At 38.8% G+C, this 70,790-nt stretch overlaps 7 protein-coding genes across 9 annotated transcripts; 3 read left to right on the forward strand and 4 right to left on the reverse strand.

The window, feature by feature from the left end:
• Positions 1 to 6,126: 6,126 nt before the first annotated feature.
• NLaz (Neural Lazarillo) lies at positions 6,127 to 8,478 on the forward strand. Its single transcript, XM_064681376.1, has 6 exons — positions 6,127 to 6,280; positions 6,401 to 6,512; positions 7,348 to 7,478; positions 7,545 to 7,624; positions 7,702 to 7,800; positions 7,993 to 8,478. Exons 1-6 carry the CDS (start codon positions 6,264 to 6,266, stop codon positions 8,202 to 8,204), a joined length of 651 nt encoding a protein of 216 aa, XP_064537446.1. The 5' UTR covers positions 6,127 to 6,263; the 3' UTR covers positions 8,205 to 8,478.
• A 148-nt stretch (positions 8,479 to 8,626) lies between these two features.
• LOC135427777 (lazarillo protein) lies at positions 8,627 to 9,722 on the forward strand. Its single transcript, XM_064681377.1, has 5 exons — positions 8,627 to 8,770; positions 8,835 to 9,074; positions 9,134 to 9,219; positions 9,290 to 9,388; positions 9,447 to 9,722. The coding sequence occupies exons 1-5, from the start codon at positions 8,748 to 8,750 to the stop codon at positions 9,584 to 9,586; spliced, it is 588 nt and encodes a 195-aa protein (XP_064537447.1). The 5' UTR covers positions 8,627 to 8,747; the 3' UTR covers positions 9,587 to 9,722.
• A 6,360-nt stretch (positions 9,723 to 16,082) lies between these two features.
• LOC135427761 (probable pseudouridine-5'-phosphatase) lies at positions 16,083 to 17,028 on the forward strand. The gene is made up of 2 exons (XM_064681359.1): positions 16,083 to 16,271; positions 16,327 to 17,028. Exons 1-2 carry the CDS (start codon positions 16,199 to 16,201, stop codon positions 16,974 to 16,976), a joined length of 723 nt encoding a protein of 240 aa, XP_064537429.1. The 5' UTR covers positions 16,083 to 16,198; the 3' UTR covers positions 16,977 to 17,028.
• Positions 17,029 to 18,850: 1,822 nt separating this feature from the next.
• On the reverse strand, positions 18,851 to 19,989 carry LOC135427760 (probable pseudouridine-5'-phosphatase). The gene is made up of 2 exons (XM_064681358.1): positions 19,799 to 19,989; positions 18,851 to 19,743 (listed from the first exon to the last, which is right to left on the reverse strand). The coding sequence occupies exons 1-2, from the start codon at positions 19,947 to 19,949 to the stop codon at positions 18,965 to 18,967; spliced, it is 930 nt and encodes a 309-aa protein (XP_064537428.1). The 5' UTR covers positions 19,950 to 19,989; the 3' UTR covers positions 18,851 to 18,964.
• Positions 19,990 to 29,250: 9,261 nt separating this feature from the next.
• On the reverse strand, positions 29,251 to 30,170 carry LOC135427770 (dynein light chain 1, cytoplasmic). Of its 2 annotated transcripts, XM_064681369.1 has the most exons (3): positions 30,120 to 30,170; positions 29,951 to 30,017; positions 29,251 to 29,887 (listed from the first exon to the last, which is right to left on the reverse strand). In XM_064681369.1, the coding sequence occupies exon 3, from the start codon at positions 29,852 to 29,854 to the stop codon at positions 29,585 to 29,587; it is 270 nt and encodes an 89-aa protein (XP_064537439.1). In that variant the 5' UTR covers positions 29,855 to 29,887; positions 29,951 to 30,017; positions 30,120 to 30,170; the 3' UTR covers positions 29,251 to 29,584. The 2 variants fall into 2 exon arrangements, with proteins under 2 accessions (XP_064537439.1, XP_064537438.1); XM_064681368.1 differs by lacking the exon at positions 30,120 to 30,170 and having other exon boundaries at positions 29,951 to 30,107.
• A 210-nt stretch (positions 30,171 to 30,380) lies between these two features.
• LOC135427769 (dynein light chain 1, cytoplasmic-like) lies at positions 30,381 to 31,191 on the reverse strand. Of its 2 annotated transcripts, XM_064681367.1 has the most exons (3): positions 31,093 to 31,191; positions 30,940 to 30,994; positions 30,381 to 30,874 (listed from the first exon to the last, which is right to left on the reverse strand). In XM_064681367.1, the coding sequence occupies exon 3, from the start codon at positions 30,847 to 30,849 to the stop codon at positions 30,580 to 30,582; it is 270 nt and encodes an 89-aa protein (XP_064537437.1). In that variant the 5' UTR covers positions 30,850 to 30,874; positions 30,940 to 30,994; positions 31,093 to 31,191; the 3' UTR covers positions 30,381 to 30,579. The 2 variants fall into 2 exon arrangements, with proteins under 2 accessions (XP_064537437.1, XP_064537436.1); XM_064681366.1 differs by lacking the exon at positions 31,093 to 31,191 and having other exon boundaries at positions 30,940 to 31,086.
• Positions 31,192 to 46,676: 15,485 nt separating this feature from the next.
• On the reverse strand, positions 46,677 to 47,453 carry a5 (antennal protein 5). The gene is made up of 2 exons (XM_064681364.1): positions 47,291 to 47,453; positions 46,677 to 47,237 (listed from the first exon to the last, which is right to left on the reverse strand). Exons 1-2 carry the CDS (start codon positions 47,429 to 47,431, stop codon positions 46,752 to 46,754), a joined length of 627 nt encoding a protein of 208 aa, XP_064537434.1. The 5' UTR covers positions 47,432 to 47,453; the 3' UTR covers positions 46,677 to 46,751.
• Between the last annotated feature and the right edge of the window lie 23,337 nt (positions 47,454 to 70,790).

Here is a 70,790-nt window from a genome sequence, read left to right on the forward strand (position 1 = left end):
AGGCTTTAGATGTAGAAAAACTTAATTTGATCTATTAATAATACAGCATATACATACGTAACCACCATGGCCACTTTTTTTTCGAAGTGGTATAAAAAATATATGTACCTGTTCTTAAATTTCTTATGTGCTCAAAGGTACACGAAAGTAATCCATGCTCGCACTATTTACAGTTGAATGATAATATGTATATAATGTAAATGTCATCCAACCAATAAGTTCTTAGTTGCACACGTCTTGTCTTCCATGTTCACTTTATTTGCAGTGCTGCTAAAAATTGTGATCCTTTTTGTCCTCCATGTTCACTTTGTTCGCCATTTTGTCGGAATATTCAATGCACAGAGCACCTTACATATTTATAAGAAGCCAAATAGTTACTTAAAAATTATTAAGTAAATGTTGTTTGTCAAGGTGCATGTCCTCCATGGTCACTTTATGCTTTTTGCTATAAAGCACAACAAATTTTATTATAATAAGAGCTCCTTCGATATTCTCAGTGAAGTCTCAGTCTCCTTTCTGAACACACAGCAAACATTTCTAGACTAATTTAAGTATCAGTTTCCACATGCTTACAATGTATGGGAATGGTTACACACACACACACACACTCACGCACACATAAACAAAATCCAAAGTCATCTAAACGACATGCTGAAAAAAATGTTGTTACTTGGCAGTGGGTAAAAGTTTTCTCATTTGAGATATTTGCAGCTGGCAAGCTGGACGGGCTCCGCCATTAATGCAATCGAAGGGCATTTTTGGCCAAGATCCTTAGCTTAACTGGGTTCGGTTATGGCCGCCAGACGCTTATGGTAAATGCCGCAAAATGGCAAGCAAATCAGCGCCAAACGACAGCGCAAACTAAAAATTGCAATTGTGACAATGGTGACAATCTGCAGGCGACAGCCCAGCACAGGAGGCGACAGAGCCAGGCGGCAGGCAGCTAGACAAACAGACGGCAAACACAGCCCCTCCCCCTGACGCACCCGCCCCCCGACCAATAACCCAGGCCCCATACTCGGGGACGTCTTCATCTCCAGCCTGAGCTGCGACAACGTCAAGCAAACGGCGACACTTACAATCAGTATGAAATTTACGCGATTTTCATTGCGGCAAATGGTTCGTTTTTGGTATTAACATTTCTTGCCAGCAACGCGGATTGGATCGGGGGTGCTGTGGGTACAGATGATGCAGGAAATGTTGGCCAGAGTGCGGGGTATGGGATGCATAGAAGCTGTGCCAATTCTCATATTTGTATGGTCTTTGCGAAGAGCTTGTACACTTGAGCATTCGGTTTGAGGACAGATACAACTTTTATTTAGACTCAAGAAGAGATTATTAAATATTACTTTAACGGATCAAGTTTCTAATATAATATAAATTGAAGTATAAATAATATTAATTAAGTATATTAACACTTAACTCAAAATAAAGCTTTTAACTTAAAGTTCGCTAAACATATTAGTCTTATTAGGTGTTAATAATACAAGCTAAAAACTTAAAATTAGCTTTTGTCTTTTAAAACTGAAAAATATTCAATGAAACACAATCGATGTCAGATTGAAAAGCACATGAAAGCTTCGTTTACATCAAAAGCTCACCTATAGTAGAATTTCTATGCGTTGAGGCGATTAACAGTGAAAGCAGTGAAAGCACATGAGAGCTTTACCTAATAAAGTTCAGTTTTTTCTGCTTAAAAAGCACTGCTTGTCTTCTATTGAAGATTTGTTTGCCAAGTAAATTAACAAGCAGCGATACGTAAAGGGTATTCATATGTCGTTGTGCCGTTTCTAATTTCCGTTTCTTGTTATTTTTGCCGCTGAGTTTTTCTTCTTAGCACGCCATAACCAACAACAGCAAACAGCTCGCGACTGCCACGGGCCAAAAGTGGCATCAGCTGCACTTGGCGAGGATATATCCTGAGCCGCTTCCTGCCGCCTCTCCTCTGCCACCACACGCCTCCAACTTCTTTCTATCTGGCTGTGCACGCACGCTGACTGACTTGGCGCTCGGTGGCATAATGCAATAAGCGTAGCCAACGATAGCGACGACATCCTTAGCATCAGCCTCATTCTCGTGCTCGCTCTCGTTCGCATTCTCGTCCTTGTTCGCGTCTTAGTCCTGCGCTAACTTTGAGCCTTACAACAAACAACAAACAAGGAGCTGCCAGAAAGGCGCTGCGGGTAGTTTGCTCGTGGGTGGGGCAGGGAATGGCGCGCATGTGTGCCAGACAGGTTATGCGCTATAAAAAATTTAAGAAATTGCCGCCAGTGGCTGCCAAACGACAATACTTTCGAGCATTGCACAAATCAAAATACTTTCAGGTTCTTCCACTTTAGCCTTTGTTGTCTGCTTCTTGTTCTTGCACCCCACACACCACGTGCCACACGCCACACGGCTGCAAGTTCCGCAAAACAACTGATGCCCAACCAAGGGGCAACAGCAAGGTGCTAAATAAATAATATATTAAGCATTGCCAGCATCAATAAGATTGGGTTTTTGCTTTGTTTTAAAAAAAGGATTTTTATTCAGTTAGAATATAAGTTAAATACACTGATAGCTTCCATGAATGTACAAGGGGCGACCGCGACGGGCAGTCCGGTTATGAAAGCTTTTACTGCAGGAATATATCATTTTAATGTAAGCTCACTAAAAGTGCTTAAAACAATGCGCCTATTATTTGATATAAATACCATTTCCAATCAGCTTAAGTTTATGGATTTTTGAATTTTGAGGCAATCGTTTGTCGATTTAAACATTTATTTTCACATGATGCTGTCCACAATGTTCACTTTACTTTGTAAGGAAATGTTTGACCATGGAGGACAACAGCAAGCCAGACTATAGAGTATCTTTAGATTCCACAATTAGAATTATAATTAAAAAAGCGTTGACAGAGATTGATAATCTCTGGCGTCTCATGTAACAAATCCATTTTAATAAAAGTAATCCTTAGGCTTATTAACTCTTCGATTACCTCTGATATTGTATTAAATTGTGGCATATACCTAAACTGGATACTTTGCAACAAATTCAATTCAATGCAACCAGTTCTGTTTAAAGCTCAAATATTCCAACCGTTCATGTGAAACCTTTCAAAGACCTTGTGACAGGACATCCAAAAGCGCATCGCTGTGTATGTGTGTGCGTGTGTGTGCGAAAATCCGAAATTGCGTCATGTTGTGTCATTCCCAGGCTCAGCGACTGTGCGCAGCTAAGCCCAAAGGAACTGGGTTAAAGGTCATTATGCGGGGAGTTTCCCAGCTCCTGCCGCAATGCTGTTTAGTAGCTGCTCATTTGGCTTAATCCTTGAATCCTTTGGCCGCCTCAACTGTTGAATGCACGGCAGCTGCAAGTAGAAGAAGAGCTGCTGCAGCTGCTGCAGGCATAACAATAATAAAATTTAATTCAATTTGTTAGCAAAATTTTAAAAGGCTGCAGCCGGTCAATTAAATGGCCGCACGCACGCATCCTGCGGCCAGGGCTCTGATTTCTTTTTTAATCAACAAAAGAGGCAGAGAGAACGAGAGGGGGGGGGGGGGGAGCGGAGGCGGCGACTGGGCTAGAGATAGCCATATATAAATCGAATTACATGGGACAAAATGCCCATAAAGCGCATAACCGCAAAATACACTTAAAATGGAGGCAAAATGATTGAATTGTGTGCGAATGTCCGAGTGTGTGTATGTGTGTTGGTGTGCATTTATTGCAGTTGTATGTGTGTGCGTGCGCGGTTTGCATATGCCAAAGCTGTAGCTCCATAGCTGACCGGTTGGTTGGCTTATTGCATCGGTTTTGCAGTCGTGTCGGCTGCCTTTGATAAAATTATACCCTGCCTCCTCCCCCACCCCCCGTTTCAAAACTCAAACATCCGTTGTGTGTACATATTTTAAATTTAATTACTACACGCTGCAACAACAGCGCCAAATCCAAGCAGCCAACCAACCATCCATCCATCCATCCAAGCAGATCAACCTACCCATTTACCTGTACTCCCTTCGACTACCCCGCCCTGCCCGCACCCTTACCCATTCCAGAGATCCTTTCATTTGTCGCAATGGCTCAGCTCTGGAGCACCATAAATTTCCATTCGAAAATAGTTGGTAGGCCATTCAGATCTGTGCTGTCCACACACAGCTGTAAGCATTTTAATATGCGAGGGCTGCTCGAATATATTTTATTAAATCATTTAAAGATTTTATAACCTTTTTTAACAGCTCTTAGCTTTAAATAAAAACTCACTTGTTCTAAGAAAAATCGTCAAAAATTCAGTCGCATTCATTTTGATCTATTTAAATATTAATTATTTTTCTTTGACTTCAATTAGAGAAAAACCTCGAGATAAAAATCTTTTTAGATTTTAGAATCATGCATAAAATTATTAAGAAAATAAATTTGGGGAATGTATAATAAAAGATTTTTTTAATGCATGGTGTAATGTTAATATTAAAACATAAATAAATACATTTGTGGAAGCAAAAATTTGAATCCATTAAAAGACAAAAATATTGTATGTGGCTTAAATATTCAAATATAATTTTTTCTTTATTTTTGGGATATTTTTAACGTATATATATTTTTTTTGTAATTTTTAAAATGGCATTCAACAAACCTTTCAAGCTTTCCACTTAAATAAATATATATGCATGGAAGCCAGTTTGCCTCGGCCATATGTGAATGCCTTCCAGAGTGTTTTGCCCTTTGCCGTGGGCGCATTTTTGTACATTTAACTCAATTTGTGGCTTACATTTAATTAATTTAATAATACGAAAATGTATTATGTATATATACATTTTTTTTTAAATAACCGCAGCACAACAATTTTCTCTGTGTGGCTGGGTGAGTGTATGAGCTTGTGCAGGTGTGTATGTGTGTGTGTGTGTGCTCCAGAGATTTCAATAAATAATGGCCAAGACGACCGCTAAGCTGCTCTATAAGGATTTCATACATTCACACGCAGTTGCAGTTGCGGCACAAAGCGCCGCACAGATGGCGCCAGTACTCAAACGATTGTTCGTTGCCAATAGATGGCGCTGCAAACACATTCCACATGCTAGCAAAAGCTTTGGTTCTATGTGGAAGCCAATTGACATGCGCTGTTTAATCATAAGAGAACTCTAAGATTTTGTTGTTTCATAGATAATGTTGTATTGGGTGTGTTAGATAAGCATTTCAAGAGGTTTTTGCCTCTACGAAAGTAATAAAAAACGATGACTAATTCTTCAATAAATCTGAAATTATGTTTATGAGGCTTAAATCATAGAAAAATCGATTATTCAGTAGACAATATTTTTGATAAGAGCATATGTTTTTCAATTGGTAGTTATAAATCAGTAGCTTATACTGATACGCACAGTCGTGGTGATTCATTATTGTTCAAAATTATGCTTAATTTTTACATGCAAAGAAGTTCTTCCAATAATAATTTGTTTTTAAACTAAAATACGGCAAAAAAAACTTAAGTTCGTTTACTTTTTACATGTAAAGTTACAATGAGCTTAACGGTACATTTGCAGGTTCATTAACCCAAGCAACTCGCTTGAATTATATTTAAAGTTAAAATATATATATTAGTTATATATTAATTATAATTATATATATGTAAACTATATAATATATATATATACTATTTTCAATCTAGCAGATACCCGCCGTGTATGTTGTGTGGTCTTTTATATATAAATAAAAATTATATTAATATGCCTTCAGCTTGTGGACTGTCATCTGATCCCTGATCTGCATATTCGAAAGATTTAATTCTTTTTATTCGCGCCCATATATTTTTTATATAGTTATGCAACCTTATTGAGTTGCTCTTGATATTGGGATTGTGTTTGTTTGTTTTTTTTTTTTAATTATTTTTATTGACTCAGTGAATCATGAGCCAGATAAGCGGAGTAAAAGCGTCGCGTGCAGCGAGTGTAACCAGAACATTGAGAGATCCACTTATAACACCCAGCCAACCCCCTCGCAGCTTTCAGCCTTTCCGTTTGGATCGACAACATTTCACTTTTCATTTGTTTACACTTCAACAACAAAGCAGCGCCGGCGCAGTGGAAAAAAGCTTTGTTGTCGCCAAGCAAAAAGAAGCAGAACACTAAATACAAAAAAAGGCAACAACAAACCGACAAAAAGCTCGAACAGATGAATCTATAAATGATGCACTGCAGCCGCATGAATGTCAGTACTCAACGAACGAGCTGAGTGAGAATACAACGAGCTGAAATACTCTTTCAAAAGCATATCCTAGTGATTCCATAATAATGCGTCAATCTATCAGGTAAATTGATATATAAACCACATAATTAACCCCCCCTTCCCACCCTGTCCTTTAGAATGTAAAACTAATTTAATTCGCTTGACTCTTGACATATTCTCGTTTTTGTTGTTGTTGTTGCAGTGCCTCATTTTGGCTGCTCACATTTGTGGCCTTAAATGGAGTCTGGGCCCAAGTGCCCTTCCCCGGCCGGTGTCCAGAGGTTAAGATTGTGGACACTTTTGACTTAGAGGCGGTAAGTACCACACAATTGTCAACCACTTGAGCACTTGAACCTGCCCCATTATTAATCAAATGTAACGCTTTAATTAATTGTGCCAAAGGCATTCATCAAGTTGGCAAATTAGTTTTCTCTGAATGCCTATCTTGAGTTACATTCTTGAGAATTTCGCTGTTTTGCCCATTTTAATTAAAATTTTTTTAATCGAAATTGATCAAACTACAACTTCAAGAAAGTAGCTGAAAACAAGATATAATATTATGATTAAATTGATATTTTTCAATCAATTGATTAAATATGAAAAATAAAAAAATTTAATTAAATTTTATAAAATCGAGATCTTCTATTAGAACTAATTGTTTTGAGACTTGATATTTAATATATAAAATACATAACATATATAATATTAATAACATATTTAACTGTTATACTCCAAAATGACTCAACAAAAAAATCAAATAATTTTTTCTTTTATGATTCAGAGAGTAGAGTTTTATTAAATTTTATTTTTATATTAATTTTGATCTAATAAGTTCCTAAAAAACTGCTGCAGACTGTCCACTTAATTATGACAAATATTTATAAGAAGTCTATGAACTTTAATCAATTATCAAAAACTATAAGACATTTGATAACAGAAATCAAAACATGTTGACCATATGGCTGTTATCAATATTTTATCATAGATTAGATAACAGCTTGACACATGGATTCCTAATCTGTTACACGTGTCGCCAAATTTCAAGTATTTTCTGGAATGTCTCATGACTAAACACCTGCGCTGCGATTGTAAATCTTTAACAGCTCATTAGCTCAACTTGTTAATATATTTTTTATTTTTATTTTTCAGTACTTGGGCGTCTGGTATGAGTATGCGAAGTATCCATTTGCCTTTGAAATAGGCAAGAAATGTATTTACGCGCGCTATGAACTCGCCGATAACAGCACAGTATCTGTAGTAAATGCGGCCATCAATAAATTGTGAGTAGTTCAGCTTAAAGCTTTTGGGATACATCTAGAATTTTCCATATATTCTCGCACCTACAGCACCGGAAGCCCAACAAATGTGACTGGCACGGCCAAGATCATTGCACCCGGTCAACTGGCCGTGACCTTCTCCGCGAATCGTAAGTAAATGCAGCCGTGTATCTGCATCTGCATCTGCATCTGTATCTTCATCTATATTTGCATTTATAACTTTCAGAACAAGCTAATAGGGCCAACTATCTGGTACTGGGAACCGATTACGAGTCGTATGCAGTTGTCTATAGCTGCACCAGCCTGACCCCACTGGCCCATTTGAGTGAGTATGCGGAAGCTTAGACCGATTGGCTGGGCACGTCCCGTCTTGGCCTTGGCCAATTTAACATGCAAACGACAAATCAGTTATTGCATTTGGCATAATTAATGCAACTCCATAATTTATTGCATTATGGTCAGCCAGGGACATATTGGCCAGCACGTTAATTACAATCATATGAATTTGCTATTGCAGAAATCGTCTGGATATTGACGCGCGACCGTGAGCCCACAAAGGAGACACTCGAGAAGGCCTACAAGGTGCTGGATGACAATAAGATAACCCAATCTGTGCTGATCGATACCGACCAAAAGAACTGTCCCCAACTGGAGAGCAATGGCACAGCTTCAGCTGAGGAGAACGTATTTGTGAGCAATGCATTGCCGCAGGCTATTGAGACAGCATGAGGTTGGCTCCGGCGCTTCAACGAGCGTCTCTTCGATATATTCATGAACTTCTTAAATAACTAAATGCAACAGTTTATAGCAGCTTAGCTAACACTAAATACTTATATCCCCAATGTATACTCAGAGAAAACTATAAATTGAAAAAGAAAAGCAGAGTTTGTTAGATATAAATGTCATAGTTGTTTACTAGCAGAGAGTTTACGAATGTTCAGATTATATTGTAAATACGTTCTTGTGTAATAAATAAAAAAATAAAAAAATAATAATATTTTAATTTTTAAAAAATTACACACAAAATATTGTAAAATATAACATACAAAATTCAAGAAATTAAAAATAATTTTTAAAGTTTCATATTGGAATTGCAAGCTTGAAACTTTTCAATGAAATTGAAAATGATTTTAATTGTGAAGATTTATTATAAGTTTAATGAATTATCTTTAACGAATCAATATTGCAAGCTAAGGCCATTACTAATGCAATTTTGCAGAAACTGCATGGCTCTTGTTTCTGTCAATCTATTCGCAGTTCAGACTTTAAAACATGTGCAACCCACGAATCGGCATGTATGTAATCATATCTAAGATAATAATTTATTACAATTATAGTAATCGTTAAGATTCCCAGCAGCTTTGGCATATTGATGCTCTTGTTCGGCAGTCGCGCTATGGGATTAGAGGTATTTGAAGGTGCATGTCCATCAAATATGACAGCCATTGGTGATTTCCATATGGACAAGTACGTGGGCAAGTGGTACACGTACTCAATGTTTCCATCACTTAAAAAAAAAATGGCCAAATGTCGAGCGATCCAAATTGACAAGTTGCCTAATGGAAAATTTCAACTAAAGGTGACGGAGCTACACAACGTGTAAGTTGGTTTAATACAAAAAAACAAAAGTTAAGATTCTTAAATGAAGCAAATTATAGAAAGGATACTTTGGTGGTAAAAAAAGCGGATATTGAAAGCGTGGATAGAAAGGGTGGTAAATACACATTGAAAACATCATCTTCTGGTATGTAGAAACTAGTATAACAGCTTTATCTATGTATTCAGTAGAAGTCAATATAATCTTCCTTTATTAGCCTTTGTTGGTGGCGGGGAGATGTATGTGCTAGTCACTGACTATGATAAATTTGCTGTACAGTTCATGTGCATTGATTCCAATGAAGTTCTTAACTTTCGTAAGTCATTTCACCAAGTTGCCTGAGACGGCTGCGTCCTGAATTCCTTCGTTTGCAGAATATGCTGTCATACTGACACGCCAACGATCGCCATCGCAGGATCTTGTATTCCAGGCTCAACTAATTGCCAAACGATTGGGCGTACGAATTGATAAACTGAAAGTCGTTCAGCAGAATGGCTGCCCTCCCGATGCATAACAGATTCTATATACATTGACTGGGCTTTATTTTTAAATAAAATCATGTACATCATATTATATACCATTAAAGGTTTAATCAAAAAATCACATTAAATTGATACATACTCAAATTTAATCACACAGTAATATATTTACTTTTGAAACACCTTGTTTCACTGGTTTAAATAATTTTTAATAAATTAATCCCTAACTAGTTAACTAGAGCATACGTTTTCCTGGACTATTCGTCAGGTTATGAACATAAATGTTAAAATAAGTTAAAAATTGCCACACTTTAATAACTGCGACTAATCCATTCAACTATTTTCAAATACAATATAATAGCCCGATTGGTCACGGTCATGCATATTGTTTAGGATAAAATGAATTTTTTTTTTTAAGATTTAAAAAAAATTTTAACAACTCACATTTAAACACAAAACTTGAGCAATCCATGCGATATTTACATTTCTTAAAATTTTGTATATTCTTGGAATATTATATTTGTTAGTCACAAATATTTTCCATTACATATATGTATAGATAAACACACAGAGCGCGTGACACATCTTGCTTTCAATCATTCTTTAGAACTGACCAGACTTAACAATATGCTATTGTACTCAAAAATTATAATGGCCAATAATGTTTTATTAGCTCAGCTGCGACTCGACGGCGTCTGTCCGAGGTTCGAGTGCTTTGTAAAAAATTCTAAAATGACGCGATTATAATGAAACATAACTTTAAGAACCGGTTTAACAAACAAATTTGCACAAATATACACATAATTTCAGTTCCATGAACCTTAAACTAAACCCAAACTGGTTTCTAGAACTTATGCAGTGCTAGCCAAATCTTGAGCTAGAGAATTTTGAGCAATAGAAGGTTATGATGTTTTTTGTTAACATTTTTTTCCTGGCTGAGAGCTATTATAAATATTAACTGCAAGGCCTTAAGCTTTATAGAAGAGACAAACACTTAATTACTGAACATAATAAACTAGTTTGGAATTAAATAGAAAACTAATCAGTACTATTAAGTTATCATTAACAAAATGTATTGAAACCTTAATTGTACTTCTAGGTATTATATGACATGACAAAGTCGATGCCAAACTAGAGAGAAGCAGAATTTACTTTTCCAATGTTTAGTGCTGCGAGTTGTTGTCTCTAAGCTGCTTATTTGTTTGAGTTTGGCAAGGTTTTTTTTTATTATTTTTAGTATGTGCGGTAAATAAAACAAATGTTGAACAACATAAACAAACATAAATCACAAACCGCAACAGCCATGACCGGAATATATAACTCCCTCTCCAACTCCATATCTCAACGACGCTCTCTCTCCGCTTTTTTTTTATGTTCTCAGTCTGTGCTCTATCGAAAAGGACAATTGCAAAATTAAACAGCGAAAAGGCAAGAGAATCGTCCTTGCCTAGAGTGGCATAACAAAAACCCAAGCGCCCGATGGGCAAATTTTATGGTACAGCGATTTTAGAATTTGTACTATATGCATCCATCTATTTATTTTATTTTTGCCCTTTGTGTTCTCTTATTTTTGAGCTTGTAGTCGCCTTACCGCGCCTGCACGGGCTGGAGTCAGACTGGGAGTCGGGCTCCGAGCCAGACAGAGATGGGGCTAGCGATAGAGTTGGAGTGCGAGCAAGTTTGGAGGAAGTACAAACTACTCGCTGTGCATACAAAATTTATTTTGTAAACAAAGTAAATGCCATTACAAACAAATTGGACTTTGTGCCATGCTTTTTGTACTTTGTTGCGGGCTCTTGCATTTTTGGCCACGATCTAAAGCTGGAGCTGGTGCCACCGTTGGGAAATCGCTCAACTGCGCCTCGGGGGCGCCCATGAGCCCGAGACTGTGCTGTGCGTGATGCCTCGACAAGGATGTGTGACTGCCGGGCCACATCTGACATCCGAGACCTCGATGAGCGATAGATAGTGTGCGGTCAGACAATATTTATTGAGTGCAAAAAACACTCAGCATGTTGCGAGTTGCCTTCAGCCAAATGAGGGTTTCTCTTTGGCATCACTTAATCGCGGTTATGACATGGAATGAAAAGTCATGTGTGGACCTTTTTTTAAAGAGAATAACTAAGTATGTGACTAACTGAGAAAATTAAGTGGGCTATAGCATGAATACTAAGTAGATAGATTCGCCAAGCGCAGGCAAAGATGCATAACCTATCCACGGATTATTAACCAGCACTGGTAATTGGCAAAGAGTTTCGTCATAATTTGTGGCAGCTAATCTAGGTAAGTCTGAAATTTATCTGCTAGAAATTTAATTGGATAGCTAATAGATAATAGATAGATAATAGTATGTTCATATGAATTTAATCATACTAATTTCCAAAAAACTTTAAGCATAATATTCTTATTTTTAAAATAGGCCCGGGAAGCTTGGCCCCAAATATTCTCAAACTCAAGCAAATTTTGGCTTGCGGTTTGAACCAGCACGCTTCCTTGGGCTTCACTTTGAAACTTTGTTTTCCACGTCAATGGTTCAAAACTCGGCAAGTCGTATATGTGCGTCATTTGAATCGAAAAAAACGCAGTTTCTTATGTTTTATTGCTCGTTCTACTGAAAATATTGAATGCCATTAATATTTTCATATAGAAGTTGCGGGCTATATTAGATCCCCATGCCAAATTGGCTTCTAGCAAATATTGTTAGATATAACTTCTACCTGCTTTTTATTTGAATCAAATTAGTTTTTTATATTTTATTATATTGTTAGAAACCTGACGCTTTTAAGTAACTAAAGAAACGCAAATGGCGCATAAGACGACCTCTCAAACCATTTATTAAACAGCTAAAACTAAACCAAAAAACGATTTTTTGAAAAATTGTATAAATACATCTATATAGTTAGGTTCAGCTGTTCATATACAAAACAAGACGTTAATCCTGCCGATTTGCAGGCTTGCTCAAAATTCCGCCTATGCTCAGGTTATACGCCCAAGTAGAATCTTTAATTTCATTGCAGCTCTTCACAATTGCAGTCGAGCAACTGCAGCAGCTCTGGGAATACTGTTCTTCGAGTTTTATTACCTTTTATTGGCAGTGTCCACTGGAATGTTCGGGATGCTGCAGTCAAAACCATTGACCGTTAAGCATTAATGTCCTGTGGCAGCCAAATCGAACTGGGAACTTTTACGTGTCTGCATATTTTATGGGGCTGGTCGAACTTTAATTGGAACAATACCAATAAATGCCAAATGCAGAGCGAGCCAAGAGTTTGATGTGCATTGACCGGGATTTTGCTGCTGTACTGCGGCTACAACCAAATCCCAATGCGTCGTGGCTCGCTGCACAGCCAAATCAACTCAAGGGACACACACACACACACATGCACGCGAACACACTCACAGGAAGGCTAGCCGCAACAACCACAAGGATAACAACAGCTTTTAGCCGTTTTCCCGCTGCTGCCGCCGCTGCAAGTTGCGGTTGCGGCCAGCGGCTGGCCGTAGACAACGAATCCAGTTAACAATTCAATAAACGCAATTACAAGCGACCTGGTCGGGCTTGTTGCCCTGGACAGGGGCTGGTGTGCGGGTGGGTATGCGGGTGCTGCTGGGTGGCTGCCACACGTTGCACGTTGCCAGGACAGCGATTAGAAACGCGCTCAAATTAAACGTTTACAACATATTGTTGCTGACCAGTCGGCCGTTCGGTGCCTGCCAGCCCGTTCCCGTTCGTGGCCAAAAAACGTGGCTATAAATGCTTGCCCCAAATGGTTGGCTGCATAATTTATGCGCCCAATTCGTCGCTGCATTCAAATGCTCAACGTCTGCTACCCATTTTGTTGCCTTGTTGCCTTGTTTTTGTGGCAACAGCTGACGCAGCGCTTCCGATTAATTAAAGCCATTTTATTGACTGGCAGTCGCTACGTCGTTTTTGCCACTGCGGTTTTACTCTCCACTTTGCGCGTGTGCTACCAAAATACGTTCAAATTATTTTGTGGTCGGCCTTTTAGGATAGCAAAACAATTTATGCTAGAATACCCTGTTAAAATAAAAAAAGGAAGTGACAATTAGGTAGCGCATTGCAAGGCAAATGTGATTTAACTGCCGAAAGACGGCATCATATCTCTCTATATATTAAACTGTTTGTCCTGAATGACTGACCGACTGACTGACTGACTGGTGATCAACGCACAGCCCAAATCGTAAGAGATGGGAAGCTGACATTTTTACTGTGGTTGCCTTATGTGCAGCAGATGTTCGCTAAGAAGGGGTTTTTGGAATTCCACCCACAAGTGTGGAAAAATCGCGAATGCAACTTTATTGTTTACCATCAGATCGGCCTCAAAACTATGTACGTATGCATGATTGTATGTATATGGGTATGTATGTATTTTTGTCTGTATATATGCATGCATGTATGCAAGTATGCGTGTAGCATGTTTGTATGTAAGTATGTGTGTATGTATGTAAGTATCATGTGTGATCTTTGATAATATACTTTGACTAAGTTGACTTCCCACTTAGTTGCAAATTAAAAAAATTCATTAAAACTATTGTCCTTCTATGCGATTCTCATAATTTCAAGTAAGCCTTACTAGTTTCCATGCATTAACTATAAGTGTTTCTTTTTGTGTGTTTAATTCGTCTGTGCTTATTAGTGTGAATATATTTTGGGACATATATGAGTTTGTAGGTATGTATGTATCTATGTATGTATGTATGTAAGTATGTATGTATGTATGTATCTATGTATGTATGTATGTATGTATGTATGTTTGTATGTATGTATGTATGTATGTATATATGTATGGATGTATGTATGGATGTATGTATGGATGTATGTATGGATGTATGTATGTGTGTATGTATGTATGTATATATGTATATATGTATATATGTATATATGTATGTATGTATATATGTATATATGTTTGTAAATAAATGTATTCTTAACTAATTCCCTACTACGCGATTCTTATAAACTCCAATAAATCTCTTTCAAGTGGAAGAGCCGGCGGCTTTTGTATTGGAGAAAGCGGCTTCAACTGTGGAGGAGATGACCGCTTTACTATTGGAGGAAGCGGCCGCTTCAACAATGAAGGAGGACATGTCGACTTTAAAATTGGAGGAGACGACCGCTACTACTTCTACTATGGAGGAGGCGACGTTATTAATATTGGAGGAGACGGTGGATATGGCTTTGCCGGAGGAGACGGCATTACTTTTAAATGTGGCAATTCACAAAATTGGTGCGTATTATAAACATATATAATACAAATATTTATATAAATGAACAAGCGACATAAATGTAAATATTGCTCTACTAAGCGATTGCTACTAACATTAACTCTGCTTTTCTGTTTTTTTAGTGATGCGTCTACATAAAAGTTCATCCCCCGCCTATTTAAAGATGACGATAAATTAATCGTGAGTGGGATTTTAAAGGTGAGTATGTTATTCCAAATATATATTTATACCAGCTGGTATTCCCCGGCCTTGCCCTTGGCAAGTTTTGTGCTTAAAGTTGTAAATATAAGCTTCTCACCCAGTTACCGCGCATAGAAAATTTAAGTCTCGTATAGTATATACAGTTCCTGTGTAGTTTATTAAAGTGAAAATGATCTGAAATCTTATGTAAAAGGAATTTTATCTAAAGATAAGTAAATATATAATCTTATATGATCGTATTGTCTTCTACGATCCAACTGATATATGTCTAACGAGCGCAGCTCGATTTGGGACGCTTAGCCAACACGTTGCTGCCACATGGCACTTGCCTCTTTCTGCGTGACTCCAAAAACGGCTGTCAACGTGCGGCACGTGCAGTCGTATGACGAAGTTTGTCGCTGCCACAGCGTCTTGCGGCACGCTTGCCAACTGCTTAATCAATTACGCAACTTTGTAACAACATGCGACAGCCTGAAACTGGCAGCCGAACTGAGCTCAAGACGCCCTCACACCCAAACGTGGCATGCATTAGGCTACGGCCATGGCTATGGCTAAGGCTGGGGCATAAAAAGGCAACTATCCCGAGGCGCCACTAAATTGACAGCTGCAGCAAACACCTTCCACTTGCAGTCGCACCCGCGCATGCTGCGCCACTCGCTGCTTTGGCAAGTTGGCAAAGTATTTTAAATTGTACGTTGCAAAAGTCGAAAATAGTTTAATTAAAATGCATGTGAAGCATTTTCTTTTCAACATTTCCTTCGGCGTGCATAATGAAATTAACGTGATCTTTCAACAGCAGCCTGCCCCAGGGCAAAATGTTCAAATAGAGTTGGTCTAATTGCAGTTTAATGGCAAATATAACCATTTTTTTTATATTGTGGAATTAACCTTAATGAAAGGTATACCAGATTGAGAGATTTTCTAACTATAGAATTAGAAATGATATAGGGCCAAAACGAGGAAATACACTGCAAACCCCATGAGAAGTCCAGGTCGGCCATTGAGCAGTTTTTCGAACTACCAAGTAAAAAATGAGGAGGTGACCTTATATAGTCGCTGTACTTACTGCAAAGCATCATGAAGCATTAACTCAGTTTTCAACATTTTTAGACAAAATAAATTCCAAAAAAAAAGTGTACAATTTTTGGAAAATGTTTTAGGCCAAGAAACCGCGTTATTGTAAGAAGGAGAAGTAAAAAATGTCAACAACTACGCCGAAGTGCTTTCAGAAAGTGACACATGTCATCTTTGACAACGATGGCACTCTAATGGGTAAACTATATCCGGCTCGTAAGAACTGCAACCATATCTGATGTCTATCTCTCAGATACGGAAAACTTGTACACGGAAGCGGTGCAAGATGTGCTCAAGCCCTATGGACATACCTACACCTACGAGCTGAAAATGCGCTGCATGGGCATGCTAGCGCCTAAGGCAGCCGAGATGATGGTCAATGAGTTCAATTTGCCGCTAACCGTGCCTGAGTACATGGCCAAGTTTGAAGCCGAGGTCACTCGCCGGATGTCCAATGTGGCCCTCATGCCCGGCGCGAGGGAACTGCTGCTGCATCTGTTCGAATTTCGTGTCCCAATGGCAATTGCCACCTCTTCCTTTCGCAAAACATTTAATCTGAAGGCTCGGCCCCATTGCGAGCTGATGCCCGTCTTTCGTCACATCGTCTGCGGCGATGATCCGGATCTGAAGGCCGGCAAGCCTGCGCCGGATATCTATCTGCTGGCAGCATCGCGCTTCAAGCCAACGCCACGGCCCGAGTGCTGTCTGGTGCTCGAGGATTCGCCCGCCGGCATGCGGGCGGGCTTAGATGCGGGCATGCAGGTGGTTTTGATACCCGATCCACGTGTTCCGGCCGAAATCACCAATGATGCCACTCTAGTGCTGCGTTCCATGGCCGAGTTCCAGCCGGAGCTCTTTGGCCTGCCAGAGTTTGACAATATCTCGAAATTTACATTTGGTTAGCTCTGTAAATTTTAAATATGCCTGTATAAAATTAAAACAGTCATTTTTAGGATTCGCTTGATGTTTATTTTCATTTACAAATAAGAAATATGAAAAGGCATAGCTAAATCTTTATAAAAATATATATAAATATACGTCCCAACTTCAATTGCTAAAATTGAAGCGAATTTGAAATTTATATCAGAAAGCTACAAGTCCCGAGGCGTTGAGGACTTTAATTAAATTAAGAAATGAAAAACTTCAACTTGTTTTGAGCCGGCGTCTATGATTATTTTCCGCGCACTTTCGTTTTATTATTATTCTTATGGGTACTATAATTTAATCATCTAATGTGTAACACAAAGAAACAGACGCATATATAGATTTATGATCAGTATCAACAGCTCAGTTGATATAGCTGGATGATTATTTACAAGCTGGTCAGCTTAAAAACTATCGGATCGGATCACTACATCATATAGTTACCATAGGAATGATCGGTCGAAAATGATTTCTTTGTTTGGCAAACCTATTTGAAGATATCTTAAAACTTATTAGTTTCGATAAACCCCTTACATGTGTGCCAGAAATTACAAGCTAGAGTTTCTATATCGAATATCTCTTAAGAAAGAATAGGTGAAAAAATGATTTATCTTGAGCCAACTTAGTCAATACAAAGTTCACTATTCTCTTAGCAAATCTGCAAGACCGCATTATTCCTTCTACTATATTATATATATTATACTATAAGAACTGTCGGTCGAAAAAATAGCATTCCTATAATAGCACTTCCAAGCCACATGTGTAAAAGAGTATTTAGTCTTCGGCGAACCGTAGTTTTTTTTTCTTTCTTGTGTTTTTTTTTTGTTTGCCTCTATTCTTTTATTCAGCTGCCCTTGAGTGCTTCCTGTGGCGTTCGTTCATTAGGCAAAACGGAAGTGGGGGCAAAAATTGCAAAAAAATAATGATTCGAAAATAAAAAGAAAAGTCGCCGACGCAGTCTAAAGAGTTAAAAGGTTTATTCACTTTACTTTTATGCGAACCGGCTAGCGGTTATGAGCCATAGACAGGGATTGAGATTGAGCTGAAGCTGGAGCCGGAGCCGGAGGCGGAGATGGCATAAGGCACTCTGACTGGCTTGGCAGCTGCCGGCGGTCTGGTTGGAACATTAAGTAATTATAAGTTGGGACCGAGTTTTTGTTGTTGTTGTTGCCGGCAAAAGTTGCTAGTTGCAAGTTGGGCTGTGGCAGCTGTTTGCTGCATGCCACACGAGCGACATCTTTGCACTCGAGCAGCCACACACGGCGTATACGTAATATGCTGAATAATTAAATTGTCAACAATTGACTTTCGACAGACAGATAGACAGACAGCAAGGCTGCAGGCAGACAGTCGTTAGAATCTTGTATTTGCTTAAGCAATTAATTTTGATTTATTGTTAGGCTCATCCTGTTTTTAACGGCATTTCAATCTGGATAATCTTCAGCTAAAAGCTGCCGCTGGAAATTGGAATATTGTCAGCAAATGTTAATCTTGTACGTAATATACCCTAACGTTGGGCTCAGTGCACGTCCTATCAAAATAGCTGTCAGATATATCGATTTTAAATCAATCTAAATTAATTTAAGATATATATATTTACCAATTATATCCTTTAAAACATATAAGTATAATCTGAATCTTGCAGCCCTAACCTTTGCATCCCTGATCAAAAATTGGACAAGTCTTTTGTTTATGCTAAAAGTTTTAACCAATATTAGAGCCTATTTTAATATGTTTGGTCTCTTATAATATATTATATCCCTCAAAGAAACACTTCGATTTAGATTGAGTATACATTAAACTGCCGCAAGTCACAAAGTTTTTTTCTACAAGAGTAAAAAGTATTTCACACAACTCTTGTTTATGTTTTTAATGAATTTTCTTACAATTTCCGTAATAAAAGTAGAAATTTGGTTGTTTAGCTTTTTTGATAAAACTTTGATCATATATGTATGTATATATAAAATCTAAGCTGGTTCAGTGGGTGGCTCCTCAACGTTTGTCTCCGGCGGCTCCTCATCGTCCTGCCCACTGGTTATGATCTCCTCCTCCTCCGACTTTATGGCGCTGATTCGTTGATCTTCTGCACTTGCACGAGCCGACGGCACCGGAGGTGGTTCAGGTAATGGTGCCAGATACGGCATGCCAAACTCCTCGGGATCGAAATCGACAAGCGTTTCCAGACGCTGCGTGGCCAGCTCAGACCAGCAACAGGGCAGATCGGGATCCGGCAACATAATCACCTGCAAGTGCGCCTCCCTGGCCGCCTGCACGCCCTTGGTGGTGCCATCGAAGGCCAAACAGCATTCCACACAGGGCGGATCACAGAGTAACGACATGGCAATCAAATAACAATCCGGCTCTGGCTTGGGACGATTATATTCATCGGAGCAGAGCACAACGTTGAACATACCGAAGAATTCTTCGCGGCCGCGTATCTTCTGGCAGTATATCGATCTCTTGCTGGAGGTAATCAGCGCCAGGCCAATGCAATTATCATACAAATGCTTGACGAGACGCTCCACGCCGTCCATCAGCGGCGGATTGGCAATCAGCTCACAGGTGTGCTCGTTCAGCTGCACCAGGAAGTTCTCCCAGAGCACGGGCAACTCGCATTTGCGGCATATCAACTGGGCCATCTCATGCGTCTCCATGGGACCACAGCGCATGAGCACCTCCTCGGGCAGCGTCTTATCATAGCTGGCCAGCAGTTCGCGGCAAGCGCGTTGATAAATATGACGCGTGTCTGGAAGCGAAAGGCTTTCATCTGTGCCATTTAAATAGCTCGTGGCTCATCTTACCAAATACCGCCGACTCCAAGTCGAAAAAGCAATACGCAGTGCATGGCTCACAGCAGGCCGGCGGACAGCAGAGACAGGGATTACAGCAGGGCGGACAACAGCGCAGACATCGCGGCGCAGTTGCGGTTATTCGAGGTGTCCTATCGCACATGAAGGTGCCTAAAAATATAATATATAAAATTTAAAAAAAAAAAAAAACCCTACGTATGACCAAAATTTTGTGAAAAACAGCAGTTGCCAAGCAAACTAATTTTCTAAATTTTGTTTGTTGTGTTTAATCAAGCTTCATTTATTCATTTAAATTTATTTTAATAAGAATAAAATACTCTCGCTTAATACATAATTTATTAATAATCAAAGATGAACGCTCTGCTATTGTCGAACCTCTATGTTTTTATAAAAAATTAATAATGTATATGTATATTTAAATCTTTATCAACATTTATATCTATTTCTAGGCCCTTTATCCTATATCTGTATATTTATTTTTGCAAGTATCTTTATCTTTCTTTCTTTATATAGATATGTATATATATTATATATATAATATTTATATAGATATTTATTTATCATTTCTACAGCTTTATCTACATATAATTATATAGCCCTTCCCATATACTTTTACTGAATACAGAAAATACCTTATTATCGATTTGTTTAAAAGTTTTAACAGATTTTCGCTGTTTATTAACGTAACACAAACTTTGCTTATCAACTTCTCAAACCCGCTGCCAGATTAAGTTTACAATATCCGTTCAAAAATTAAGCTGTTCAAATTCATGCATCCTAAATCCGTATATGAAATGCGAATGCTTGACCTGGAGGGGGCTTAAATGAATGTAATGTGAATGCGAATGTGTAATGTGAATATGGATGTGAGTGGTTGTGGTAGTGACAACGACGGGATTAACATGTGTCGACGACGACGCTGAAAAGCTTTCATAGTCCTTTGCCGCATTCCACTAAATTAATGTTAAAATGCAAGAGCCCTGCGGGAGTGGAAGGGCGGCAGGGCGGCGGGGCAGCAGGGCGCGACTGGGCGTCAGCTGCGGGGTCAGCATCCATGCAGGCAGCAATATCCTTGTTTTGTTTGTGTGTGTTCAGTGTCCTGTTATAAAGCATTAATCAAGCATACCTGCTGGGCAGAGAGAGAACGGGACAGCGATTCAGCGATAGATAGAGAGGAAGAAAGCGAGCGAGAGAGTTCAGCCGGTGGGGTTGGCTGTGGCTTTGGCCTTTGCTTGTTTGCGGTGGCGACAACGACACACACACACACGCACACACACAAGGACACTGAATTGGCGCTCATTATGATGGGCCGAAACCCACGAACACACACAGGACATGTGTGTGTGCACCCCTGCAATTTTCCGGCTAAATGGCATACATTAATTAACGAGACTTGGCCCTTGGTAGCAGCATTCATTTGGCCAACAGCTCACGAAAAGATTAATGGTGCGCTATTAATGTGTAATGACAAATGTTAGTGCAGTCTCTCTCCCTGCATCCCCTCTCTCATTCCCTCACTCTCTCTCTCTAGCAGCTCTGATTTAGTTGACCCCACCTGAACGCATTTCCATTTGCCCAAAATGATGGAAATAAATATTTAATTAAAGTGCGCTCAAGTGTTGCAAGAGCAACAACAGCGGCAGCAGGCTCTAAATTTTCATAAAAAATGCAAAAGCACGTGCCGCCAGCGAGGAGAGCGCAACAACAATTACAGCAACAACAACAATGACAACGATATGCAATAAAGTGAGGGCACCAAAATGTGTCACAGTCAACAAACAAAAAAAAAAACATTAAATAAATAAAATGAATCAAGACGAAAAAACTATCAGCTGTCGCACGAAACTCGAATGCTCTTAATAAATGTAAATATATATATAAGCGCTATTTTGTTGAAGCTTGAATTCCTTAAAATATATAGCTAGTTAACTGTTAAACAGATTTCTTTAAAATATCTTGTTGAATAATTATTAAACACGTTTTGTTTGAAAATTCTAAATACTGCATATACAAGTCAAAAATATTCCTTCTTGCCAAATGAACGTTTCAGAATATATATCACAGGGAAGAATAAGGTGGTTATCGCCAAAAGTCAGTTAAAGGAAAAAGGGAAATATAGTTAGAGAGATGGAGAGAGAGAGAGAGAGATGGAGAGAGAGAGAAAGATTTTGGAGAAAAAGTAATTAGACAGATATTCGTTAGACTATGAAAAAAAGTAGAAGTTATCCTACAATTTGCCCACTCCTTTGCAAATACGCTGTTGTTGTCGAAACTACCCCTGGTTAGGGTAAACAAAGGCACAAACCGGCAACAAGAACTGAAACAACGTCAAGCGTCAAAGTGACAACAACAGACATTAGGAGACGCACATGAGCCGCCCATGAGCCGCCCATGAGATGGAGATAAGGTGGCGAACGTGTACGAATGGGACAGATACAACACGAGTTCAGGCTGTTGTGGCAACAACAAGTAAATAAATGACAAACTAAAGCCAAATTAAGTAAATAAAATTGTTGACGCTGTGTCAGGCGCATAAAGTGACGCTGACATGGCTGGCGTGGAGACATCAGCCACCCGGCAGCAGTAGCTGGCTGACAGCCTCATGTGTGTCCCGTGCCCGTCTGTCCAGAACAGGCACTTGGCCAAGTGGTCACAGCCAAGTGCACCCACCGATGTCAGTTCAAGTGACAAACACTGTGTACTGACAGCAAGTAGTTGACTGCATTCACACAACAGTAGATCGCAACGCCCCGATATAGTGTACTTTGTACAATGATCTGAACTTAAAGATCGTCTATATGGTCTCCCAATATTAATTAAAGTATGCCTAAGCTGTTGAAGTTTTTTTCTATAAAGCTTGTAATTTTTTCTTTACTTATATTCATTTGAATAAATAGTTATATAAATAGTTATATAAAGTTGTGAATAAATAAAAATATATAATACATTTTTATGTATCTAAGAATTCCTCCAATATCAATTATTTTTATATTATTCATAGTCCTTTTATATGGGACTTCTTTGAAAAATATAAATGAAAATTGTTAATGCAGGAATATTTCCTTTCATATGGGACCTTATAATATCGCATCTCCATGGTCACTTTAATATCTCTAGTGTCATATATCTGTCATTGCATTTTTATCCTCCTTCCTCTCCTTGACTTTATTACTATTCCACAAATATAACTAGAGGTAACTTTAAATATTATTTTTTCTACGAATAAAGAGAGCGTCAACCTTTGGATTTCAGCCTAGACAATCAAAAGACAGCCTCTATATTACGAGTTGTTTTACAATGGGCAGACAAACGCTGACATGTGTCAAAACGAAAGGCGCACAATTTATCAAAAGTAACAATAAAGCAAACAAAAAATATGGCAAAAACACACAGATACTGATACCCACAGATGGCTGTCCGAAACTTAAATACCCTGTCAGAGCTAGCATATAATAGATATATCATTTTAAATGGGAATTTTGAAAAGGTATCATCAATCTCTATTACATTTAGAGTACTGCAACACGCCATCTTAGTCTATTCTGTTCCGTAGTTCTCCAAATATGGCACAATATGCCCTTGAGAATGATATCGTATGCACAGCATCGAATCCAAAAACTAACAAGAGAACTGTGGGCAATTGTTTAAAGCGCGCAATGGAAAGCAAAGTTGACAGACTAGAACCAAAACCAAAACCGAATCCGAGTCCAACTCAAGTCAAGGGGACACTGACAATGGTCAGCGACAACCAGAAGAGAGAGAGAGAGAGAGAGATAGGGAGATAGGGAAAGAGAAACAACTGAGAGAAAGATATTCCCAAATTCACACAAGACAGACGGATTCTTATATGTAGTAGAGGATACCAAATGAAAAATTGACGCCCACTCGCCTCCTCTGTGGGCTGGCTGCCGGCTGATGGGTCTGCGGTTCGTGGGGGCAACACTTGGCTCCATTCATCATGCCGAAAGCGATGCAAGTTTCCGGCTCAGCTTGAGAAAGCACAAAAAGAAGCCTTCTGACTGCTTGTCAGAGCACGGGCTGTCATGCGATTATTATTGTTTATGTGTGCGATAATCTAGTGCATTGGCTTCCTGACAATGGCATGGGCTACCCTTTTATTTTTGGGCCGCATAAAAGCATATGAGCAATGGATGACCGATTCGCTTGATGTTTGATATATATATGTATATATATATATATGGTATGTATATAGCATCCATAACAGACAGCTCCTGTAACCAGGCAGGCAATCTACACAAAATTTTGAAAGCTTTTAAATTAATTTTCCAAAAAAAATAAAATTCCAATACCGGACATGAACCCCGAAAAGCTGGGTGCCCGCTTATGGAGCTATAACATTAACTGATATAACAAAAATTAGAAGCCAAGCAAATTGGGTTTAAAATTATGAATATTATATAGGCTCTACATAATAAAGAAGCAATAAATCAAACAATTATTTTTTGGGACTTATTTACCAAATATTTGGTATTTATATTTATTTATATATATATTTATGAAAATAATATTTTTGATTATTTCTTAATAAATATCATAATTTTTATCTATTTATCATCAATTCGTATATTATTATTATTTTATACAGAGTGTTATCTATTGTTAAAATTCGAAAAGCAGAGTGTTTCAACTTCGACTAGTTTGACAATTATTTTTAATGCATTCCTTTTTTATTTGTAGTTATATGTTAAATTGCGCAACAAATGAGAATTTTCTTGTTTAGATTATAATTTTTGTTGTTCTTCTTTTTGTCAGTTTTATTTTGTGTGGTTTTTGTTATTGTTGTGTTGTTTCGTTGGTTTCTGCCCTCAGCCTGTTTCTTGTTTATGTTTCATTAAGTTTTTTTTTCTGCGTGTGTGAGTGTGTGTGTTTTTTGTCATTGTCGGACTCGACTGTTGCTGCAGCTGCATCTGTTGGATACTCGCACTCGCACTCCGCTCTCTGTGTCCACTGACTGATAAAACTAGTCGCAGTGTTGACTTTGGACCTGCTGCGCCCTCGCCCCCCTCCCCCTGTGACACCAACCGCGCCCCTCTGCGCACAGCCGAACCGCTTGGCTTTGTTGGTTTCTCGCAGTTACAAATTAACAACAACAAAAATAATAATATAAATAATAATAATAATATTAAGAGCAACCAAAGGCAAAAAAGCTAACACATGTGCGTGTGTGAGAGTATCTGTGTGTGTGTGTGTGTTTGGTTGGATGGTTGACTTTGGCTTTCTAGCTTTTTGCCTGACCAAATGCAACAAAGTAAAATGCAATTACGCTCGTATCTATGGCACTTGCAATTGTTCTCGTTTTTTGCACTGTATGTGTGCCAGAATGTGTGTGTGTGTGCCTGTGAGTGTTTATTCAAGTCATGTTGTGTAATTTTATATTGAGGTCAGCACTGCTGACTGTAATTTATAAAAGTTGGCATTTTGTTTGACCCGCACACAGCTCAAAAAGACCAAAAAGTTTCTGCTGCTCCTTTTGTGTGGGTCATGGAAATTGTTCGCATTGCATGCGATTTCCCATATGGAAATTGGCCATCAAATGCATCTCTTTAAATCAAGCATTTCTTTGTTGCCCCGCATTTAAATGATTTTATTATTTTTAATTTAACTCAATTGATCATCGCTATCGCAAGTCTGTTTCAGTATGGCTCTTAAATGTCGCTTTTATCTCTTTAAATTTTAAATATACTCAAGCTCATATTGTAGCTTAAAGGTTTTTTTATCCTTGTAGAAGGTATGATAACTTGGTCATGAAATGTTCAACGCATAGAAGGAGAGTTCTTCGACCTCACAAAGTATATATATTCTAGATAAGCATCAGCAGCCGAGTTGATATACCCATGTCTGTTTCTCCATGTCCGTCTGTCTGTTTCTATGCGAACTAGTTTCTCAGTTTTGGAGCAATCGTTTTGAAATCGGAACCGGCCGGATCGAACCACTTTATCATACAGCTGCCATAGGGATGGACGGCCCAAAAGTAGGTTCTTGTTACCCAAACTTTGCAAAGTCTTATCAACATCCGACCACTTTATCATCTAGCTGCTATATAAACCATAAAAAACTTTTTGATTATCAAGATTTTCCTCTTTTCCTGGTATTTCAAATTGCAATATGCATTTTATTTTTATTTTTAAATTCCTGAAATTCTGAATTAGTGAACATCTTTCAACAAGTCCTTAAGAATGGTATATTATTGTAATTAAAGTATTCCAAATACGATTTTTTGGGTTTTTTATTTCAATCTAAACTCCTGTATTAAATATTAAAAATGATATAAAGGTTACAGAAAATACACATTTTATTTAACTTATGACTTTTTTTCTTATTAAATAATCCACAAAAAATATTACCTACATTTAATTATTAGCTTAGTTCAAAAACTTGCATTCACTTAAAAAAGAGTTTCGAGTATTGAACTAACGAGTCTTTTGGCACTCGCTACTTGTCGCACCGGAGTATGCCGAGTGCGCAGACTCAACAAAAGTCGCTCTGTTGCTCATTCAGCTCAACAGGAGATAACTCCAAATGGAGCTGTCCAAACAGCTGCTGGCCAAGTCACCTCAGACTGGGTGGACTGGCAAGGCGCCTGCTTAGTTGGGGTCAGAAGTCTCACAGAATTGGATGGGCCCATGGAGCCGACAGACGGGTAGCTAGGGGGGTACTAAACAAATGACGATTTCACCTGCCTTGCAATTTGACTTGTCGTTGTTGTTGTTGTTGATTTTTATTTTTAATGTTAGAACATAAAAAATTACCATAAATTGACAACGTAAAAATATTAATAAAGCACGCTTGAGCGCGTAAACCTGATTGCGAGTCGTGTGCGTGCGTGGCACTTAAATTTTTATGGGCGCAAAGGATTTTGTTAAGCATGGGCAAGCATTTCGACTGTATTTAAGCGCCGCATGAAATATGCATGAGACGCTGTCTGTGTCAGGACAGAGCTGGACAGCAATTGAATTGAATTCATCGTATGCCTCACATATATCGAATGCAGCTGTCCAGCGGGAACAATGCGACAAGGCCAAAAGTCGTCGAACCGTGAAAGCGGCTCAAAGGACATTCCCAACAATTTGCATCTGTTTGGCCGCTGGCAAACATTTTCATGCGCGTATTAAAAAAAAGAAGAAGAAGCAGAGTACATATTTCCACGGCATTGCAACTTTATTAATAGTATTGTCATTGGCCCAGCTCCAGCTCCTGCGGCTAGTACGTGCGCTGGCATAATTATCCGACTGTCGACATCCTCTGGCCGGCAGTGCGAAGGTCCTGCTGTCCGAAAATTGCCAATCGCCGAGATAATAAAAGCACATAAATGCGAACCGCGTCCGACGGCCAGCAGCAACAATATTTTAATTAACTTAATTAAGCCATTTTTATTTGCCACGGTCAGGTGTTAACTCACACACACGCACACACACACACACAACAAAAACAGCATGCGTGCATTGTTTACCTTATGATGCAGCTTGATACACAAAGATTAACTCAAAGGACTTGATCGATGTGCGGTGCCAGCATCTGTGAAAGCAAATGAGCATACGAATATACGTTCGCCTGGGATACACTTCACAAAAACTATTATATGTTGAATAAATTTGAGCTCTGCCTTGCCGATTGTACTGAATTGACCTTACCCTGGGCATAATAATAAAAATAAAATATATTTAGCTTTTGCTACTTTGTTTTCTTAAAGATACTCATTTCTAACATTTTTTCATATCTTTATTTTTTTCAGTTATTTAAGAATGAAAATTTTGTACTTAAAATCCAAATGCTCTTTACTTAGAAAATAGCATTAGACATAAATCCTATGTTCCAAATATAAATCTTGCTAAAAGTCAGTTAACTTTCAACTATCGACATTGGCGCATATTTTTGTTTTGGTATTATTTATTTATTTATAATAAATTGAGGATATACAAAATTACCTTAAATAGCAATTTTTAGCACAGCTCAACATTTGCTTTGTGGCGTATAAAAATTGAACAAACGGATTTCTATACCCTTGGCTTTAATATTGATATAGGTATCTATACTTTGAGAGAAGACGTAAGCTATTCGATTGCCCACAATGCAATTCCAGTTTTTTTGCCCCGTTGACTTTTCAAACTCTCTCTTGATAATTTTTGCGACACTTTTCTTTTTATCGAAGTTTGACTGGGCCTTGACTATATTGAGAGCTGCCTTTTGCATTTCTTCTGGCATATTGGTTTCCTTAATTACAAATGAAAGCAGTTTGAATTGATTATGTCTGGGTTTGCCACTAGGGCCACATATTACAGCTTCCATTTTCGATAAAATATCTTCGTTTCTTTCAATATCCCTTTCAGTTTCCTCTATAGCTTTGTCCAGCTCCAGCGTATCCAGTAGCTGCGTTTCATCATCAGATGAACTCCGGTTGAATTGATTTGGTGTGGGTTTGCTTGCTGTGCCTAGTTTCGATAGAAGAGCTTCGTGTCTTTGAATATGTTTTTTAGTTTCCTCCAAAGCTCTGTCCAGCCGCAGCACATGGTTCGCTTGGCTATCCAAGTTCGAGGGAGGAAACGTTGCTAATGTCACACTTCCAAAGACCAACAACATGGGAAGTCTCAACATATTGTAAAATATTTATTTGCGTTCATGGATCGAGAATTCTGTACGAGCGGAAGAGCAAAACGAAACTAAATCTGGGTGAGTAAATCACAGCTTATGAACTGCCATCGACCTTATCAGCAGCAACTTTTATATTTCCAAAGCAATTGCAAATTTTTGGCGTTGAAGACTTGATACACTAGGATAAGTATTTATTGCTGTCTGTATCGTCACGATTTTAAACCAGATATTTATTGGTTTTTAGCCATTATTAGACATGGCGTAAAGATAATTATATATACCAAATACAAAAAAAAAGGTGATTATATTTATATTTTAAATATTAGATCGATCCAAATTTTATATTTATAAAGTCTACGAAGTCGGAAATGGCCCTCGCAGTAGCATAGCATGATTGTACCCTCTCCAAGGCAACACGCTTTATCAGCTCTGCTGCGCTGTTTTTCGGTTGGTTGGCTCAATCCACATTATTTAGTTTTATACATACATATATGCCGACATATGTATAGTACTATAAACACAATATTGTAAAAAAATCTCAACTTTTGACTGTCGACAGCATTGATTTCCAGCGATAGCTCAAGCCTCTGTTGATAGTAAATATCCAGAAATGCCTATCGACAATAATATAATCAAATAAAACCATGTGTTTTAAATTTCATAGGTATTCAAATTTAAAAATAAAAATAATTAAGATTAAAGATAATGGGCATTATCGAGCAAGAAGTTCTGCCTTTAATGTTTCAAATTAAATCGGTACAATCTAAATTTCATGGAAATCTTATTGTAACAACGGCTGAACGTAGCTCAAGAGATGATAATGACAATGAAGATTCTTAGCTGATGTAATTGATTTTATTCATTTCGAAAGTTGTGTGAATTGAAAACTAATGCAAATTTAATAAACGCGATTGTATGTGTGGGTTGCTTGGGTGGATCGGTTTAATACAGCGTCTTGCCACTCCATTTGCTCAGTGTTGCAAGATATAAGTAGAAGATTCTAACAGTGTGCCATTTCAAATCAGAGTTCTTGGTGTGTGTATTTCTTGATAAAGGAAGTGGATGGAGAAGGGGCTACAACAACGAAAAAGTCGAACTGCAAATGTAACGTGTGCGTGTGTGTGTATTTTAGAGTGTGTGTAGAATTGGGGGCCATCTGGGGTTAAGTTAACCGCTTTTGAATAACAATATGGCCACCTGTCCCAGGTAAAAGTAGATGAAGTGGCGCGTCTCGTGTGTCACATACGATCCAAAGTTGCGTCCGACAATGCAATGCCAGGTGGGATTGTACTTCTTGTCGAACTCCTTCTTGATGTAGGCCGCAATGTCCTTCTCAATGTTGTACTTCTCCAAAGCCTGAGTAGCACAATCCACAGCATCCTGCTGCATCTCCTCGCTCATATCCGCATTTTTGATGACTGCCTTGCGATCTGACATCTTGGCGTTATAGTTTGGTATTAATCACCAGTTCTACGGGAGATTGTTCGCTTTATTAATAATTCAGTTTTCTGGCCTGCAGGCACCGGCACTTACATTGTGGTCGTTCTGACTATCAAAATATCCAACGAACGCCGATTTCGGATAATTTTGTCACAGAATTCTAATTTTTAATAATAAGCAGGCATAAGTTTAAATTTGACTGATAAATCAATTGTCTATAGATGGAACAGCACCAAAAGAGTAAAGGCTGGTCGAGACTTACGCACAAAATTAATTCCCTAATTTAATTTGCGCACAATTTTCACGAAATAGCCTTGGCAATGACAACTCAACTGAAACGTTGCCACAGTATTGCGAAGCGCTGAAATCGATCATGTGGCAACACTGGAAAAGTTTGCTTTTTTGCTTTTTGCGTTACGTATATTAGATAATCGAACTCCCGATAATTCGTTATTTCGTGCAATTCGAATATAATTTATCCCGCTTAGTAAAAAAAACTTGATTATAAGTTGAAAACTAAAAGTTTAATCGCACAGAAATTTTATTAAATTTTGCTTCATAAGAAAACTATATGTGTGAAAAATGAAATGTAAATGCAACACATATATGTATGCTTCATCCAGAACGTGCTTTATTTCAGGTTATCGGGTCTATATTTTCGATTTCTTCTACAATATGAACATCTCTTATGCTACCCGTCGTTAGAGCCTACATCTCTCAAGTTAACCGCTCTTGAACAGCAATACGGCCACCTGTCCCAGATAGAAGTAGATGAAGTGGCGCGTCTCGTGTGTCACATACGATCCAAAGTTGCGTCCGACAATGCAATGCCAGGTGGGATTGTACTTTTTGTCGAACTCCTTCTTGATGTAGGCCGCAATGTCCTTCTCAATGTTGTACTTCTCGAGTGCCTGTGTGGCACAGTCCACCGAATCCTGCTGCATCTCCTCGCTCATATCCGCATTTTTGATGACTGCCTTACGATCTGACATCTTGAAGCAATTTCTTTTCGGTTATCTGCAAATGGTTTCGGAATTTGTTAAGGGTTTAATAGCGCAAATAAGCACAAGTGATTGACAAACCTTGTGGTTGTTTTTACTCTCAAAAAAGTGCAGTGGAAGTCACAGAAACACCAATCTGGAAAAAATTTGGTCGTCACAAGGTATTTTTTGGAAAGTTTTGAAATGTGAGATTAGTTTATTTTGACTGAGAAATCAATTGATTCGAGGACTTACGTATGCAAACAATTCTCAATTGGAATTTAAATTTGTCACGAGTTTTCGTTTCAATTTGTCAAGAAATTTTGTTTGCTTGGCGAAGTAGTCGTTGTCTAGCACTTGAAATTATGAAAGCACTGCTAAAGCTGATTTATAACAGATATCTGTTATCGATAATTCGATAGTATTGTCAGTAAATAAGCTTACGCTCTGACTGTAATCTGAATCTATGTGGTAAAGAAATTAGCACTCTCCTAAAATTGGTTGATAAATAGCACGCCGGAATTTGCACTTACGACGAAATTTCATTTAAATTTATTTTTTTTTTGGCCGGACACGTGATAAATGCAAATGCGAAAGGCAAAATAAAAAACTTGTTAAATTCGATGAGACATGCAATCGCGGTGCACGTAAAGGAAATTGAATTTTAATAATAGCATTTGTGCAGCTCTAATCAAGTAATGCAACTAATTTACGGTCTCTTTTTTTTAGCCTTAACCGGACATGGACACGGAGCTAAACACGAACCGACTGTTCAACGCCCAATTCAACGACAACATTGCGAACAAATTTTGCCTGTTTTTTAATGAAACGCTAATTTACGGCTCACACGCAACCAACAACCAGCCCATTGTCCGGGTAATGCTTATGGTAGGTACCACATTGCAGACCATTGTTAAAAAATAATAATAACAACTAGATAAGTAAACACGCATGAATGAGTCCATTTGGAGTCCAATTTGACCCGATTTGCCCTGAAATGCGTAATGCATCCTTTAATTAAGTCGAAAGTCATTTGAAGTATGGCAGAATATTGATGAAGGAAAGATAGATTTAGCTATTTTATAGTTAAATGTGACTGTTTTGTGTCAGTGTCGTTAGCCGGAAACCACAGATGAAATTTAAACTGATTTAGTTATTTTTGGCGGCTCTTTAACAAATTCTAGTAAATCTGCTTGTTGCCAATTTGTGCTCAGAAATGTAATTCAGCTATTTTTGCTGTTTTTAACATTGGACTCAGCTACTTTTTTATTGCGTCAGTTGCCAACACTGGCTATCTGTTTATGCGTTCAACTGTTCAACTTTTTAACCATTTCAAGTTGTTCAAGTTCAAAAAATGTAGCCAATTTAGCTATTTTTGTTATCGGCTTATTTTTTCATCTGTGTGACGAATACGAAATTAATGAATTGTAAAACAATTTTTTAAGCTTTTCAAGTTCAGGTTGAGAAATAACGCATATAAAAAAATTTTTTTTAACAATTTAATGCTTTTATAAATTTATGTAAATAAATTTAACCGGCTTTTTACAAATTAACTCGTCAATCCTTGAGCCTATATCTGCCGGAAATCTACCTAAATAATTTAAAAGTGCATTTGAAATCAATTGTTATTTAAATTTATTCACTTTGCAGGGGCTTATGTCGTTTGTGTTGTTTTTTTTCACGCCCATGGCCCACTTGGCTAGGAAAAGTGCAAGAATGCCAAAAAGCCAAATGCATATTGAACCTACTCAGGATGTTGCCAAGTAATGCAGACAATGCAAAAATGTTACTTCTATTTTATTTTTATTTTTTTCGGCACACAAAAAGTTGCGCTGGGAACAAAAGTTTTTAATCTGCCGCATGGAAAACTTTAATCGAAATGCTCGAGTGGGGAACTAAGTCAAACTTTTCAAATTGATATATCAAACATTCGATTCGTCTGCCTTTTCCTATTCCCATTTCGAGGTGCCTCTCTCTTTCTCCCTAGTCGTGTGTGTGTGTGTGTTAGACTGTCTCGTCTTGCGCAAACATTTTGACTGTCACATGCCAATTGCGTGTTGAAATGCATGCAGAAATTTAAGCTGAAAACTTTTGCCACCGACTGTGACAAATGCAAATGCCAAAGTTTTGCCCATGCTCAACACTCGCACACACACACACACACATTTATATATATAGATATATGTACTATCTATATAAAGTTGCATTTTAGTTTGCACGCCTCAAAAGCTGACGAAAAAAAGCGACTCCATTTGCTAGTGCTCTGGAAATGTAGAGATTAAAGAGCCTGAGCTGACCTTTTGGCACTCCAGCAAACAATGCACTTTAGAAAATCCCGCACTGTACTTGACTGTTGCGTAACTTCAAATCCAAAACGTGACTTTGTTCATTTTTGTAAACGTTAACAACAATTTTTCACTTGATTTACTGTTTGTTCTGTTCGAGTCAGCTTCAAGTGCTGCTTAAATAAAAATTAATAGCAACATTTTATAAAGCAATTCAGCTTTAGTCGAATAGTTAAATAAATGAAGTAAAATAGTTTTTTATATTACGTTTTAATGTAATGTTTAATGTTTATATATAGTTATATTTATTATTTAAAATATATTTAAAATAACATGTAAGGCCAGTTTCGCATTACGATGCCTTTTTGAACTTTTTGACATCGCGATGCTAAGTTTTAGCCAAAAGAAAAGACATTTATGGCACACAGTGCATCTTCCGGAATGGATTCCGTACCGGAACACTGATCTGCCTTTTATTATTGTATATTTATAAATATTATTTTAATAATTAAATAATAAAAATATTTAAAATATGCATAACACTTAGACTATTTTAGAATAAGGCATGTGCATGAGTAAAGCAAAAAGTCAGACATAAATATTGAAACTCCACACCAACGTAAGCACAGCCCTCATAACTGCGTAGGGTATCGTGGCTAGCAGCAACTTTTTTGATTAAAATGTAGTTTATATAAAAAATTAACTTGTTTAGGATTGCAAAGCACATAGTAAAAAGTTATGACCGCCATTGCAATTGTCATGTCAGCAGCAACAAGCAACGGGAAAAACTCGACAACGAAATTCAAATAATTTGATGAAAATTTTTAATTAACCAACGCTTGTATGAATATTCACTGGTTGCTTTTAACACTGGTTTTGGGCGTTGCCCACCGCAAAACACAAATACAGCAGGCGAAATTAATTTGCCCAGTGCAAATATGCAAAATTCTGTGTGCGGTGTCATAAATTTCAGCAGTGAGAAGGCAACTCAACTCAGCTCAACAAAAACCCAACCAAGCCACGTAAATAACAAAAATTTTTCGCTGACGCTGTGCGAGTGCGAGGAAAGTCAAACAGAGTGCAAATATAAACACACACTCGCACACACACTCAGACAATTGCAGTGCAAGTCATCAAGCAGTCGGAGTTTCAGTTCCAGTTGCCAACTTAGTCTCAGTCTTCACAACCCAATTGCCACAATGAGGCGGCTGCAGCTGCTGTGTGGTCTTTCCAAGAAATTTCACCTGCCATGGCAACCCTAGACAAAAGCTACGTCAACAAGCACCTACACACACACACACACACACGAGCACGCACACACTGAGTGTATATGTAGATATTTAGTGGTATTATGGCCGGCTAGCTTACGAGTAGTTGACGTCTATGACTGCCAAATACTCGTACTGCCACTTGCTGTCGTCAGTGGCACTCTGCCACTGCCACTGCCACTGGCACTGCCACATCCAGCAGCAGTCAGTCGCAGTTGCTGGGAGTTAGTTACCCAGCGGGCGCTGCCGCTGTCATAAACAATCTCATTTTGGTAGTCAAAAAACCCAGTGAACAAATTGTTGCGAGCATTGCAAGCAAGTGGGCCTTAATTGTTATGTCTACGATTTTTTTAATGGAAATTAATTTATGATTATCTTCAACTCTTTTAATATATTATAAATTTACTTTTCGGGATTTGGTTAATTAAAAAAAGTTTTTAGTTTAATTTATTTACAAAAGATCATGTCTTGGTAAATATTTTACTTTAAATATTTACAGATTATTATTCAAAAATAACATTTGTATAATAAATATGTACATAAACTGCGTGCTCTTCCTGCACGTCGAATTTCTCGAAATGACTTTTAAAAATTGTTACAATGTCATTCAGAAAATCCAAAATAAAAAGTATTTTTTTATATCATTCGCGATGTTCTATATATATTGCGAATTTGATCTAGAATTTGTCAGAAGAATTATTTGTATTATCTGGCAAATATTATTTTCAAACATTTTTAAAGATTTTCTATTTAATTTGAATGTAATTTGCTTTTCATTTTATTATACAAATACCCTGGTATATTTCAGTTCCATGGATATTCTCATTATTAGTTTCAAGTTGAGTCAAAGAAAATGTTTGCTGGGCAACAAAGTGCTACTGGCCAGTTGCATGTGTATGCGAATATCTGTGTGTGGGTGTGTTTGTGTGCGTGCGCCTGTGTGGGTCTCTGCTCATTATGCATAAATTGTCGCTGCGAAAATTTGCAGCGCTAAATTCTGACAAAGTTAATGGCATTATAATGCCAAAACGCCGCTGTCTGGCTGCCACAGAGTGAGAGCGGGAGGCACAATGTGTAAATGGGAGAGTCGGTAAGAGAGGGGAAGAGCTGTTGCAGTATTAGCCAGCGGCTTTCGGTTGCCCGTTGAGCTGGCAGCTGCATGAAGTGCTGCTGCTGTGTGCCGTGTGGCAAGTTGAAGCCATGAGCTGTTACCAAAAACTCTGTCGATTATTTGCTGCCAGCGGCGGCGAGCGGTGCGGTGAAGGTGGGTCGTTTTCGAGGCCGTTGCAAATGACCCTCGTTTGCTAAGGTCCAAACAACAGGTCAGCTAACAGTTCTGACATTGGACTACATGGGTCACAAATGTCAGCACAAACACACACACACATATACACACACACTCACGGCTTTAACTTGTTAACGTGTTGCCAACTTTATCGCGAGCTGCTCGTCTGCGCTTCAGCGCCACAGAACATGGCTTTGATGCAACAACCACAGCAACTGCAACAACAATTGAACAAGTACAAATACAATCGCTGCTTGGCTATCGTCTCGGCTGTTGTTGCTGCCGCTGCTGCTGCTGCTGCTGCTGTTGCGTTGTTCACTTCCTGCACACGCCGCACGCGGAGGCCACCGCAAACTTGCGGCAGCGCCCTGTTCTCACTTCCGGTTTCCGGCTTGCCAGCTACTAGTTGGTTACTGTTAACTTGTTTTGATTTTTTAATGGCTCGCATGACGGCAGCAGCAAAAACGACAAAAACAACCTCAACAACGGCGACAACATTTATGCCTTCCATAAATTCTTGACTTAAAGCAGCTGCAAAAGTTGAGTCGCTCACAAATTAAACGTGCATTAGAAACGAGTATTATTTCTGTAAATGTTAGTAGGCGCATAGTAAGGAAGATTTATGTGAAGTGGCTATGCTAATGTTAACAAGAAAATGTTATCAGTAATCTGTAATGTTCGTGTTATGCTTATTACGTTAAATATTTTTGTAAAAATACCTTGTAAAAATGTAAATGCTCTTAGATATACTTAATTATGTTAATGACAATAGTTTTAATGCTGTTATCAATAACATATGTTAATTGTATAAGCAACTGTCGCAGCTATGTTAACCGCTATAAACAATGATTGAATGGTTAATGTTAATGCGAGCTGTTAACAGTTAGATTAGTTGAAAGAATTTAATCATAATTTACTATGCCTTAACTTTCACTTTGATTAAAATAAATCTTTGCTAATGTATTGTATGCCGGACAGTTAACGCCAATTAAGAGTCTTTTCTTCTCTCTAATCAAACCTTCAAGCTAGTTAATCATGTCGAACTGCATGAATTAACAGAAAAGGGCGCACAAAGCTCGTTTGTTGTTTGTTAAGTTGTAAAGAAATCAAGTTAGGGGCTAGTTATGAGCATGAAAGGTTCTCCTGTTTCAAGCACGAGTTGCGTGACTTGTGGCAAACAATGGCAACGAGAATAAGGAACAATCGAAAAGGTGTTGCCTAGACCAAAGGACACACCACAGTGGGCAGCTCCTGTTGAGCTTTTGTCATGCAAATAGCTCAACAAGGCAGGCGGACCCCCAAAGACAAACCCACGATACAAAATTAAAAACAAACAGCAGGCAGGCAGACAAGTTAACAGTGCTTACCTTCATATACAACTCACCCCCACCCCACCTGATAGTCCCTGCTGCAAGCCACATCCATGTTTCACATGCAACTTGTATAGTCAAAAAAAAATAAAAAGGCAGAGGAAAACAAAGAGCTGCCAACAGCAGCAACTGGCAACTGGTTGACGTTAAAAGGAAGCACAAGTCAAGACAGAAAACTTTTGTTCCTCTGCCTTCTTCTTCTTCTTATTGTGCTTGTGCTTGTGCTTCTTCTTTGTGGCATTGTTGTTGCTGTAATTGCTGTAACAATTGCCGCAGTCCGAGACTGAAACGGAGGCCTGCACAGCCGTCAATTTTAATTACGTATGCAATTTATTTATTACCTTACCGGAAATATTGTGCAATTGTGTGTTGGCTACGCCTTAACGATAAACAGAGAGCAGGGCAGGGTCGAAGGCAGAGAGAGAGAGAAAGAGAGAGAGAGAGGGGCGACATGATTTAACATGCGGTTATCAAGCTATTTTTCATTTCACAATTGACTCTTGTCATATGGGCCAAGGCATGCACAAGGTACACTTCCTGCTTGGTCTTTAACATGCAACTGATTTTCAATTTTATAAAATACGAGCTTCGTTTAACGGAGCTGCTTTCTGCATAGCTCTTGCAAATTGATAGATTTTTCATTTGTTTATTTATGAATAAGCAGGCAAATCGATTCTCGAATTTAATTTGAGTCTCTTTTTATTAAATGTATCAATTCATTTTTCAATTTATAGATTGAACTATGAGCATAGACTCTTTTATTTAACGGCTTTTCACTTCTTTTTTGTGGGACATTCCTAAACGTGTCACTGGCTGCGACTCTTCACGCTGTTTTAGTTTCTTACATTCTGTTTTGTGCGGCATTCGTAAACGTTTGACTGACTGTTTTGCATATGCTGTAAGCTAAATAGCAGAACCGTGTGAGCATAATTCGATTATGCATTGTTATACACTCTAAATATAAATTACTTTACAGTTCGGGATATAAACACATCTTTAAGAGCAACATCTGGTAATTCCCTATGAATAAGGTTTCTCCTAGTATAAATTTAGCTAAGTACAGAAATTCCGACAAAGCTTTAAAACCTTATACAAACGCTTTTTGTTGTTGTTGTTGTTGGTATTATTTGCCAGCATATTTGTAAAGTGATTTATTTCGAGAACAACAAAAGTTGAATGGCCATTTAGGAGCGGGCGCACGCGTGTTTTTTGTTGCCTACTTTTGAGCGCTTACGCTTTTGACGCAACACGAACAAAATTTAAATTTTTAATGCTATTTCCCGTAATTTGGCAGTTCGTTAGGCTTGTTAAGAGACACACACACAGCCACACAAAAAGTCGCCGACTCATAAATATGAAAAACAGTCAAAGGAAAAAATAAGCGAAGTGCCGCATTTGCGGTCTGCCTATGTGTGTGTGTGTTGGGCTGTGCGTATGTGTGGCTTTTGGCGCTCGTTATGAGTCACATGACACATCGTTATGTTTTGTTAATGGACTCTCGCACAGGCTCATAAATGTGCCGGCAGCAAGACAACAACAGCAATGACAATGGCAACGCCGCAAAAGCACATCAAATTATATTTAATTATTTAAATCATGTTAATTTGCATGCATTTAAAAGATGCCTAAGATCTAGTCGCAGCACGCGTCGTATGCGCAATTTCAGCATTAAAGTGCGTATAAGTGAATCGCTAACACGCACACACACACACACGCGCGCAGAGCAAAGATGAGCTTGTCTGCTCTTTTGCTGCTGCCGCTGCCACCGCCCCGAAAATGTCGAAAATGTAACTTTAAACTGGCAACAACGACAACAACAACAACATCAAACACTTTGCTGGCAGCGCCAACTGCATGCGTGTGTTTACTTTGCGTTAATGAAGTTGTGCGCCAACTAGCCCGGCGGCCATGTGACAGTGTGTGTGTGAGTGTGTGTGTGTGTGTGATAGGGATCTCCCTTCGCCTGGGCAGGCAGACAGCTTAGCAGCAGCGTGGGCCCAGGTAACGGCAATGGCAACGGTAATGCCATTGCACATAAGCGCAAATGAAATTCGAAGTAGAAGTGTCTGTGGAGGCGGACTTCGAAATGGGAAGTGCCAATGGAGGTGAATGTGCCAGCACGAGCAGACATCAATGTCAGTGAGTCTTCTATGCAATTAGTACTTTTGTTGATTAAGTCGCAAATGTATCTGTGTGTGTGTGTGTGTTTGGTTGTTGGCAAAATTTCTGTCTGTGCAGCACATTTTTTGGGGGTGCGCTTTTGACTTTGGGGCAAAATTATAAATTTTTTAATGGCGACCAAAACAGTGAAAAAACAGGTTAAAGGAGAGAATGCTTTGATAAGGATGTAAATTGATGTCTTCTTAGCACGGTCTTAGCATGTCCTCATAGAAACGCAAATACACCCTAGTTAATTGAGAACAATAAATCGCATTTTTACATATTTATGCGTATTTATAAACTGTATAGGGACAAATTGCATACTATCTATTGAAATGTTTTATCTCTTTTTAAAAAATAACAAAGCTAACCGATTCGCGTTATTCGCCTTTACTGTGCTGGCAGAGAATTATATAGATGAAATATCAAGAAATTTAAATTAGCTGATGGTTAAATTGTGAATCAATCAATATGGTATATGTGGAATGCTGTAAATACAGTATTTGCTGATCTATTAATATCTCAATGTGGTTGATTTAAGAATCCAGGATCTAAATACTACCAAAGTTTCCGGCCTGATAAGAAGCTTACATATAAAGATTGTTGTGTAAAGTCAATGCTTCCAACTAGATTTAAATTTTTATTTAAAAAAAATGTATGGTAAACCTCGGCTAAACGTTTTTAGAATAGATAAACGAAGCACAGAAATATGTAACTAGCATATTTTTATCAAGCGACCTCTACATATTAATGCAAAAAGCTTTGAAGGCCACATTTGGAAAAAATTAATCCTGTGAAATAAATAATAATAATAATAAAAATCAACAGTTTGAGTTAGTTGTATTGAAGTATTTGAAGTATAAATTGATGCATGTTTATAATGGAGCAAGCTTTTAATATAACTTCTACAAACAGTTTTTAATAAAAAATTATTTAATTAATTTGTATTTTTTTATAAATAACCAATTATATTAACATAAGACTGTAAGGGTCTTCGACTAAGTATTCAATATATTATATAACCCTATTTATAGATTGAGTATGCAATCAATTACTAAAAAAGCTTGCAGGACTTAAAAAACATTTCTCAGCCGCAAATGCGAGCAATAAATTCCAATATAATCAAAAGAAAAACTCAAGACAAGGCCTCGTTGCTTCTCATGCATACGAAATGCGCTCTCGTCATTTATGCGCCGCTTGAAATATGTCAATCCTTTGTCATTTTATTATTTGCTGTTGTTGCCGCTGTGGGCTGCATTTGACAAGCAGGGCAAAGGAAAATGGCTGGCAGTAACCGTGCATAACAATTTGACAACCCCTTGTGTCCCGCAACGGCAAACGCCTGCCATCTAAACAGCACAAAATTCAAGCAGTTACTTTTTATTGACAACTTTGGAAATTGTTTTTACCGCAACAAAACACCCACACACACAACACACAGAAATGGCACGCCCAGCTGCTGTAGCTGGTTAGGTCTTTGAGTGGTCGCCGCATTTCCAATCATTTCCGCAGCCTAAAGTCGATAAGGTAACATTTTTGACAACAAGTTCGTGATTTTCATGCAAAAATGTAGCAAAACAAAATGGCAAACCCCTCCCCAAAGAACCGTCACCCAGCCAGGGGTGGTGCTGGTGGTGCTTGGTGGGAACTCTGTTGCTTATCGATTTTAAAATTACATAGGTCGAAAGTGTAAGAAAAGGAAACACAAAATTAGCAGCAAGCGCCAAAAAATGTAGCATACTTTTTCGGGCAATTTGAGAGAAGCTGCCATAGTAGCCGGCATATTTGCATGGTACAGCCAAAGCTAATGTTCGTAATGCTATGCCAAGAGCAAACATTAGCCAGATAGCTGGCAAAAGTGTGCACACTGTGTGTGTTGTGTGAGTGTATGTGTGGGTGGGAGGTGTGGTTGCGGGATGTGGCATGGAGGGGTAGCAGCTGGCTGGCTAACTGCCGGCCTGGCAGGGCAAACATTTTTAAAGGCTTGCATTGACTTTTTGGATTTATGCGTCCACAGTTACCAGCCCCAAAATACAACCCCAGCATGTAATAAGTTGGCTGCTAGCTACATGGGTGAAGGGCGGGGGCGGCGGGTAGGGCACTGCAAAAATATCGTTACAGCCCCAGAAGTCAAATATGCTGCCAAAGTTATTGATGGGCGCACGCAGCAAGACAAATTTACTTAAATCTTTTTAATGTTTGCACATTTTTTACACTTTCCATTATTTTTTTTCACTTTTTATTTTTTCAATATTTATAAATATGTTTGCCGTATGCCAACTTATACTTTTTTTCAGCCTGGGCTGCCTATTTTCTGTTATGCGTATGATTAGCCACATAGATCATTTTGACAGGGGCATATTTTCAAGGCCTGTGCATGACATAGGGGAAAATTAATAGGAAATTGGGAAAAACTTTTACCAGCTGTCGACTGAGTTAAAAAGGGAAACGAGAACCTAATTCTAGGCTAGCCTAATAATGTTTGCTGTGGAAACTAAAATGACATCATGAAAGATTTCTCGTCAAAAACAGTTTAATAAAATATTATAAAACGGAAACGCGTGGATTATAGGTGCATACGATTTATTTTTCAAAAATTGAACAAGGCTTAAAAGTTATATTTAATGTCAAAGTTAGTTCGAGGCTTTTACTTAAGAAAAACATTACTACAAATTAAATTAAAGCAAGATTTCAGTTATTTTATAAAGAAAGACAGTAGTTTTTAGGCTAAAGTCAGCAAATTTAACTTAAGATATTTGTTTAACATCTATATAAAAACATTATAAAAACCACACATACAAGAAGAACTTAAGTAAGACCTTCAGTCACATATGCAATTTTGTTCAATTTTAGTTAGGCTTTATTATAAAGGAATAAGAAACTAAAGATTGGCTTACCCGTGTCGAAATGCCGTGAGCTTCTCTTTAAGTTTTTCAATTTAAAATGTAAATAGCGGGCAATTAGCTTGAAAACATGGCTGGTTGCGGTCTGAAAATTTTATGCCATCACACACACACACACACACACACACCCATATACATAATACACACACACACGCATACTTGCTCACAGTTTTTCCCGTCTGTCACCTGGCATCAATGCCCCAATGGAGGCGACGCCGCCATTGCCGCCGGCGTTTGGCCACTGCCACCGAACAATGCAGCCAACCGAGCAGCAACAGCAGCAGCAGCGGCTGCAGCAACAACGGCAACAGGAAGCATTTGGGGCAGGTGGGGCAGCACTAGGCGGCACCGTGTGTTGAGCCACCATTGTGCCTTTTGAGCGGCGCATTGTTGGCCATTTTTTGCTCTACTTTTTTTACCATTTTTTTTTTTGCCGTGCAGCCAGCTACATTGTTGGCGGCGTGCAGCGTCGAGGATCCCGCTGCCGACTTGTTGCCGTGACGTTGCCACTTGGCGTCCATTCGCCACTTGCCTTGTAATGAGTTTGCCATTTTATTTTATTTATTTGCCCAGCGCTTTGTTGCGAATGCACAACGCACGGGCCGATAACAAAAAAAAAGAAAAGCGCATTTAAAATTAAAATTAAATAATGATTTAAGTGCGCCGCGAGGCTTTGTCTGTTGCCAGATCCAGAAAGGAGTTAGAGCTGACATCAGATGCAGTCATTGTTAGGGTTGTTGAAGTATTTAAGATGGGGCATGAATGCATATAAATTAAATGTAGCTGCGATAAATTAATATATGATGAAATAAGTGCAAAGAAGAACTTTAAATAAATCAACAAATGTCCATAAGTATTTGTGTGTGTGTATGTTTGTATGTGTGTGTGTGTGTGTGTTAGTATGTATGTATGTATGCATTTATGTATATATTTATGCTTGCATGCTTGCTTTCTAATACCAATCGCAGACCAAGCTTATTTGTCGCTTTGCTGCAAATTTAAATAAAATGAATTTCTTCCAAGTGCTCTCCTCCTCGATTCTCAAGAATTCAAGTAGGCTCCGCAGTTTTTCCTGTTTAGCTAAGCACTACTCTAGCTTAGTTTTTAGTATTTTGTTGTTGTTTTCATTTGTTGACTGTATGTATGTATATATGTATGTATGTATGAATGTTTGTATGTATGTATGTATGTATGTATGTATGTATGTATGTATATATGTATGTATGTATGAATGTTTGTATGAATGTATGTATGTATGTATGTATGTATGTATGTATATATGAATGTATGTATATATGTACATATGTATATATGTATGTATGTATGTATGTATGTATGTATGTATGTATGTATATATGTATGTATGTATGTATGTATGAATGTATGTATGAATGTATGTATGAATGTATGCATGTGTGTATGCACATGTGTATGTATGTACGCATGTTTGCATATATGTATACAAACAAACATGAAATGAATGTATGCATGCTTGTGCTTTCATCACATAAGGTAACTACAGTGAAAATTTCAGCTTCCTAGCTCTTAAGGTATGGGCTGTGCGTTGATTACCAATTAGTCAGTCAGGACAAACAGTTTTATATACAGAGATTTATTGGGATCAACATAAAAATATTAATAGAAATCTACAGTTTAAATTCTTTAAAAATGTTGATCTCTAGATCTTGATTAGGAGGTGTTCAGATTTGTCCGCTTAAACAATATTATTTGAATAGTAAAACATGGAAAACTCTATTGCACTGGCCATGCCTAGACAAAATTGCCATATACAGAGAGAGTGAGAGAAAAAGAAGAGACACAGTTCGAGAGTCGGACAGTTGAAGAGTTGTTTTTGCTATGGTTGTTGTTGCTGTTGTTGGTGGCAAAAGGCAGAAATCAAATTACAATTTCAATATGCGATGCGTACAAATGTCTGTTGGTGGCAGTTTGGCTTTCAATGTGAACATGAAGTTTCGAGTTGATGTTTAGAATTTGTGCGGGTGTGCGCGTATGTGTGTGTGTGTGTGACTGGCTGGCGGGTACATTTTGATTTGAGCCCACAAAATGGATTTCTTGCTGCTGCAACTCTCCGTTCGTTTCTGTGTTTGTGTGTGTGTACGGCTGTCACTTAATGGAATTTATCACATTTTAACTGTGTGACAGGAACGACAACGTCAGCAGTGGCAGCCCTGACTGTGCGGGTGTTGGTTGAAGCATCCTAGTCCAGCTGCTGTTGCTGCTACTGCTGTTGCGTCCTGTACTGTGCTGTGCTGTCCTGCCCTGTCATTTGCTTGGTTTGTCAGGCATGCATTTGAAATGTTATTCAATATGCAAGTGCAAGTTTCGCATATTGAACGCTTCCAAGTGTCACAGTCATTGATTCCAACAATAAATAATGCAGGGGCCAACAAGTGTGCCGGCTCTTTATTTATTCAAATGCAGCTCAGTCTCGCTCCCTCCCCTGCCGCCCGCTAGCAATTAAAAGCCTACTCATCAGGCGGCTATTAAGCAAATGTAAATGCAGCCAACTATCAACAACTGCCTGCGGGGAGTTCAAACTTTGCGGCAACTTAACGACTGCGACGACGATTATTAAATTAAAACGTGCAAAAAACTTTTCCCAAAGATGAAACTTCTTCTTTTCTTTTTTGGATATGCTTCGTTCTTTCTTTCTCTCTCGTTTTTTTTTTTACACAGCTACGCATAATTTATTATGCGAGGCAAAAATCTGCTGCAGCAAATTTGTCACATGGGATAAATAATAAGAAGAAACTTGCTTAACTTTTACACAGCATGTGCCACAGGCCACTGGAAGGCGACGTCTACAACGACAACTACAACTACAACAGCAAGAGCTCTGCGACCTCGGGGATTTGTGACTGAGCCTCAGCTGTAGATTACTCATACGCCATGTGCTGCGAGGGAGCATTCAAAATGTATGAAAAGTGTGACCAGGCCAGCGTGAAATTAGTAGTAAGCACTTTAAATGGGTCGTTGCTGCTTATTGTTGAGCGAGTTCGAAAAATGAATGCAAAACAGTGTTGTATAATTCGAGAGAATTGAAAAGAAAATTTCATTTGAAATATATTCATTTATATATACATATCTTGTTTTTAGTGAACAGGTCAGTTCTTATTGACCTATTTAGTATGGATCTCTTATTATATATTACAAAATAGTTCATGGTAAATTTCTTCTTTTATTTTAGACGCCCAGCCCGCTGTTTAACCAGACCATGTTGAGTCCAGCGATTATCCCCGTCGCCTTTAAAGCTGCTGCCCTTTCAAGTATTTTAATTTCTAGTTGTGAGAGCTAAGTATATAATCCTTTTGACGCTTCCACAAATAAGTATGCCCTAAAAAGGAAGTTCATATAAAGTTCATGTAGTGAGGCTTCACATATTTGACCTACATAAATTGAGCTTAAATTTAGGTGATAAGATGTATAAAGTCTGCCCCTGCTGGAGCAGCGGCCACTTTCTCTTGGTTATTGAGCTTATATTGCGTTATAATGGACTAGCAGCTTGTGTGCAGCACATGAGCTGCCTTTGGCCGTATCGCAGAGCCGAAGGAGGCCACTAAATATGTCAAAGTGGAGGCAAATTTATACACAAACTGATAAACAAAATCAGGAATAAAAAGAGAACGGCATTTTAGGCTGGCTGGCGGCAATGCTGCAACAATTGCTATCTTGACATTGTCATCTTTAGAGCTGGGAAATTGCCATTGCCATTGAAATTGGCTCCGTTGCCTGCAGCCCTGGGTACGAGTCGTGAGTCTTGGGTCTGTTTGTTGTTGCTTTTGGCACGCCTATCAGTGGAATTGAATCAAATTACCTTGTAATCTTAACCTTAAGGTTATTTGCCGTTTGCCGCAAAACGCTTTGTGCCCTGCGTTTAGTTACTATTTGAGTGCCCCAACACAATACCAACATCCCCCCCAAATACCCAAGCCCAAAGTTGACTTGGCAACACTTGACTCTCACATTACACAGACTCTTCTTGGCGTTGCACCTTTAACACTTGTTTCCCGGCGGGGCGGGCTTTGGCTCTTGGAGGAAATATAAATGGAAATCTAGCATTACGTCTTATCATGATTGCAAAGTTTAAGTGACTTTTCTGCAAGTGCAAAGCGATAGCTACGCTGCATAGTTGTTGTTGTTTCTGTTGCGGCACTTTGAAAATGTAGCAAGTCAATCAATGTTGTTGGGGCGTGCGCTGGGGGAGTCTTGTGGCAGCTCTAGGTAAAAGTTAGTTAAATTTCGATTAGGCGACAGTATCTAAAGCTCTTAGCTTGAAGTTTTCCACTGACAAGCTAAAGACTCCGACTTTATGAGCTGTTTATTAGATGGCTCAGATTGGCTTGAGTCAAGTTAAATGAACTTTATGTATTTTTATTTATCATTGAACAATTTTCTGTGTCATTTTTAATCAAGTTTTATAAGCTAGAAATTAATGTTACAGACAAAGCAAAACTAAGACCGCTCTCGGAGATTCTCATAACTTGTACTTAGGAAATAAAACGAGGAGACATAGGCATGTGTTAACGAAGTTTATTAAACAACTATTTCATGATTAATATTTTAACTATAGGAACCCAATACCACAAGTTTAATTGTTTTAACAGGCATTACACGCTTCGCCCTCACTCGCCCACATCGTACAACATTTTCATTAATTCCGACACATATTCATCCCACTTGGACTGAAATACATTGCCCGCACACGGAGCGCTCATATCGTATTTCTGTGTGAATTTCTCCAGATCAAAATTGCTATGATCCTCGGCGTTCTTTAGCTCCATTTTCTTTTCGTCGAAGTCTAGTTTGCCGGACTGCTTATAGACAAGTGCCACATATCGCAAGAGGCCGCTATCCTTGGGCGGCATTGGGCCAAAGTACTCGGATATAGCCTGACCTTTGGCCACATCCATGCCGGGCACATTGACCACCAGCCAGTGGAGCCAGGAGCGGTATATGGGATACTCACGACTGGGCGCATCGGGACTGAGCATAATGATCGTATAAAAGGATTCCGCATCGCTATTCCACTCGAGCCTAGGCTGGAATTTCAGTTCTGTGGGGGTGTACGTCTTGCCCTCCTCAATTTCCATACCATTCTCAAACAGCATCTAAAGTTTTGGCCAGTGTATAGTTAGGTTTTGGTAAGGTGTAAATGACCTACCTTAAGCAGACCTTGCGGCAGTTCCTTGAGCACATCTGGAATCACATCCAATTCCTTCATAATACGTCGCACACTCAGCTCCTCCTGTTCGGCCCGAGTCAGGCACAGCACGCACAACAAAAAAACGTACAATGAATTCATATTCAATGCTTTCGACTTCTGGCTAAAACACGCAGCTTTTATAGCCCCCGAATCGATTGTCAGCGCAAATATAATTAAGAAAATTGAGGGAACAATTTGCAATCATTTGTGAAACTTGTGCAAATATTTGCATATATATTTTTCTAAGTGCCGCACATTTTCTATAATTTTCCAGCCGCTTTTGTTGCTTAACAAATAAAATTGAATTAGGGCATTGACACGATATACGGGTAATAAGTATAAATAGCTTGTGTCAAATGGATTTCATAACCAAAGCACATTTCTATTAAATTGATATAGTTTTGTATTTTGTATTATTACAAAGAGAATAATTTTAGGACTTTTAAAGAGCTGAAGAGCTGAATAACGTAATGGAAATTGTAACATGATATTTTGAAAAATTCTTCTTTAATGAAACGAATCTGTGAAAAAAGATTATCTATTCATCAGAGCTGCAAGCACCAAAAATGTAATCGGTGTTTCAGTTTACGGTTCGGTTCGGACAACCTGGGCAACGGGCTTGGATCAAGTTTTTTTTCATAGTAAATATCTAAGTTTAACTTCAAGTTCCAAGCGTTTCTGTTTAAAAATGGTTTGCAGGCTTGGTTGTCACATTTGAAGTCCGATTGTTCTGAGGGGCAAAGTTCTAAATACAGAAAAATCAATCTTAATAGGAGTGTTCTTTAGGTGAGTTTTCACTTAACCTGCTAACTGACATTTTTATTTTTATTTTTTCATAATATTAATGTTAATATTGTTATCAGCAATATTATTATTATTTTAATTGCAATTAGTATATATGATGAGGGGGTTTTTAGTGGGAGCAAGATATAAAAGGAAGTTTTCTTTCTCCGCCCAATAGGAATTAGTTTTGTATATTATTATTACTTATATTTTTTTTAATTGTTATGATTATTATTTTTGTGTTATTTGAAATAACAGCATGGAATATAGTTGTACACTAACTATTGGGAACTTTGTCTAAAACAATGCCAGGTACGTCCATGCACTTGACTAAGATTCGAGTCCCACTCCTCGTTGTTCCGTACCCTATTAATACAATTGTAATAATTAAATTAAGTTAAAGCAATGAAAAAAGTAATTATATATACATATTTTTTACCATCTCGCAGCAGCTAAAAAAGTGGTTTACTCGGAGAACTTATGTATTCGCCTGCTGCACATTTGCATGGCAATTAAAAAAATGATTGCCAAGTGACGCAGATAATTTAAAGAAAACTATGTGCCCTTTTTTTATTTGTGGCACAGCAGGAGGCAAAAGCAAATAAGCACTAAAAATGCTCAAAAGTCAAAAGGAGAAGAGTTGTTGCGCTCGAGTTGGCAGCCCCGAGCGAGTACCGAGTAGCTAGCTCCGAGCTCCGAGCTGTGGCAACATGTGCGTCTAATGTGCGCACATTAGCAACCCAAATGCAGTCGAGATGACTGAAGGATGGGCAAGAGGTCGGCAGGATCTGGGGATGAGCTTGGGCACAGGAGTCAGAAGCTAGTTGAGCTATGCGGAGCCGGCGCCACTCAAGCAAACGAACGCACTTAATTTATGCAATTTGGTTAACAACGTTAAAATTGTAGACGAGCAGCTGGGAGCAGGGCTGTGGCATGCGGAGGGGCCAGCATAGACTGGCAGGCAGTCAGGCGGGCGGGCATAAATCAAAATGGAAACAATAACGCAACACTGAAGACGGAGCACAGGAACAGCAGCGGCAGCAGCAGCAGCGGCAGGAACTGTAGACGGCACGAAAGGAGTAATAAGGATAATGAAGCAGCAACAGCAACAGCCGCTGTGGCATGCGTCCTTCTACTTGATGCTGGGCACTTGCCATGTAAACGATGATGAGCACGATAATGATGGCATTTGAATGAGCACACACACACACACACACACAGTAATGCACGTGTGCGTGTATGTGTGCGTGTGGCAGCACATTGATGTCGTAATTTGAGCGCTGCGTTTGCCACCTTCTCAATATTTGTCGCAAATATTGGCTCATTATTTGGCCTTATTATACAATAATTTGCCTATTAATTAATTTAACGTTTCGATCTCGCAGCTTAATTTGTGCGCGTGACACATGTGTGCGCCCAGATTTCTTTCCAGTTATTAATATGCCAGCAATTAGCTGGCAAAATTGTTTGGCCCAAATTAGCTGACATCTTATACAACTTACCTGTGCGTATAGCTCGAGTATTTTGATGACATAATTTGGACCGGAGTTATGTGAACCGTGTTGATAAATAGCTATAAATAATTTCTTTAAGGCAGGCAGGCATTAAATGTGTATTGATTGCTATATAAAGAAAGTTAAACTCTGCTTAAAATCATGTCATAGCTATTTTAGCTTTATTATTTTTATATATATTATTGACGAATATTCTGCTAAGATAATGCTACATCCATAATATGTAAATGTGGCTTGGGATCCAAACCCTCGATTCGATTTTCGTTTTAACGACCGGCTCACTTGGCCAGCTCATCTATCGAGTACTCTAGAAGCGACTTTATTTTCATATTTATTTGCTAATTATCTTGTCGTAGTTCACTTCCAAATGCAACAGCCATCTATGCCAAATACCACAAGTCAGAAGTTGCTTGGGCAACCGATTTCCTTTGCCTCTGCGCGCTCCTCCACTAGGAGCATGTCGCATTTCATTAGCAACTCGGGAGTTGGGGGGATTTTTGGGTGCAATATCTTGAAAGAAGTAGTTGCCCCAGCTACTGGCTGCATTATCTAGTTACTTTTACAAGTTTTGCCAAGATTACGAGCGAGCTGAATGGGTCTGGAGCTGAAGCGAATTTCTATTCAAGAAACTTTTGCATTGTTGTTGCAACTGCTGATTTTGTGTTCCTCTTGCTGCACTAATTTGCATGACCTTTGGCTCCGCACAGAGCCAAGCCAACTAACCAGGTAACCAACTAACCAACCAAGCAGCCAGGGAACAGCCCAGCCAACCAGTTAGATAGCCCAACAGGGCCACAACATTTGAATGGCATTTCATTTGCGACGCTTTTCAACGTTAATGCCATGGAAAATGCATAAATTGCGGCACTCAAGTGGAGAACTTGCTGAAAAACAATGACAATTCTTGGTGCAACCGGCTGATGGCTGGAGGTGGCGGTGGTTGAGGGGCTGGTTGAGGGGGTTGGACGTGAGAGAGTTGTTAGCCAGGCTAATTAGCAATTGCCAAGCTTAGCTGCAGCTTATCAGTGCACGAGTTACTCTCAAATGAGCTGCTTTTTAAGGGGGAAAAACTCAATCGTTGGCTTTTTAAAGATTTTCCCAAAAGACATTCGTTGTGTGCAGCTAGGGTAGAAATAGTTTAAAGAATTTTTCGTTTAAAACTCTCCTCATATCCTTATCAAAAAAAACATGAAAATAGTTACTTGGTGGACATTTATTCATAAAATTAACTAGTGAGTGGATCCGATTCCTTGGGATAACATTTTTATGAAGCAATCAAAACACAAGAATAAAAAGTTTCTAAATAATACGATTAGAATATCTCTCACTAAAAATAAAATCAACAAGTTTTATAGTGGACGAAAAGCTTTTTAATTAGCCCGACAATGGCTATATTAATGTATTTAAGAATCTTAAATTAGCTGAAAAAAAAGTTAGATAAAAATTAGTATGGGGATCTTAACTTTAGAACTGAACTACAAATTAATTTTAAAATTATATAAATATTAATTTAATTTGTATTTCATCTTTTTTTTTATACCATTAATATTTAGACGCGTTTTTAACGCAGAATGGAGTCCTATGTCCGTCTAAAAGAGTTACCAGTGTACTATTATTATTATAATAAACCGAAAGTTTTTTTAATAAGCTAACTGGCCTTTCGATTAGGATACTTATGCACCAGCCTGTTCTCAGAGTCCGAATTCTTAACTGATGATATAAAGATAATCTATTATAGGCTTTCACGCCATATCTTAATCAACGCTTCGTATTTGAATTTCGTGGCAATGCAAAATGTTCCAAATTAAGTAAATGTTTCGCCGGGAACATTTTAAGAACTTTTGTGCCAGCCTGACTAAAATTACAGCCTCCTGCCGCAGCCAGGCACTCAGTTTCACACACACACACTTATGGGGTAACACATTCGGTAAATGCCATTTGGCAATTTCAGTTTTGGTTGTGTATCCTTTGGCGCACAGGACTAAAGCGCTTGATATATCCATTTCGTTTGGAGGATTCTTCGCGTGCCTGTTAAGAGCTGCTGCAACAACAAAGCAATTGTTATTGCTGCTGTTGTTGTTGTTGTGTATTACATGCGTGTGAACTGGCAACACAGCAGAGCACAACACACACTCACACACACATGCACACACTCAGACAACATACAAAAAGTGGGGAATTGTTCATTTTGTGCTCAACTTTTGGTTTTGTACTGTTTGTGCGCTTTGTGTTTATTTATTTAAGTGTTATTTCGTTTTATTTTGCAAAATTGAGTTATAAACAAGTTTTGAAAATTGTTTAAATGGAAAAAACAGATTGAATATCCTCCAACCGAAGCACGCCCCCTTGCTATCCCCCAACCCAACGAGCAGCCAGTGGCAGCCACTTGAGCACATGTCAAGTGGAAAATCGTTTTGTTGCTCTTGCCCCCCCCCGCACCCATCTGGCTGGGACTCTTCATAAATGTGCGGGCGCTATGAATATGTTTTTGATAAAGTTTATTTATATATGTGTATGCAAATCGCATAATGCTTGTAAGCAAAAGGGTTTTCGCATCCGCTTTTCCTTTTGCTCGAACTTTTGCTTTTACTTGCGTGTAGTTTGAATTGGTTTGCCAGACCCTACGCCTCAATGGATCGCCTGATATATGCATTTATATAGCCGCTCACATATTTGAATAATTTCCGTTTGAAATTTCCTTTTAAAGCGTTGCCCCGCCCCCTCCCCCCCATTCCGCTCGCACATTTCGAATTTGTCCCCGATAGGCAAATATATGTATTTCTTGGCAACTTATCCAAGTTTTCCAGCTGACTGCCATTTTCTTTATTGTCATTGGCTGCCACGCAATCTCGTATCGGCGGCTGCGGCGGCAACATTTACCGATTTATTTATTTTGATTAAGTGCCTCCAATTGTTGTTCTTTTTGTTGGCAACGGGAAGTAATTGAGGCAATGTGACGCTTTGCGTAATGTCCCGATAACGTTTTAACGCCGCGCCGAACACAGTCAATAAAACCAAGTCTGGAAATTGAAAAAACCTTCTCCAGACTTCTTGGGAAATGGTTTCGAAATTGTTGTATGATGTTATTGTGCTTTAATCTGGCTGGTTTTATTAGAAATCAGAAGCCATCAAATTTTAACAAAATAAATTAACTGAGAGCTAAATATATTAACTATGTGTGCTTCACTCCTAAAAATTATATATGATAAAAAACTGTGCATTAAATTGAATAGTTGCAAATTTTAAATTGGGAATAGTTCTTGTTCAAAAAGTTTTACATGTTAAGCTTCAAATAGGTTGAAAGTATAAAATATTCTAATTGCGTTTATTAAGCGAAAGCGCTAGGTATAACTTTGCAGTCTGATTATCTGAGTCTCTGCATCTAGTCTCCTAGTTCATTTTCATATTTTTTATAACCGATTGACAATTTGAAATTTGTACACAGCTCGAGTGCTTATCGGACAGTCAACATAATGAAGGCACTTCAATAAAGGCCGTTGGGCAGCAGTTATGTCTTTATTAACGAGCCGCAACCAAAAGCCGAGGGGTTATTTGTTATTTGTGCAGTGCGGCGGGTAATACTATAAAAATATAAATGTTGGCTAATAAAAGGGTGTAAATACTTATGTGGGGCAGGCGAGAAAGCGATTAACCCAGAAGATACCAAAGGGGGCAGCCATCAAAAGTTTTTGGCAGCTTAACAACTTGCCAAGCCACAAAATATATGTATATAGTATATTTTTTTTTTAACGATAACAAATCGCTTACGGTTAACAGGCGGCATTAATTCTCATTGTGGCGTAATTTTCACAGCGGCATTTATTGGCTAATTAAAATGCTGCTGGGGCAGTTGCCAGAGTTTCGAAAGACAAGCCCCCAGGATATGCGAGTAGAACATGGCACGAGAAGTGGGAGCGGGAGCGTGGGCAGGGGACGGCGGTAGCTGCCAAGCACAAAAATAATGACCGCAATTAATAATTTTGACAATTTACACAACATTGCGCAAAAGATAAGGACAAACAGACAGCCACTTGCCGAGGTCCTTCGCGAAGCAATTCTTTTTGATTTCTCGACAAGCCCCAAGAAAACCCTTGCCCCACAGAGGCGTCTTTGCTCATTTGGCTAATAAGCTCATCAAGTGTGCAGGTCTTTAATTTTTTAATTGCATATTTATTGGTTTGTTTAATTTTTTACATTTTACATATTTTTCTTTGCCCATTGCCAAAGATCGAAACCCTTCAAATTAGTCGTTTCTGTTGCTGACATCTCTCGAGTGCTGCGGCCCTTTTTACATTTCCATTTTTTTCATTTATTCTTTTTTTTGTGTTTTTCTGTGATTAAGTTACGCTTAAAATAAATCAATTATTTTAATTCACGTTGACAGCTCGCGTCATTTGCAGCCCAACAATTTGTGTTTTTCTCGAGCTGCTCTTTTCCTCATGACATGGGTCTGTCAAGGGGGTTGGCGGCTGGGCTTCGAGGTTGTCGGGTTTCAATGACAAGCCGCAAGTGAAGGAATATTATGCAAAAAATATAAATATTCAAATATCAATGTAGGACTAAAGACATTTCAAATGATTTAAATCCTTAATATGCAACTACCATTTGAAAACAGCCAAATATTAAATTATTTACATTCAAGTTTTTGAAATCTTAATATTAAACAAATTTACCATGTGAATAGGGCATTTTTTTTTCAGTTTATACAAAATAATCAAACTCACTTGTAGAGTGAAAAAATTAAAATTAAAAACAAAGCAATTATACAAAATTTAACTCTCTAGTTATTTGTATTTTAACGCAATTTTGTATTTTAATCTGTCTTAGTTCAATAAACAAATTGCTTAGCAAATAATGTAAGATATTATACAATAAAACTTTAAAATATTTTTTGAGCTCGAATGCATTCGAATTGTAATATATATTATTTGAATTCATTAATTAATTAAACTTGCTATATTTGAGCTTAATTTATGACGTTATGTGAAAGATTCAGCACGTGTAATCGTTCCAAGCGTTGTCTAAGAGATCCGGAACCAAGATTTTTTATATGCATATAGCTCACAGCAAAGAGCAAAGAAATGATTGAAAACAAAATTGAATTATATATATTTAACATATTTATAAATGTAAAAATAAATCGAATAATGCAATAGCAAGAAAACGCTTCAGTTTTAAGAAAGCTTTGGTAATTGAAAGAAATATTTAATTGTGATTTTACTTGTTTTACCTCTTCAAAAGAATCAATTTCGGTATGAAAACCAATCAAATATTCAATATGCGTGTCTAAACAATAAGGCTCAGCCAAGTGTAATGTATTTTCAGAAGTCTTAAGTAATAAGTATCATTGGCTTTGAATGCAAAATTTTCCATTATCAATAATTACCCGTTCGGAATGCTGAATGGTCCAAAAACTTTAATACGTTTTCCCATTTGCCCATAATTACACACACAAACACACACACACACACACAATACAACAAAGCACAACAGAATTTCTGTCCGACAGCCTGCAAAAGCCTTCCCCCCACCGCCTCAACGCCCCACTCCGACAGTGTCTCCAGCTTGGAAAGGATGCTTGAGCCAAAGGACAGCAGAGAAAACTTATGACAGAAATTCAATAGCGCATGCAATTGAAGAAATTATTGTGCAATTTCAATAACTTTCAATTGGGTTTTCTATTTTCTGCATACACTTTTTGCGCCCAACTTTATCTTATCTTATCTTTTATTGGTAGGGCACGGCCTGTCCACGAACCGAACCGAACCGAATGGAGCATAAAAAATGAAAACTTTCTCAACTTTTGTCTGTCTTAGGACGATTTCCGGCTATTGAGGAGCTCATTGCCTTAGAAATGCTGAGTGCAGTCATAATTTCAGGGATGGGAGGGTACAGTGAAACTTCTGTGCAGCGAATTTATTAAATTTGCGATTGGTTTTGTTTAATGCCAATTTTTTAACAACTTTTCGCCATTAATTTGTAATTCGTAATCTAGTATAAGTTCAATCTCTCGCCAGTTTGCCATAGCGAAGTTTGACTGTATCTAACTTTAGACATTATGTTGATTTGTTAGTGACTGACCAAGCAATTTCTGGTCATATCTAAAAACCCGACTGGCCACTCGGCTTATGCCATAATCACAAAATATGACGCCATTTGCTCGCAATTTTAAGAGCTTAACTATGTAAATCTTTTAATATGGCCAATGGATGATGCGCCAGCGAGCGCTACTGGCAGATATAAAAATTGCATAAAAAACTAGAAGCATAAACCAGAATGCAAACAGCGCCACGGCGGCTGAAGCCAAAAGGCAAACAATGCAATCCCGCCAAGAACTCTGCTGGCACAGCTCCCAACAGCCAGCCGCAGCAGACAGACCGAAGGACTCCGGAGAGACTCCGGAGGAACCTTTGCGCCCTATGTACCCCTCCGGTGCCAGGCGGGTATCCCAGCGGAAGACATAGAACGAAAATATGCCTCGAAGGCGCGACGCGCGCACGGCAAAGCTTGGCAAAGTTTTTCGCATAAACATGAAAAACATGAAAAACAGCAAACAACTTGCAAAACTCATGGAAACTAGTCGAAGTGTGGAGCAGGGGCCACGATGTGGGCAAACCTTGGCCGGGTTATGCATAAAGCAGCCAGCGGCACAGCACATGATATATGTGCGCCTATGTAAACATATATATGTATGTAATTTATATATATAGAGTGTGTTACACAAATATACATACGTGTATCATATCATATGCGCGAGTTACGTATGGCATGCAGTCCACAGATAGATATGGCAGCATAGTTGGATAGTTTTGTGCGCCTGTCTGTGCCCGCTAGGTAAATTTGGTGTGCAACTTATGCAATTGAAACAATATTTGCGCCTTTCAGTCTACCCTCGCTTAGGTCAGCATATGGAACTGGCAAGGGTTGAGGGTTGGGCTTGAGCTTCGTGCCTGCAACTTGCCATTGCGTAGTTCTTGGAGCACGTGCCGCAGTTTTTACCAAACCATTAATCAAACAATTAGAGCTGGTTTGCGTCAAGTAACTACCCCCTCACCATTCGCCAGTCTACCCCGCAAACGTATTTGCATAAATTATGGCTTCATAATAACCGCTATTTGTAATTTTGGTCACTGTTGGGCGTTCAGGTTACGCCCACTTCTAACACCCCCTCCAAGTGGCACTTGCGTATGTATCTCAAGCAAGGGTTGCCCAACTTGACGATGATAAAGTATTTCGTTTGGTTTCGTGTACAGCTTGCAATTGGATAATTTACCAAAAAAACAAACTCTTTGAATTCGATTTGATTTTAAAGTCTCTTGAAATTACAGCTTCGTCAAATTGCAAAACTCCCTTAAAATCGTTGCAGAGAGAGTCACGAAAATTAACAGGTAAGTTCTTTCAGGCTGATCAGAACTTTGAAACTGGTTCAAAGAATCTCCTGGTCGGGCATTTACGGCAATTCCATTTATATTTTATTTATGTTTATTTTAAATAACTTAAAAATTTAATATAAAATAAAATATCATTAATTTAAGTTAAGAAAATAAAATAATAATAAAAGAATGCATAAGAATGAGGAAAGAATATAGGAAATTAGTGAAGTTAATAACTATATTTTTCATTATTTATTATTCATGAAGCTATATATAAATATGAGAAGGTTGAAACTTACGACTAAGACAACTCTACATTTCAGACATATGGAAAATTTGACCATTGAATCAAACCAGGATCCGCGCTATAATTGTATAGTTCATATTCGAACTCCAGCGAATGATAATCTCTATAACCCTAATCACCCATAAGGTCTATGTCGTGTTGTGTGTCCAAATGGCAAATGGCAAGGGTTTGAAACCTGAATAGATCAAGTGTAAGCAAGCTGAACAAAGCACTTGGGAATTATAAGTGTTACTTAGGAGACGATTATTGAATATTTAGCAAATCTAAGAGCCCTCTCTCTCTAATTACTACTTGTGTGCGTGTCAATTAATAGCTGCAGCTACTAATTGTGCAGCAGGAAAATCACTCGATTCAAATTAAAGCCAACTGAATGGCAATTATCGACTATAACAGCAATGCACGCACACAACAATAACAATTAAAATGTACGACAACTGCAAATTGGAGATGGGTTTTCCATTTTTTTATTTTTGCCAATCTGGCAACGTGCCCGGACGCACATAATACCCAGAAAATGTAGTCGAGGGAGCGACAAGCGACACCTACTCCGAGGAGAACTGGCTGCAAACAATCCAATGTGCATAGCTACCTTAAAAGCATAAATAATGGGCAACGTCTGCCCCCAGATGACGTCAGACTTGCATCGGCCTGAGGGGGAATGTTAGAAGCTTTGGCCTTTGTGGGTGGCAGTAAATGAATGACAAACGCCAGCAGCCAACGCCAACGCCAACGCCAATGCCAATGCCAATGACGTCAACGCCATCATTGTCAGGCCCAGAGCAGCGGGGGCAGTGCTGAGTGCAGCCGCAGCAGCGGCAGCAGCTACCTGCTCTGCGTCAGTATCAGAATTATTGCTAGCTGTCTACATGACCAGGCGGGCCAGAAGGACTAGGCGGCGGACCAGGACAGCAGCCGGCAGATAGACAGGAAGACAGGCAAATGGGTTTCGACCTGACACGCTGAACTCTCAACGCAAAATGAGGAAAAATCCTGTGACACACACCGGAAACTGGAACAGCACCCACACACACACAGGCACACACCCTCTTCGTCTGTGTGTGAGTGGGTGATTTGGTGGGTGAGTTGGTGCAGCATCAAAAAGCAATGGCTTAAGTGCCTGAGCATTGTGAGGCAGCGGCTGACAGGCGCAGAATGCGCTTGGGGCTGTTTTTCCAGAGGTGTGTATAGGGGATGGGGTTGGGGGGTTGGTGGCACAAGCAGACCCGCATTTTGCAGCCTGTAGTCCCAGCTGGTCCTTGACACACCATTGTTCTTTTCACTTTTTACGAGTATGCTGCAAATGAAATGCTGCCCCGAGTGCCCCCAGTTGGCCACCCTGCAACCCCCCGACACTCTGCCTCCCGACTGCCTGTTGAAGGTGTTCGACGGCGGAGCGGCGGGTTGATTATGGCCACCAAGGCCGACTTAAGTGGGCGTGTTTTTGTTGTTGTTGCTGCTGCTGCTGTTGCCAGCCGCGCTGATGAAGCACCTTTTGTTGTAATGAGTTTCGAGTGCGATTTTTTGGAATGCATCCCCCAACAGGCTCCAGCCACAGGCACAATGAGTTGTTTTTATGATTTTAAGCGGCTTACGGCATCGTCTATTCGGCTCTGGTCTGATCGGATCCGTTCGCTCCACTCCTGATTCATTTGCCATGGCTTGACGCATTTTTGAAATTATTTTCGTTGCGTGCCGTATTTTCAAAAGATCCCAACGTGCTGGCAGTTTCATAGGTCTGGTTGTATGGTTGTAATTTATGTACTTACGTGCATGTTCGACATATTTCGTACAGCAATCAGAAATGGGAATTTATGTGTTTTTGTCATACGAAATATTCGTAATTTCTTGTAATTTTTATCTATTTCAAATAGCTTTATGAAAGTAAATATTTTTAAGCTTGCTGTCTTTAAATATCAAAATCGTCGATAAAACTTTATTTCTTTTCAGTTACCATATTTTATTTAAAAAAATTGGTACTGTATCTTTTATTCACTTAATTGTATTCTTTGGGATACTGGAACTTGGATCTGGAAATGTTTTTAAGCTCGTAAAATATAAACAACGCATTTATGCCAATTTAGCAATATATCTTTATTACTTGTCTACTCTAAGCCATTTTAGAAACATTTTTAAAGCTATTTAGAATGTATCCAAAATTAAAAAAAAAACGATTAAGCATATAAAATATTGAAAAGAATTATTGACATATTAACTTAGAATTTACCTAACCCTCTTCTCATAATAATATTGGGATTTAGATTTAATTTAGATTCCTTACTTTTTCTGGGCATAGCTGTGAACTGATCGACCGCTCATCTATGAAATCTAAATTAGTTTCGGGTATCCCACTTATGAAACTTAGTCAAATTGTATTTAAAAATAGTCCTAGCCTTTATTAAAGCAGCGACCATCAAATTGCAAAATAGCATAGCCGATTTATCCCCCCCACAACCACTCACAGTGTCTGCCCTTTTATCCCTAAGTATTGGGCTGCTTATTGCATTTCAGTTTTCAGTTTGCTCGAACTCATCAATAAGAGTAGCAGCAGCTGGGCGCCAAAGTGCTTTCTCCATTAACTCCCCCCAATTGCTGCTGGACATATCAAATTGATGATGCATACGGCAAACAACAGGAGTAGCAAGAACAGCAGCAACAACAACAGCAACAACAACAGCAACAACAACAACAACAACTGCAACAACAAACACGAACGGGACAGAGACAATGAGAATTGCATTGACATTTCGACAGCGCATCGAACGAACACAGCAGCAACATGTCGCGTGCCTGTCTAAACGGGCGAGTTACTGGGCAGCCCAAGCTAGAGATGGTCGCATGTCGTGTCTTATTCATGTTACTTAAGTGTGCACGAACCTAGAAGCTCGTGCGTTCATGATATATATAATGAAACGATAAGAACGTCTATTACTGTAACATGAACAAAAGCCAAACATTGTTCAGCGCAATCGAATGTGATATAACTCGGCTGTGCAAGACTTAACACGAGCTAACACGACTTTACAGAACCTGGCACGATTTTAATCGATTGCAAATTACACAGCAATAATATAAAAATATATTGATATTCACAAGATTACTAAGTAAAATCGGAAAATTTAAAAATATATCGATATTCAAACAGAAAATGTTCAAAAATCAGTGAAAACCCTCTTGGGCGGACAGCGACCTGTTCGCCTAATAGAGAGGGAATTTTGTGGCCGGACTAAAAATGGCTTGAGAAAAAATAGGAGTGTCCGTTAGGAAAGCTTTTACTGTATATCGATACTCAAACGATAGAAAAAAAAAAAAAAACGAAAAAATGTATATTTATTGTGACTGTAGACACTTCCTAATTACAGTCGTGTGTAGCTTAATTCATTATCGTGCGTGAAATCAATTCATTTTCATTAAAGTATATCCATTAGAATCGATAGCCTGAGGAAACGTATATTACCCCTAGAGAAAGTTGTGTTGCTTAAGCTAACGATCGTGCGTGAATTGTTTTTGGCTCGTGTCGTGTGGACAAGTCTTTTCGAGCGTGTTCATCTCTGCACGCAAACAGCAGCTAACTCGCCCCTAGCACATTCCGCCCACACCACCTGACTTAGATCTCAGTACTGGCAACAGAGCGAAACACGACCATTTACTGTGTGCTTCTGTGTGTGTTTTGTGTGTTTCGTGTTGTGTGTGTCGTGTTTGTGTGTGAGCGGCACATATCGATTGCAATTGCTTGATTTTGTCATTGGGATTTGGATTTGCTGTCAGCTACGATTTTTGGCATTGTATGCAGTTTATTTGTTCAGTCAATTCTCTTAGTACTCAATGCGAGCGGCTGACAGTTCGGCCAGTTGTCAGTTTATTTAGTTATCATTGCAAAAATGTTTGCCCATTGTTAAGGGGGCATTTTCCGCATTTTCTTATAGCACTTGTCGGCGTTAGTTCTGACAACCCAGCCTGCTGCAGCTGCAGCTGCTGGATATTTGATTTCAATTAAATGAACTTTCTCTTTACCAAATTTAACAATTTTGCATTTCATTTTCAATTTGTGCGCATCGCCTGGAGTGCGCCACAGTGCACACTCCCACGCCCACATTTCCACACGCCCACAGAGACGGCGCTTGTGCATTTCCACGCGCCGTGTTGTAATTGGCGTCGGGCAACAATTTTGCATTTGGGGCTCGCCAACGGATTGTGCAAATTTCACTTTACAGTGGGACGCCCCCCCCCCTCCTCCTCCACCTCCATCTAACATCCGCAAGTCTCCACCCACTGCTGCCTAAGCCCAGCCACGCCCCAAATACACATTGAATTAAATTCGTTCATCAGTTTATTTGAGTTTCGATGCAACGCGATTTACGAAACCGTTTAAAAAGCGCTTTCAACTATATTATATGGTATTTTTTGTCAGCCTTATAATTCTGTTATTCTTTGGCCGGATCGGATCCCTATATGCTATAGCTAGTATGGGAACAATTAAAAGTATTGCATATTGCTTGTCAGAATTATTTTGTTTTAATCATCTAATCCAAACTTATTCTACATTATGAGCAACATTTTATCAATATCATAATACTTTAGGAATAGCTCTTCATCAGCTAAAAACCAATTAAATGTATTATATTTAATTATTCCCTGAGAAAATGAATAGCTTTTATTTATTTATTTATTTATTTATTAGTGGTCGACAAAACGAGTGTCTTCCTAATTATTCAATACATTATATATACAATTATGAAAATTAGATGCTAAAAGCCTAGAAGAGAACACAAATGTCCAATAGCATCACCGACCGATGGAGGTGTTTTATTTGCCAGTCCGGCCAGCTGTGCCCCTTTTCACAGCTAATTTTGTCAGTGATAAGATATGGTTTCACATTTTGAGTATGTGTGAAAGAAAAAAAGAAAATTTTTTTAATTTTATTGTCTAGTTATATTTTTAACATTTAAATGTGCATTCAAATTTTCTCCTGCGACATTGAGAGTTGAAGCATTTTTGTTCATTAATAGGGTTGGGGGGGGGGGGGGGGTGGGTGATTGCCAGATTTGCAGCAATACTTTCTCAGTCAGTCTTATTTAGTATTTTTAGTCTACTACCAGTGTCTACCTTCCGATCCAGAACCATTCCAAAGTGCAACGAGAGACGACGCGTTGTGTGTGTTGAGAGAGAGACGATGATGATGATGATGACGATGACGACGACGATGATGACGATGTCGTGTGTTCCTTCTTCTTTCTAGCCACAGCCACTGCCCTCTCTTCTCCGCAATTGACGACGAACGACTACAACTACTACTACCATATATGATGATGGATGTCGTTTATATAGATGAGTGAGTAGTAGTAGTTGCTTTTATATTTATACATGTGTGTATGATGTTGTGTTCAAGTTCAAGTTATATATTACAAGCTTATATATATATAATTTGACAAGTATGTGTTTTAAGCTTAAGCCTATTATATACAACATTGATAGACGCGCAACAATATTTACATATATATTCAGAAAGTGACACAATAATCACATCCATCCAAATACACACTCCTTCAAATTGTATTTAAAGGACAAGGACAATCCGACACAACCATGCCCGCAGCGGGATTCGAACCCGCGACTGATATTGGTACAACAAGAGCTAGAGTAGTAAATTTATATATACATGAGAAGCATGGACTCAATACTCATGACCAAACCAGCCGGCGAAAAGCGCAGGTCCGGGTAAGCCTTATAATGCGTATTGGCAGAGATTTGCGCGGTTTGTGTATATGCTAAGGACGACGAATTATTATTAGATTAGCATCTTCAAAAACCTCTTAAAAAACGAAAATGTGATTTAACAATTTACGCCCAAGCTGGTATCCTTTACGTTGCGATTTTGAACTAAGAACAATATTATTTACGCTCTCATAGGGTATCAGCTAGTCGTTGCCTGGCTGCTACTTTAACTCTAAGCTAGGGTATATTGCCGTGCCAAATGCAGCTTTAAATTGCAACTTGAGCACGTTTCTCGCTCGGACACGTAGTCGTCGCTGAGCAAATAGTCGGTCGCAAATTACCCAGCCATGGTCTATGGCTCGCCCCAATTTGGGGTCGATTGTCGGCTTATCTTTAGATGAGCAGCTGCTTTTGCATCTTTAATTGGAATTAAATGGGATTTTTATGAATAATTGAAGCAGGCAAGTAGCACGCCCGTCGCCCACTTGCCTATCAATTTCAATTATATAATAATCATATCCGTCTGGCTACGCCCCAGCTCCCCCACTGGCTCCGTGTCGCGCCCGCCTGTCAATCATAAAAAGCCTTCGACTCCTCTGGCCTACGGGGCGACCTTTGCAGCTTGACTTGGGCGCTGGCTCTGCTGCTGAGTCGTTGCAAGTTCACGCCAATTAAGGCTAATCAAATTATTTATAATGCTTAACCTAATTTCTGGCCTAGTCAACGACGCCGGCGCCGCCGCCGACTGCTTCTCCTCCTCCTTCTACAAAAATGTAACTCAATAAAAACTGCGCTCCAATTTGCTGGCAATATGGCTGCAATTGATGGAGATGTGGCGTGAGAGGGGTGGTGTCTTGGACTTGGATGGTGTCCGGGAGGGGGTGGGACGCGCAACACTTTCGCCTGTGCGAACTTTTGCAATAACCACTTAAAATTCACTCAGCTGTGAATTATGCGCACGTCGAAGTGTTGTTCTTGTTGAAGGAGTAGAGCAGAAGTCTCCACAAAGGGAATGGACGGAAGGGAGGGCAGGGGCAGACAGGGAGCCAGCTACGGAATGTGGCACGAAGCAATAAATGGACGCATGTGGCGTGGCTGGTGGCCTGGTTATTTGGTGTCGGTTTTAATTTGTGCACCCTGCCACGGAATTCGCCTTCCAAAAGTGCTTGAGTGCGTTTTTTTTTTTTGTATGGTGCTGGGTATGCAATTGTTTTTTTAATTGAAGGGAAACACGAGACTTTAAGGAGCAGACACGAGCTTGCCATCACTCGACACTTACTTTGTGCATTGGAAATTCAAAAGGACTTACAGACTGCAGCAGCAAATCGGAGCACACTATTCAATTTTGTCTGGATGATGTCCTACCTCTGCCAGTAGTTCACCAGGTAAGTGAAAGGAAATTAAATTAAATGAATATATTAAAACTTGTATGGCTGTCAGACAGATTGTTATAAATATTTAAGAATTCCAAAAAAATATGTATCTGCTTTCCCAAATTACCTTCTCAGCTAACAAAACAAAATCAATGTAAATAAAAATCCTCTTTTGATTGCAGTTCTCTGTTATGTGTTCTCTAAATGTTAAAAAAAAAACTGTTAATGTCCAAGCTATAGATCATGCTAGCTGTTTTTAAATTATAACAGTAGATAGTTGGAAATTTTATGTTATGTTAATGTTATGCTAAAAAGTAAAATTCCTCATATCGCTTGACCCCTAATTGACTGCTGGCCGGCTGGCATATTATTTAATAATAAAAAATATCAAATGTATGCATATATATTTTTACGTATTTATTTATATTATCAAATTCATGGTCTCCTTTCTTTTTTCGCCCGGCTTAAGCAAAGCATTTTTGTTGATTTCGTGCAAATAGCAAAACTCTTTGAACTCATGGAAAAATCTTAAAATTCACTTGGCATATCTTTATAATTTTATAAATTGAGGGCCCCGCAAGCAACTTAATTTGTCAAATCAACTGTAATTTATCTTTCTCACTCGCTAAGCCCTGCAAAGTCATTCATTATTGTAATTTATTTGCAGCTGAAAATGCCAAATATTTATTTAATTTTGAGCATTCTTCAATTTATTTGTTTGCACAATCGAATTCAAACAGATCCCCAGCCACTGCCCCCCGGCACACCCAACACACACCCAACACACACACAGCTGAGTGACATTTGGCAAGGCATATCGATTGCGATTAGTAAGAAAATTTTCAATTTTCTGCCAGAGCTGCCGGAGTATTCAAAAATAGCAGAAAAAAAAAAGAAAACAAAACGAAAATCACTACCAAAGAAACTGTTGGAATGGGCGACAGCCGCTGGCATTGTTGACACCCGACGGCAGCCTCCGCCCGCTCAGTGTCCCCCCCTCTCCAGTCAGAGCCTGTGGGTTTGCCTTCTTGGTCTAACCGCTGTGAAAATATGGCTCAGTATTATCGATGTCCGTAACAATGGCAACCTCGAACGTCCTGGCTCCTGGCTGTTCACTGGATTCCTCCTCAACGGCGTCTGCCCCATCGTAGCCGTTGCGGCCTCCACTGCTGCTCGCGTCCGGAACGCGGTTTCTATTTGAAAACCATTTTGTTTGCTTTATGGATTTGCAGAGCTTAAAGTGGCTTCGTCGCTTCGTTTGCTTCATTTTGCTATTGTTGAAAATTTTGAGGCGTGAATGCGCCCAGACCAAAGCCGTAGCCATAGCCATTGCCATAGCCATGGCCAAGTCGCAGCCATTGCCGCCGTCAAGTGTTCGGTCTGGGCCTTGCTTTTGTTTTATTTTCCCATGTTGACTATTGGCTTAGAGTTATGGCCAATGGCAACTGTTTACACGCGCGCGACGCGGCGCTGCCTTTGTTCCCTTTTCGCCTTGAAGACTCGGCTCCTTTAATTGGGGGGTCACAGGCGCTAATTTCGAGAGCGCCAAGTGGCAAAGTTTGTTGTGGGATTAGCTCGACGAGCGCTGATTAAGTGGCAACTGCGTATAGTGGCAGCCTGTTTAGCTCTTATGTGCTTAAAAGCCTGTCTGTGATAATATATCAACAGGTGCCTTTTTATTATTATTTTGCAATTTATACGTTTTTTTAGCCAAGCAAACTTTATTTCATTTTGTTTGAATTATATCCGTCTAGCCGAATAAAAGCTGAGGCTTTAGAAAAAAATTAGCACTAAAATATAATTTGTTTCGATTTTAATAACAATATTTCGTAAATAAAAATAAATAAATTCAAGCCAGACAAAAATATATTAATTATTAAAAGTATTTGTACCATCGTAAGCAGGAGTTCAAGCGGCGACTAATTATTTATATTATGTCGAACTAACCAAAATCAATAGAGTTTCTCTTGTTTCTCCCCAGCAGTATTCGAACCCGCAACCTGCCAGCTATCTGATATACTGGCAGCATCTCGGAGCTGCAATATTATTGATGCCCTTCAGGCCTAAACTGATTTTAAATAGTAATTCACACAGACAATGCAATCTCTCTCTAATTACACATTTTTGGAATAGATATTAATAACATTTTAATATATGTATATAAAGACATAGCTTGATGCACGAAGAATTTAAATAAAATATATATTCAACGAAGTCTAATAAATGTAATATTCAAAATGAAAGCCACGGCCTGTGCAAATGCTATATAAAAGGCTAAAGCTGGACTGAATTAATTAGCTGCCGCCCGCATTTAAGATTGAGCTGAATAAGATAGATTTGCAATGGAAAAAATATATCAAGCAAGTAGACAGATAATGCCCTTTGAATGTGTATATATCCAAATATTCCGCTCGCTCTGCTGTGTATGTATTCATTTTAAGTCGGCATTTGATTTATTTGCGTTTGCTCATTTCCGTTTTCGGCCGCTGATTATCTCATTTTAGCTGAGCTCATCTCAACTCTGCTCAGTTGAGTTCAGCGCTCAGCTCAGTTCGAGCGTGCGTGTATCTTTGTATCTGTATCTTTGTATCGGCTGGTTGTTTGTATCTGTAACTGCAGCTCGTTGTAAATTCGTTCTGGCAGCTTTAATGTTTGCCAAAGCGGAAATGAAAAACTTTTGCACGTAGTCACCAAAAGTGGCCAAGTGCACGTTCCGCCTCAACATTGTTGTTGCCGTTTCTGTTGCTGTTGCTGTTTCTGCAGCTGCGATGAAGCATGAAAAGTTTTGGTTTAATTTTGGCATTTTCACGTATTTGCACCCACACATTGCCCACATACATGCCCAACACTTGCGTTTTCCGGCTGCACTCCCCGCAAGCACCTAGCGCCGGCAAGCTGCGAGTTTTGGATTTTCGGTTCGGTTCAAGGAAGCTGGGGGAAATTCTGGGCGATTCTTAGCCTAAGCTGACTTGGCACGCACGTCTGCTCATTAAATACGCATACGCATGGTGGAGTAAGGGACGTTGAACTGGTGGGAGAAGCAGCAGAGCCGCACAGCCGCACAGACAGACATGTTGAAGGAAGTCACATACTCTCATCCAGTGCCACAGACAGTTGCCATACACTTATAAATGTTGTGCTAGATAATGAATCTCTTGCACCCACTGCCACACACCCCGCTGCCGCAAAGTTTGGCCTGTCGAGTTGTTGTCTGTCTGTTTTATTTGCTTTTATTGTCTTCAACTTTATTCATATCCTGTTAAAATGTATAACTTTGGGCTTTTCGGGTTATAAATTAAATGCAAGTACAACCAATTCAAGGCGAGAGTCCTTCAATGGGCAATACGACGAGGGCGGCTGTGTGACGATGTGTGAGGGGGGAGGTGGTGTATGGAAAGGGGTGTGGTAAATATGTTGTCAAGTCGACGATTGTGTTGATAAACTGCAATATGCAGCATAATTAATGAGCATGTCGTACAATGCCAATATTTTACATTGGCAGACAACCAAAGACACACAACCGCACACCCACACACACACACACACACACACGCACACACACGTGCTCACAAGTGAGATAGAATTATGTGTGTAATTGCAGTTAATGAGCAATTTATGTAATTTACTCCAAAATGAGTTTTAAAGACATTTTCAATGGATTATTCAAAGATGTGCTGAAGGTTGTTTAATTAAAATGAATTATTAGAATGTGGAAAAGATTAAATTTCAGCTAAATATGCTAAAATTTTAAAAATTAATTTATTTAAAATGTAAGATAGCTGAAATTGAAAAAATTAAATAAATTAAATTAAATTTATTATTATTTATTATATATTATATATTTAACCCTTGACAATGTACATTAATATTGGGTCTTCGTCTCCCAATTTTTAATGCAATAATTAAACTTTTCTATCAATTAAGAAAGTATTAAAAAATTGTAGGACTGATTTTCCTCAAACAAATTGAGAAGCAATCTTTTTTTTACAATATAAATCTATTCAACGAGTCTTAAGCCAACTTTTACATATATTTGAGAAGTCTCACAGCTGAAATCTATAATCCCCAGATAACAAAAGGTGTTTCTAGGAATGTAATTAATTTATGACCCCATATATCAAGACTTAGCCCTATATTATAGCTGGAAGTGAACGTTTAAGGGATACGATTCAGTTGGCAACGATTAATGAACTATTCTTGAGCTATTCGCGACTTGCAAGTCATCAATAATGGGCAATCGCTTGACTCGAACTGAAATTGCCATAAAAAGCAGGACAGCAAGAGAGCGGGAGAAACTTCTAAAGGAATGGAAGAGCGAAGCCAATGAAAAGTCAAAAAACATTGACTTTTGAACTTTTTCATTAGCGCAGGGAGACGAACCGAAATCGTGGCATAAAAACAATGTAACGCCAGGACAAGGCACCACTTGAGGAAGTTGAAGCAGCCAAGTGGAAGCCACTGGAAATCAATACACATTGAGAGGAGGAAAAGTGGGCTGACGATAAAATCAAGTTCATTTACGAGCTAAAGAGGCGACCATTTCGCAGGTGAAGCGGACGCTGCCTAGACAAAACCAGACAAAAACCCGCCAAGGCAGACAGTTCCAGACTTATAGCCACATAGTTGGTACTGCTGCTGGTTGGTCTCTGCTGGCATTAAAGTTAATAGAAAAAGTTGCTGTTGGCCAAGATTCAATCATGCGATATAAATAAGCACACACACCGAGAGACACACAACCTGGCGGGCAGGTAAATAAAACAATGAACGACCAAAGGAACCGAAAAAACGATAAGAAGTCACAAAAAGTTTCTCTCTTCTATTTTTTGGTTTTTGTTATCTTTTGTTGGTCTCAAGTTGAAAAATTACACAATGCGGGACAGTTGGTCAGTTAAGTTTGTCTTGAGGTTTCCTAGCTTGATATTTGCTGGTGTTGATTGAAGTTTGCATGTTGCCAAAACTTTTCGCAATGAGTCTTAAAGTTCCACCGACAAACTTGCCAAACTTACCCATGAGCTACCTGTTTCTTAGCTCTGGTAGCCTTAAAAAGGGGTCAACACAGCGTTCACAACGGGCAGGGCAGAAAAATAAGATTACAAATTTAAAATCCATTTCATGATTAAAAGGAAAGTGCTTAAGAATTTCTTTGTAAATACATAAGCATTATATGGGGTAAAAATCATTGTAAACTTTTTATAACATGAAATCTTTCTTATTTTATTTAATCTTAGTATAAGCTATATCCATGTTTCTTGATGAATGACATTCAATAAAAGCTTGTTAAATAAGCTTTAAGTTAGTTTTATTGTATAAGTAAACTATGTTGTATATTCTTAAAGTAAACTTTATTGTGTGCTGTATACATTTTAAATTATAGGTAATTCAAATATATATTAGATAGTGCAATGAACCTGGCGTATTCCAAAATTAAAGCTAGTTAAGAGAGCTTTTTAGCTTTAAGTAAGTTTTATAGTATAAGTAAGCTTTGCTAAATAGAAAGCTTTTTTGTAATATTCAATAAATTTTTTTTGTAATTATTTTGTAATTATAAAAAGATATATAAGTTTTAAAATGATTAATTGTTTATAAATCGAAGGCTTGTCTAGAGTTAAAGTCCTTTTATGTGATGCCATGATTTATTTTCCCCCCTGATGGGATGCCTAAGTAAATGTTGTATTCAAAACTAAAGTTTAATTATTTCTGATATATTTCTATTTTTTCTTTTTCCCAGTTTAATATTATAATAAGCTTAAGTTCTGCAACATTCTATGTATTCCTACGCATGGCCAAAGTGACTTTGATCTCCGGCAGCTGTTTATGCATGTACATTTCTCCAAGCAGCCCCTTGTTGCCCCTTGGCCAACCCAGCGCCAGGCAAATCTGACTCCCCCCAGCCTCTTTGGGAAACATGCGCCCGCATATTGAAATCCATTTAATTCAATTACACAGCGCCACAACTTAAAGCGCATTTCAATACAAGAGCTGATTGGGGCGAGTGTGGATGTGGAACGGGGGTTACTTCAGCAGCTGGTGACTGACCGACCCCCGCCTCAGCCCCAATCTAATCCCTCTTGTCCGGCAAGCGAACGCAGTTTCACTTACGATTATTGCCTACTTTTGCTGGGGCGCGGAGAGGGCGAGGCGCTGTCTGATGGCGCTTGTACGACACGGCTAAGCGCCACATGCAACATGTATTTACCGTTCTTTTCTGTGTCTTGCCCCAGCTCTCTGCCTCCATCCTCCCCCCGGAATGTGTGTGCGTACTTTACATGCTCGAATTGTCATTGAAGCGTTTAGCCATTTTATTAGATTGTGCTGTCGTCTTGAAGCAGACGACCCGGCGAATCGCCCCAGTTTGTATTGGGGTGGCCCTTCGAGTCCTTCTGCCCCTTTGGCAAC

Source organism: Drosophila montana, unplaced genomic scaffold, assembly GCF_035044405.1.
Source record: "Drosophila montana isolate Dmon_TW-CO22-7 unplaced genomic scaffold, ASM3504440v1 contig_2326_1, whole genome shotgun sequence".
Lineage (NCBI taxonomy): Eukaryota > Metazoa > Arthropoda > Insecta > Diptera > Drosophilidae > Drosophila > Drosophila montana.

What these genes read in the sequence shown, in the direction of transcription:
- a5 (XM_064681364.1), bottom strand. Translation starts at nt 47,431, where the DNA reads ATGAATTCATTGTACGTTTTTTTGTTGTGCGTGCTGTGCCTGACTCGG. An exon ending in TGCCGCAAGGTCTGCTTAAG is followed by an intron (nt 47,238 to 47,290) that starts GTAGGTCATTTA and finishes CCAAAACTTTAG; the next exon opens with ATGCTGTTTGAGAATGGTAT.
- LOC135427761 (XM_064681359.1), top strand. Translation starts at nt 16,199, where the DNA reads ATGTCAACAACTACGCCGAAGTGCTTTCAGAAAGTGACACATGTCATC. An exon ending in CAACGATGGCACTCTAATGG is followed by an intron (nt 16,272 to 16,326) that starts GTAAACTATATC and finishes TCTATCTCTCAG; the next exon opens with ATACGGAAAACTTGTACACG.
- LOC135427770 (XM_064681369.1), bottom strand. Translation starts at nt 29,854, where the DNA reads ATGTCAGATCGCAAGGCAGTCATCAAAAATGCGGATATGAGCGAGGAG.
- LOC135427769 (XM_064681367.1), bottom strand. Translation starts at nt 30,849, where the DNA reads ATGTCAGATCGTAAGGCAGTCATCAAAAATGCGGATATGAGCGAGGAG.
- LOC135427777 (XM_064681377.1), top strand. Translation starts at nt 8,748, where the DNA reads ATGTGCAACCCACGAATCGGCAT. An exon ending in TGCAACCCACGAATCGGCAT is followed by an intron (nt 8,771 to 8,834) that starts GTATGTAATCAT and finishes GATTCCCAGCAG; the next exon opens with CTTTGGCATATTGATGCTCT. An exon ending in ATTGAAAACATCATCTTCTG is followed by an intron (nt 9,220 to 9,289) that starts GTATGTAGAAAC and finishes TTCCTTTATTAG; the next exon opens with CCTTTGTTGGTGGCGGGGAG.
- LOC135427760 (XM_064681358.1), bottom strand. Translation starts at nt 19,949, where the DNA reads ATGTGCGATAGGACACCTCGAATAACCGCAACTGCGCCGCGATGTCTG. An exon ending in CTTGGAGTCGGCGGTATTTG is followed by an intron (nt 19,744 to 19,798) that starts GTAAGATGAGCC and finishes TTTCGCTTCCAG; the next exon opens with ACACGCGTCATATTTATCAA.
- NLaz (XM_064681376.1), top strand. An exon ending in ACACTTTTGACTTAGAGGCG is followed by an intron (nt 6,513 to 7,347) that starts GTAAGTACCACA and finishes TTTATTTTTCAG; the next exon opens with TACTTGGGCGTCTGGTATGA. An exon ending in AATGCGGCCATCAATAAATT is followed by an intron (nt 7,479 to 7,544) that starts GTGAGTAGTTCA and finishes TCGCACCTACAG; the next exon opens with CACCGGAAGCCCAACAAATG.